Genomic DNA, 72,089 nt, shown 5'->3' on the forward strand with positions numbered 1-72,089 from the left:
AATTATTGCAAAAGGAGATTGTAGCCTTTCACTTGTGCCTATTTTCCAACATGCTATATTGATGGAACATATGATGTACATATATCTCATAATGTATAGATTATCCTCGCAAACTGTCATGTCAACTTATCATGTCAATGCCATTCATATGTCATGTCATTCCCCTCTGCTACAATATTAATTTGTGTAATTATCACATCCTATAATATCATGCCTGCATTTATTTACCTATATTTGCTCTGGAGGTGTGACCACCATTAACTATTATGACATACGTATTGCAAAATTTTATTATTACAAAACTGCCTTTGTGACATAGCACCATCGTATCATGTATCTTACTATTATCGTATCATGTATCTTACTATTATTTGAATATTTGCTCTCTCCTCTTACTTATTTCTGTATACATCTCTTTTATTTCTATGCACACTATGCTCAGCACACTTTCCCTGCCTTGTAACACATGTATTGCAGTTGCCCTTGCTGTTTCCCTTCCCCAGTCTTATTTCTGTGTTCATATGCTTGATTTATGTGCACATTACACTTAATACACTTTCCCTGACTGTGCACAGCTTCCATTATTTCCCTAATGTAGTTCTTTGTGCTGTCCACACGAGCACGCTTAACAGATTTGCCCCTAGGCAAACTATTTTGTTTACTAGGTATGCATATGCTGCTCAACACATTTTCCTGCACACCAGCACTGTTGCTGGCCTTGAAAACTTGCTTGTATTCATGTAAGCATAATGAACAGCAGGTATATGTGATTAGTGCTGCTTGTCATTCTGCTAACACGTAAGCAGTGTAGGCTTCGCATGAAGCATCCATGATTGTTCATGAATCCCTGCCACTGTTTAAATTAGTTATAAATTTGCACTACTTACAACATCCACATCTAAGAGTATCCCTAGGTCTGTTATTTATGTCTTTTATATCTTTTGTCATCTTTGTTTGCCAATACAGAATGCTGAACAAAGTCATGTATCAATAAACCCTACATGGGCTGCTAAAACCGTGTGCTCATCATGGCATGACGCGCACATGATAGAGCACAGTTTTTTTATTCAGTAAGTGGCTCTACACACCATGTAGAACCACGCAAACATAGTAAACACCATGGCATTTTAATTGCAGAATAAGCAGCTGAATTGTATGCTAATCAACCAATCCAAGATGGAGGAGATTTTCAACAAGCTATAAGGCAGCCATGTACACTCAGTGCTAGTTTTCCCTGCGAATTCTAAAACCTGCTGGAATACAGCCACAGAAATTAAGCTACATGGAAAGAATGTTAGGGGCTGCTGTTGCTCTTATGCATGTGTAAGTGCAGCAGGTCCGTGTCTATGCTGCTGCTGCTGATGATGATGATAAACCATGGCCAAGAAGAAGAAGGGTTTTCAGACCCTGTTTAACTTTTCATACTCTACGTGAGGTGGAAATTATAAAGCACTACAGGGTGGCAAGAGACACACTACAGGAACTCTGCAACCTTTGTTGTCCTCAACTGAGAGCAAGGGCAAACTGAGGGGAACCAATCCCAGTGGAGACTAAGATATGTGTAGTACTTAGAAATTTAGCTACAGGAACCTTTCAGAAACCAACAGTGGGCATGCTGGGGGTGTCACAGGCATCAGCATCCAGGGTCCTCCATCAATTCCTGAATGCTATGCTGCAACATGCCAGTGAGTACATATATATTTCCCAGTACAGCTGAGGATTGAACCAGAACTATGCAGGAGTTCTACCGTGAAGTCCAGGGTGTCAAAGACTGTACACATGTAGAAATCAAAGCACCACTTGGGGAACAGGGAAAGGTCCACATAAATAGAAATGGCTACTACTGTATTAACTGCAAGGTTGTGTGTAATGCTTAGGGAATCATCCTGAATGTGTGTGCTGGCAAATCAGGCAATTACCACAATCCACATATCTGGCACAACTCTCAACTGTATGAGATGTTTACTAGGGGGCTATCCCACAGTATCATTTACTGGGGGGTGCAGGTTATGCACTGGAACCGTGGCTGATGACACCCATCAGAAATGCACAAACAACAACTGAAGAATGTCATAATGAGGCACAAGCTCAAACAAGAGATATCATACAGCGAGTGTTTGGGCTGCTGAAGTCACAGTTCCAGTGCTTAGTTACATCTTGGGAAGCCCTGCAGTGCAATCCCTGTACATGTATCAAAATATTCACTTTCTGTGCCATGCTACACAACATTGTCTTGAGAGAACAGCTTCAGCAGGGTCTGCAAAGGAAAGAGCCACACATCCCACCACCACTGGCAAGGTCACCACAGCCACATGCAGCTGAGGAGTCAGAGGGGGAACCGGCAGTTGTAGGTGTAGATAGACATAGATGTGCACAATATGGAATTGCAGTGGCTAACAGGCAATTGATAGCACACACAGTCACCACCTTAGGAGCTAAAACCTTCATCCTATGCACACACATACAGTAACATTAATGCCAAACAACACTCACAACCTTTATTTACCCATGTAATGGCTGTGTCCTGCTAGCATAAGACAGTGTGAGCCCTGAACTAAAACTCTTTCAATTGCTGGGCTTCCAAGGTAAGTGTTGAACCTGGAATAGAAAAATAAATGTCTAAGAATACAAATGAATGCCATAACCATACATAACATTACTTGGTAATGTAAGTAAGTATAAGGTGGGTGATTTTTACAGCAATTACATCAAGATGTGACAGCACTGACTTATGTGAATACACGTGTCCCTCTATCAAGTAATAGGCCTTATGTCTAAAAAGTACAGATTTTCAATGAATGCCCACATTTTGGCCTTATATGTTTGTAATGAGAAATCATTAAAGAGAGAAGTTGGAAGATAATGGCACAACATTTCAGTTTCAGACTTTATAGTCCTCAGAGCAAACATAAAATAGTAATGAAAAACATGTTATTCCATCAACTAAGTTTGTAAGACAACAGTGTTCAAATTTCCCGATTGTTGGGCCTTTGTCACACTTTTACTTATAGGTTGCTCCAGTTTTGTAGGTCTAACAGTTTGACAGGGATGTACACATTACAAAAATCTGTAAGAAAGCAGTACAATTCACAAAACAACATCACAAAAACAGATGTACTAAGCACTGAGTCATCTATGCACCCTGAGCATCAGACCAAAGAATTGTGTATCCCTGAATCCAAAACAGATAGCAAACAGGGATATGGCACAATTATCATCATTTACAGATAGTGTTGTGCTTGCATGTGAAGGGGGGCAGGAGGCCTTGGCTGACACAAAGGGTAGTGAGTGCATGTGAGTAAGTAAGAGAAACAGGCAAATATTTGGATAAAATATCAAATGGCCACTGAGACAGAATGACCTTAAAGCCTCACAACTGACCCATTTAATTGTTATGTGTGTATGTCTGTATGGGCACACCAGGTTAAATTGGTGTGTGTGTGTCTGCCAGAACACAGCCAAGCACTGTGCTAGCTCTACCTTCTGGTATGTTGGACAGGTGTGAGCCGAGCATGGTAGAGATGACAGTCATTGTCGTCATCCCCGACCCCAAGAACTGGCTCTGCCAGGAGTTTCACTGGCAAGTCCACACCCACAGTCTGCATTGCTGCTCCCTGAAAATAACTGATGTCTGCTGGACAAGCTCTTTTCATGAGGATGCCCAGAACCAAGACCCCATGGCCTGCCACATCTGAGTGTGGACACCTTAACCACTGATGAAGCAGTGGAAGTACTGCCACTATGGGAGCATGATTGGGCATGGTCATATCGGCTATCATCAGATGATGTGGCTGACCTATGCCCACATGGATGCAACACCCCCTCCTGGCAGACATTCCATCACAGACACTGCCTGTTTCAATCATTCATCCAATCCATTGTATCAGAAATATGGTGGAAGCAGTCACGCATCTCAGCCTGTGCCACTTCTACAACCCTAAGCATTTCCTTTAAGGCCCTATTTGAATGTGCTTGCACCTCCATGATGGCTCTAAACATATGTCAAGTGGCACGAAAAGAAACACCGGGATCAGGTTGAGGATGGACATCAGGCCTCCTCCAAACAACCCTAACAACTCTTTTGTGTGGCACCTCACCCACACTTTGGCTATGGCCAGAGTCAACAGGCAATGAAGCCACAGTAACCAAACCTCCCTGTTCAAGTAAGAGGAGATGGCTGAATGTCAACCTCAATGTCAGATTCAACCACTGCACCCCCCCCCAACTGTGCCTGTGTTTGGCCACCATCATAATCAGAGTCTGCCGATACTCTGACATCGGGTGGTAAGAGTCCTAGACTTCCAGTGTGAGGGTCACCTGCAATAATAAGCAACAAAAATATGAAAGAAATTAATAGCTACACTACTATAGTCAAACGTATGCTAACAAAATGACAGTGGTGCCACTGTCACAGACAGTACTGCAATACACACAATAGTCCTGACACCCACCTAACACATATGGATAAATGAATATTTCTGTGACATGCTCATCAGTACTTGAATAAAAATGTTTTGTTTACCATGTGCAGATGACTCCACACTTGCTGGGGAGGATGGCCTGGAAGAAGTTAAGCAAAATGTAAGGACACCATTATCACAATAACACAGTGGGGAAAAATGTTGGCCTTTATATGTTTATTAGCAATAAACTTAACTGAAACTTAGATGACACGTCCACCCTCAAGCCCACATTTAATGAAATAGAATGTGTAACTGTATCAATCTTATAACTACCCCCCAAAAAAGTCTTAAACCAACTTAAGTATTGCTTTCAATATTTTACTACACAAGAAATATTTAAAAATTGACACAGGTAAGCCAACCTGCAAGCTCCTCCTGGAACATACTCGTCCTCCCTGAAACAGCAGCACCAACGTCAATGACATGCTATTGTGCACTTTCAGATGAGCTCTCTGGATCCCTGACAGTGGACTGGAACTCTTCATTTGGTGTCAGTGGTGGATCTGTAGCAGGTCCCCCAGTATTTAGCTGTCCATGGGTCACTGTAGCTGCTCTCTTCCAAGCCAATGAAATCATGGCAGTGACCCTGTGATGCACCTGATCATATGACCTACTGTGTCCCCCAACAGCATTCACATCATTCACAATCTGGTCCAAATTTGCATTCTTCCAGACATATCGCCAGATCCTCTCTCAAGCAGAAAGGCACAATGTTGCCAAAATGCTTGGACAATGATACTGTTTTTGTGGTCACTGAATGGGGGGGGGGGTTGCAGGAATTAGGCCGCTTGGGAACCATAGTCTTAGGTGACGTAAAACATAAAAGAAGGATTCTTCTCATAAATATCACATAAATGAAAGTCCTGCTTAGATATAACACAAATTATTAGTTTTTCAATATTGCCCATTGCAGAAACAAAAAAACTTTCAAGTTATTCAAATATAAAAAAGGGCTATGTGGTTGTAACAGTTCACACTCGAATACTCAAACAAAGGTTTGATCCAAAATAAGGAGTAACAATAGCAAAGGAAACTCTGTCAAAAAATTTTGGTTGTGGCAATACAGAAATAAAACTTGACTCGCCCACCACCAAAATAACACATACATGAATTTTTATACCAAACAAAGGAATAAAACATCAGCGACTTGCAATAAGTGCTATCAAACTGTCCCCAAAACATATGTACACATTTACCACATAACAGTCAATTTTTATGCAATTGCCAGTCATCTGTACTGTGGCCCGCACTCCCCTAGAGATGTCTATGGGCCATCCTAAAAGGCTAACCCCTCTGTGTCATTAACAGTATAGGACATTTACATTTCATTGAAATAACAATAGAAGAGTGTAAAGAGAAACAGTTGTGATAAAATTTAAATAAGGCTGTGCATCTCAGAAAGTAAAATGCCCTGACAAAAATGCCAATGCTATCAGTAAACTTAGAAGTGAAAACGTCCATACAGATAATGTGTTTGCTAATGTACACACACACACACACACACACATATATATATATATATATATATATATATATATATATATATATATATTAGTGTGTGTGTTTGGGAGTATGTGTGTGTGTGTGTGTATATATATATATATATATATATATATATATATATATATATATACACACATTTTTTCTAGAGACATGTGAGCATATCCAGTATATAAATGAGAAACACATTCATACCTTATCAAGATCAGTAGTCTTCTGTACATATAAATCTAAAGTAAAAGCAATGTTCTTCTGTGTTATCTATATAAACAAGACTCCTCTTCTTCAGGTTCCCTAGCTACATGGTTAACTTATTATAGTGTAAATTTACACCTGTGAACAAGGTGAAGATGCAAATAAGTTCTGAACTCATTAGACTTGTTGAATCCCAAAATCATTAGACTTGTTGAATCCCAAAATCTTGGCTCTGTGTATCAGATGTAAACATAGTGCAGGCACTCCCTCAGTGTTTTTTGCTAATGACTTATGGCCTGCATCCATGTGCTGTAAAGTGATGTTGTGGTACCCTCTGGGATTACTGGCCAAGGTGGGAATATTATCACCCACCAGGAGATGCCAGGGTTAGTGACCAGGGTCGTGCACAGCACCATTGTTGCATGCCTACACCAGATGGAGAAGCTTCTCTCCCTTATGGGTCATAGGAAAATATGTCAAGCATTCCAACAGCCAGTGCAGTAAGGGGACAGTGATGAGAATCCTATGGGTTAGGACTAGATACTGTCCCCATGAGTGATGGGCATGGGCATCTGTTGTCCCCTCCCTAGCCCTAATCTTCATGTCCACCAACCTGTCATGTCTCTCATTATCCTTGTGTCTTGTTTGTCCCATTTGCATCTGTTTTTTCACCTACCCTACTTACCTGACCCAGAAAAACCTAGGTCCCTTACCCAACATTCCTTTCTTACTGAAATAAAAATAAATGGGCACCTGTCCCAACAAAAAAATTCATCCCATACATAGCTCTCCACTTTGCACACATGTCTTCTTGATACACTTGATGTGGCCCAATTGGCTATAAAAATGATTATGTTGTTGTCACCCCTCTTTGTTGAGGTGACAGTCCAAATTCAGTCAATGTTCTGTACATATTTTCATGTTATATGGATAGCTATGGTTCTTTCCAACCTCTCTCTCTCCTATAAGTTTCTGTATTGCTTTATTGCTTTCCCTTTCTTCTTCCCCCTTTCCCCCTGCTTGCTCCCATTTCACCATTTTCCCATCTACCCCATTTTAACACCTTTAATCTGATCAAAAATAGAATCACAAAGAACATACATAAGTAAAAAAAAAAAAACAAAACAAAAAAAAAAGTAATGGAGCCCTTTTACTTTTTAGCCTCTGTGTTTGTGCGGAGTTTAGCATCACGTACCAATGCTGAGTGATGGTGACTGGTCTTTCAATGGTGCAGTTACCTCTGCTCAATGCTGCTTAAACATGTTGCGCTAAGATAACATACAGTTGACTGTAGTTGCATTATAAATACTTATTTAAAACTATTACATACACCTGGATTCGAACCCTATATTATCTGGGCTCCAAAACAAACGTGTCAATGCATTTACACCTGCTGCCACACAGTCAGCTAAGCAGCAGGTATGTTTCATACACTTAGTACTCAGAACTCTCATAATTTTATCACAAGCTCACATTTGTTCACCACTTAACTATGTGCAAACATGGAAAGAGTAGAAATATGTCACATGCATAAACACTTTGCCATCAATCTGGCAAATCAGCTACTCAGTGCTGTGCTATGGAAAGTGCACAATAGCATGTGCTACTTATGTTTACTGTCCATTTAGTCTTCATGAAAGTACATGTAAAAAGACAAAGAAAGGAAAGGCGCTTTTTAAGGAAAGAACATATATTTATACTGTAGCCATCTGTTATCTTCACCCATGCACTTGAAACTTTCTTCTCTCAGTACTTGTTCACAAATATAACTACACTACAGAAATAAATAAAAAGTGCTTTATTATATACCATGTGTATCTTTATACTCACAATGCACTTTCAGATTTTCCAATACTTGTAGTAATCTGGATAGCTATTTGCATATAGCTGTCTATTTTAAGTTTCCTCACACATTACAAAGAATGTTTCTGGAGTGTTTCTTCCTGGGCCTCCACTGAAATTGGCTTGTTCCAAGTCGGACTTTCCCAGTAAACAAATGTTAAAATAAATAAAATTTAGAATGATATGTGAGTTCACAGTTGTAGCATACAATGATTATGTCATCCTGTGTAACATGCACTCTGACAGTACTCAAAATAAACCTGTGCTGTGGCAGTAATATTAACTACTGTGTTTGCAATCTACTTTAACTACACATACAGGTTTTCTAATCTGACAGCAAGCTACTGGTGTGTCTATACATAAAATTGTCACTTATGAGACAATTTTACACAGTGATGTGACTCCACATCCACACACTACAGTGCTCACAATGTTCTCCTCAGCATACAATGATGTTATCATACTCCATAAACTGCAACAGGACAATGTTGCAGTCATACATATGTGGTGTTGCTATTGTGATATTGCATGAGATTCATATTCTATGCCTACACAGGTGTAATGTTCATATCAAGCCCAGTGTGCTCCTGGGTGTTTGGTTACTGGTACATTATGTTCATTGTGTGATCTTTGGAATAGCTCTGCATTGGAGTGCACGGTGTCCTCATGTCAAATATGCATACACACACATCATGAAGCACAGTCCTTCCATGTGTCTATGTAAGCCATCCTCAGACCACTGCATGTGTGATTGTTCATTCTGTTATGGTTGGTACACATGTCCCATACGGACAGTGGCAAAATGTAATGCAATCCAACAAATATAATATCTGCCATAATATACATATAAGCTTTTTTACTTTAATTTTATAATAATGGTTACGATTTCATGTGATGTTGGACATCAGCTGAATAGTGTCCTACGACACTTGACATGTCAATGTTGCTGTCATTGACATTTGCTATATTGAGGTGTGGATACAATCTGTGATGTGAGCTAATGTATTGATGGCCATTGCTGCCAATACATTACATGCTACTTCTGTAACAGCTGTAGTAATATGCCCCCTGAGAACTGTTGATATAGGTTAATATGTTCATAGCAGGTTACTAGGCTAGCGGTCCTACAGCCCTTGCAAGCTTAGCCATGCTCATCCCAAGTAGCCCTGATTGTCCTTATTAGGTGGACATAATTGTCAGAGTAAGTCTACGGTCAACACTGACTATCCCTGTCCAGGAGGAACATGGTTGCCACCCCAGGGGTAAATGTGCTGTCGCCCATCCATTTCTCCAGATTGCACTTTAATAGGGCCTGTGAGGAGCTCTGCTTCATGTGATTTGAAAGTTTAATTCGGAGGAGTGGCAGTCTCTGGGAGATATATCTGTCTCTCAAGCATGTTTTGTTAATGTCACAGGCTAAGTTAAGATCCCTAGAGAGACTGACTCTTGTGCCATTAGATTTGCAGATGTGCAACATTTACATCAGGGCAGTGTCAGAGACTGCCCTGTAGGCCATGCACAAGTCACCTATCAGAAACCAGTATGATACAGAGAACAGTGACAGGGCTTGAGTCTATCCACGTACATCATAGCATGGTTTGGGAGCCCTGTGTTTTCTTATTGAGAAGCCCTGTGGTCTCTAAAGCTGCTGCACGTGTCTGGTGAGGTACATGTAATAGGGAGCATTATACGCTATAAATATTCTGTTTCAAGGTACTCAGCAGTGCATTTTTTTGTTTCTGGTTGCAGCATGTTTGCTGTTGTGGTTGGGCACTGTCTTTCTTGTTGAAAATATCCATGATGATTCTTTTTTATGGCCTTGCAGATGAGACTGGCTAGACTTATGGCTCTATAATTGCCAGTGTCAGCTGATGCCCCCCCCCCCTTTTGTGCAAGGGATTACTGTTTTCCACTCTATTGGAACAATGGCAGTTCTCAGGCTAAGGTTAAAGAGAATGTTAAGTGAGTTCACTAGGTCCTGTATTAGATTGCTTAGTAAGCAACCTGGGATGTTATTCTGTACCATTGAGGCCATGTTTTTAGCCTTGGAGAGCACAGATATAACCTGATCTCTAGAGATACTTGGCAAAGGACTCTTATCAGGTACGCTTTGGCATATGGCCTGTGGGTCCAGGGGGTGTAGTTTGTGCCAAATCTGTCAACTAGCAGGTAGGCAATTTCCGCCAGTGCAGCTTCATGTTTAGTCTCCTAGCTTTAAGCAGCAGAACCTTGAGTTTGCATCCAGTGGAGTTTTTTTTTTATGTCTGAGCTTTTGTTCCTTTGATATTGCCTGAAAAAGGCACTATGGGGGAGCCAAGCACCTATGCTAGTATCTGGCATCCTAGAGGATACAGGCACAGACCATCTCTGGCAAAGTAGCATGGCCTGTCAAGCATCTCATTCTAGGCTGAGAGATACTGCATCATTTCTTGTTTACATTGTGGCATCTTCCTGGGTAACAGTACATTCTACATATACATTCACTGTGTAGTCCATACTGTTTCATCCTGATATGTGACTAGTGTTTATGCTACAGCTGTCTTCATTGACATGCCCTCATCTGGTGTACATTACCATGTTTCATCTGTCCTTTCTCTCTGTGTTCATAGGATCATAGGAGATTACTAGGCTATGAACCCAGAGGTAATTTTAAGCCAAGCCGTTTCAATCCAATGTAATACCATAGAGGTACTATTCAATACCCAAGATTTCATTTAGTGATGACTACTCATATCCAGGAGGGTTGTAGATGCTCTCACTGGTAAGAATTTATGGTGCCCCATCCACTCATCCAGGTTCCTCTTGAACAGTGTCATAGAAGTGCTCTGTTTCACATGAATTTGTAGCCTGTTCCAAAGATGTGGCAGTCACTGGGAGATAAATATGTCCCTCCAGCATGTCCTATTTAGTTGCAGGCCATATTTAAATCCCTGGAATGGGTAGCTATAGACCCATTTGATTTACAGATATGCAGTAAGTTCATAAGGTTTGGGTCTTGGGTTGCTCTGTAGGCCAGGAGTAAGTCTCCCCTAAGAAGTCTATATGATACATTGTATAGTGATAGGGATTTTAGTTGGTCCATGTAAGGCACATGCTGAAGGTCTTTGATCTTCTGTGTTAGAAACCGCTGAGGTCTCAGATACCTCTGAGGTCTCTCTAATTGCTGCAGATTCAGCGATTGCACTTAGTTTTCAGTCGTCTGCAAGTTTTGTCAGCCACAACCCTTTAGTTTTGACCTGTACTTCTGTGAAGTATATACCAAACAGCACTGACCCTGTGGCACCCTACTGGTAACAGGTCTGCTGGTTGATGTGGAGTCACCCACTTTGATATTGTGTGTCCGGTTTGTGAGCCAGTTGGCAACCTGTCTTACAATGAAGAGGTTTACATTCAGTTTGCTAAGTTTATCAGTAATGCCTGAATGAGGGATTGTGTTGAAAGCCTTTGCCAAGTCAAGGTATGCTGTGTGCACAAATGTACCCTCATCAATGGCCTTGGTCACACTTTCAAAAAATCCACCAGATTTAATAAGCAGATCTGCCCTTCATAAAGACAAATTGGCTAGGGTCCAGGGTTTGAAGGTCACCTATGTCTTTATTTATGAAGTCCAGAATGATACTTTCCATGGCCTTGCAGACGAGGCTGGTCAGGCTTTGCTGTTTGTGTTTTAGCCTGTTTAGAAGACAGCCTGGGATGTCATCTGCTCCCATGCAAGCTGTTTTCTTTGGCTTGGACAGGGCTTTGAGGACCTGCTCATCAAATATGTAAGGTGGGGTGGAGTTTGGGGGAGGGTTTGCTGCAAGTTAGGAGGGGATAAGGAGTGAAATTTTCACCAAACCTATCCATAGCAGATTCGCTCTCTCTGTAGCATCAGTGTGTGTGATACTGTTGGCCACCAGTTCTGCACATGCTTGGGTCCTACCCTTTACATTATGTACATAGCTGTAAAAGGCCTTATGGTTATCCTTGGCAGTACTTGTTAGGTTTCTCTCAATGGAGCTCTTGGATGATTTGACAAGTTGTCTTCTTTGCCTGTTAAGGCTGAGGTGGGTACTTTTCCATTTTTGGGTCCTTGTCTTTGTTTTCTTGGACAGCAACTTTTTGTATTTATTGTAGAGTTTGTTGATGCTGGAAGTTCACCACGGCAGCTTGATTTTACTTGGGGTTCTGGCTTTGACTCTGGTACAGCCGAGTTTATACACTTATGCAAGTGATTGTACAGGGCATTAGTGTAAGCTTCTTTGTAGTTACCACTTTCAACTTGGGGTAGGGCTTGGAATCCATTTATACCTTCACCTAGGATGGTATAGTTTGCCTTTGTGAAGTTTTTTTTTTCTGATTAACATCAGAAGTGTCAGTCGAAGATTACTAATTTGTACCAGTTTTAACTAATGAGGGTCCAACTGTTGCAGCAGTGCACCTGTTTGACATGCTAGTGAGGACCAGATCTAGAATGTTTGTTCCTCTTGTTGGGCTATGGAAAATGTGCTCCAGGGCATTTGAATTCACAAAGTCAAGGAACTTTTGTGCTACCGAGTTTGGGCTAGAATAGGTTTCCCAGTTGATGGTGAGATAAGTGAAATCCCCCACAACCAGTGTGTTTGGTAAAATTTGGATTGTCTTCAGTTTGGATACATAGGCTTCATGGGTGTCGTGACCCATGGAGGGGGATCTACAACTGGCTAGGACTTGAATAGGAGTCTTACCCACCATAACCTGGAGTAACTACATGGAGTTGTCCAGTCTAACTAGACGTGAGGTGAATTTATCTCTAATATAGATTGAAACACTGCCTTCTTTGGTTTTCACATGTTCCTTTTGGGGTCTAAAGGTGTGGAAAACATTGTAGCCTTGAATGGCCAGGGTATTCTCTGAGGCCTTAAACCAGATTTCTGTGACTGCAGACATCTACATTATCTAGTGATAGAAGTGATTCCTACAATTCATCTGTGTGTCACTATTCAATACACACACTTCTCCTGACTCTTTCTTTATAGTGCAGTCTGTGTACCCTTACTGATCATTTACACAACCTTTTGTGTAGTATGCCTGACACAGGTTTCCACAGTACTCTGCACTGTATACACTGCCATGTAATGCACTGGAAATATACACAATGCTTTATTAATGACACTGGTAATCACTGTGTCATTTCGGGCAAACATGCAAACCTAGTTTGCCCATAGGTACACAGGTTTACATGTCTGTTGCTGTACATGTTGCTTTACACAGTTTCCTGGCCAGTAGCACTGTTGCCGGCCACAAAACTGTATTTGTTTACATTTAAGCAAGGTGAACGACATGCATATCCAATTAATACTGCTGCTCACCATGCAAACACATAAACTTCGTGTAGGCTTCACACTAAGCCTACAATGACTTTATTGAATCACAGATATGTGTATAAATATGTAACTGGATTTTAAACTGGTATGTTCTGATGAAGTTCAATTACTGAGAAAAAAGAAAGTGCTCAACATTAAACTGATTTTTACAGTTGTTCTGGTCACATTGTGTCTGTATACAATGCAGTTTTTATGGAGGGAATACTGTTTCTCCTACCTCTGTTTGCCACCTTTGGTTTTGCTTTATATCTACAGAGCCACTGAAATATATAGACTCTATAGATGGACGACATTGACATCTGTTTAGCCAATCAAAACAAATTTGGTCGACTAAACAGATGGTGGAAAGGTGTGCAAGATCGCATTATATTTACGGTATGGGAATATGACCTATCCCAGATATTTTGTAATCTCAGATTTAGTATATATAACTAGCTGGGGGTGGGAGGGTGGAAAGGGTTTTGCCTCCCTGCAAAAATGTTGTTTTATTTGACCTTTTTTTATGGTTATGTTTTGCATGCGCTAAGATTGTTGTTCAGTGCATATGAAGCAGCATGAAGGCATTTGCAAAGTCAACGTTTTGTGATTTATATCCTTATCTTGATTTTCAGACTGTTAATGTTTGGGTGTTTCGATAAATTTCAGTACAGATACACACACACATATATATATATATATATATATATATATTTTTTTTTTTTCTTTTAGTCAGTCTTTAATGCCAGGCATTACAGTTTCACACTACATATCCTTCAGTAAAGCCACGATAGTGCAAAAGTTGTTAGACAAGCAACTTTCTAAGTCTGTAGGAAGCATAATTAAAATCAGTCCCTGATTTTGTCTTGTCTTGCTCTAAGAGGTTGAGATGTATGTCCTGTCCCAACCCATCATAAGTCATGAATTGTTGCATTCATGGAATAATGCCTGGGATCCACAATATAAGTTTAAAAACTTACAGCTGCTATAACTTAATTAGTTCTCATAACAAGTTATGGCTGACGTTTACTATGGCAATGGTACAGGTTTTGTGTCATTTACTTTCACCGCCTTTTTATAGTTGCCTTGTTTTCTTAATTCTTATTTATTTCTTTTTTTAAGATAGCATACCCCTTTTGTAGTTGCCTTTTTTTTTTTGTTAATTCTTACTTATTTATTTTAAGATAGCATCTCTGGTATCTAGTGATGTTGCCAAGGATCATTGTTCTCTGTGGGAAGTGGGAGGTACAGTGCTGGAATTCCTTTTACTGCCTTTAAGGCATACTACTTAATAGTATTACTGATATCTATTGGGTCTCTGCACCATGTTTTATTTATTTATTTATATTATATAGCGTAGCCTTTGTGTTTAGTGGTGTTCTCATCCTCATTATGTGTAAGTGCCGTTACATTACAAGAAGTTATTTCTGGTGTCTAGTGCTCCCTCATTCCTATTATATGTAAGTGCCACTATAGCATAATAAGTTATCCCTGGTGTCAAATGATCCCCCCCAACCCACTCCTGTAGGGATATCCATGGTGGCTTGTGGTCCCCCCAACCAATGTCTGTAGGACTGCCCTTGGTGGCTCATGTTCTCCCTGACCCAACACTGCAGGCTTTGCTTATTAGCCTAGTGGTATGTGGAACTATGAGAGCCACCCCAATCCACACCTCCACACACACACACACACACACACACACACACACGTACATATTATTTCCATACACACACACACACACACACACACACATTCCATCCCCGATACACACTCACACATACTAACTCCCCAATTACTACTTTCTAGGCAGACAAATTCACACAAACTTCTAAATGCAGCTCCTTACGTACATGCATACACATACCTCACCACTAGACTCTCCAGCACTTACCTCTATGATGATGGGTGAACACAGCCTTTTGGCCATGTTCATTATTGTGACCATGCTGCTTTATGCTCTGCCTAGCTTCCTAACTATGGAAGGTTCTGGGGGACATGCATTTAGAATGACTGTGGAGACAGCACACTGTGCTGCTGCACATCCTCCTTCTGCAGCACCAGGGTAGGGCTGTCTCTGAGTCAGAAATGGTTACAGAAAGGTCTACACCTCATGGTAACCTTTCTCAATTGGGCTCATTATTTTATTTTATTAGAATCAAAATATAATGCTGGTGCAGATTCTTCTCAAACACAAGTAATTTGTTTTGTTTAGTCTCCACCCCCCAAAATACAGTCTCTCTTGCAGGTTCTTGCACAGTTTAGGCTTCTTCAGGTTATTGTTTTTGTTGTTTCAACACCAGAATGGGCAGAATCACTGTTTCAGACAACCTCCCCTGCATCTGATTAACATGACTTAGCCCTTTTTGTATACACCACTCTGACAGAATAATTGGCTTGCTAACAGTAATTCCAGTGGGGGTCCTCTCTAAATTAAAATGTGTATTTGCCTGCCTTAATAGAACATCACTATTTACAGTATTTTGCAAAATATGTTCAATAACATTCTGTTTTCAGCAGTATTGTTACAATATTTAATATCAGATGTATATCATTTTGATACATCTCTCAACTAGAACTGCTGCACTATGTTACATAGATATACATATATAGATATAGATAGGTATATATTATTAATTAATATAGCTATAGATTGAAAATGTGGCTCCCATTTCCTGGTGTTCCCAGCGGTTCATGCTCAACTCCTAGAGGGTTAGTGGGTGAGAATAACAGCAATAAACTAAGAAAGTCTCTGGGGTTTTAGGGACCAGGGATGGTGTCTAGTCACTGTAGGAGTTGTTCAGATTTCCAAGGTAGCATCTTTCTATTTTTTCCTTGTGGTGCTCTTATTCACAGGGGTATCTTAATCCAGATTTCTTGCAGTCTGCTGAATGTTACAGAAGTTATTAAACATAACCTACAGAAATCTCAGGAGCTGTTTGTGTTCAAAAATGTTTTATTGATTGCTGAGGTAGATGAGAGCTGCTCCAAATCTAATGGTTGACTAGGGATCCTTTGTGAACTTATATAACTTAGAAATAGGGGAGTTCCCTCTCCTCGATCGTCCCTGGGTGTGGCCTCCTCTGGGAGGGGGATGGTGGAGTTGAGACCTTGTTGAGTGGCTGGCCATGGGAGGTGCTCCCTTACAAAGCTTAACTCTTTTTTGACTATTACTCCTTCAATTTACACATCTAACCTATTACAATGCAAAGCAGTCACTTACCTACACATAAGATCTATTGCAGTATAAAGCAGTCAATTACCATCACTATAAAAACCATATATTTAACAAAAATAAATCTTGGTTTAGCCTTTTTGTTTTCTTGTAGTACTTTGACCTGTACTTTAAATAGTGTCTCGATTTATATTCTTATCTTGGACAAACATTATTTTAGGATGGAGATTTTGTGGCATTTTCACCTATGCTTCTTAAGATCTGTCTCATTGTTTTCAGTTCAATGCTAGTGGTGGATTATAGGTGTCTTTTTTTATTTTTATTTTTTTATATTCATTTTTATTGAATAATACAATGTTAAGTTGTCTATCTCGCCTTCATTCTTGCTGGATGGGTTCGGAGCCGACCTCGGCTCCGACTCGGCCACTCTAAAAGCTCGAGAGTTGGTTCCACCGGCTCGAGGCTCCCCTTATATCCCACAATGCTAGGCGAGAGTTACCCCAGATCTCATTTGCCGCTACAGCGATCGAGGTGTTGGTTTTTTCTACCGGCTTGTTGGTAAGTGTATTTCTGTAAAATTAGAATACTTAAACCCCTATATTTTTAAGTTTAACTACTTTTCCCTTAGTTTAGTGGATTTCTACCCCTGTTTTTCGAAAAATCCCGTTTTTTTCCCACAAGAACTTTAAAGTTCACACTCGGGCCTTCTGGCCTTTCCCCATTCCCTAGTGGTGTGTGTGTGTTGCTCTTAATTAAAACTTTTAGTTAATTGTTTTATTTTTGAGTTTTAAAATAAGATTAGTGTAATCAGTGTGTCTGACTGAGTGTGTGTGGTTACACTTTCTTGTCTAGGATGTCTAAAGACACAAAGGTCTCAGGCTTCAAGAAGTGTGATGCGTGCTGTCAGAAAATGTCTCTGACAGACGGTCACACTTCTTGTGTCTACTGCCTGGGGCCTTTGCACCTGCAGGACTCCTGTGCTGTATGCCACGGCTTCAGCCCCAGGGTCCTGCAGGAAAGAAAGAACAAGTTGATCCTAAGGGGTCTACTTAAGCCTGAGGATTCCCTTTCTGTCTCTGGGAAGCCCTCCAAGGCTTCTAGGTCCTCGGCTCCAGCTACTGAGCCGAGACCTAAAGCTACAAAACCTATGTCTGCATCGGCTCCGGCTGGAGCCGATGAGTCTACAGCTTCTGTGGTTCCCTCGGCTCCGGCTGGAGCCGAGGTAGTAGAAATTCCCTTGTCGGCTCCGACCAGACCTTCAGAGCCAACATCTAGGAAGAGATCTAGGTCACCATCCCTTGGCTCCGTTCATTCGGCTCCAGCATCTCCTCTGCTGTCTGAACGGAGCCATAAATCTCACTCCTCTAGGTCATCGAGGCTGTCGGATCATGACCTTCAGAGGGTAGTGATTCGACTTCTTAAGCTCGAGGCACTGGCCCAAATGCTTCAGAGCCCGACTCATCAGTCGATGCCTGCCCCTGTCCATCAGTATGTTCCTCCTCCGACTCCGTTGAGCTCGGAGCCGGGGCGTTTTGGAACCGAGACTGTGGTAGCGTCGGAGCCGATACAGATGTCTTCGGCTCCGTCGTCGGCTCCGATTTCTTCTTTCGAAGAATCTCGGCCGAACTTCCTCGTCGGCTCGAGGGGTGAGTGGCATCGGACCCTTGTCCGACCCCGCTCTTCCTCTCGGAGCTTCGGCGCTGGTGAGTTCGGCTCCGACATCGGCCTCGGAGCCATCACTGTCGGTGCCGAGGGGGGTTCTCAGCTTCTCGGAGCGGGGACCTCTGGCTTTGCCTGACAGGGGTGCGTTCGAGGTCATGCGGAGTGTGTTAGAGCCTGGCTCTACTCCACAGTCGGCTCCGTCCGCCCCTCCCTCTACGGTGCCTCAGGTCAAGTCGACTCACTCTCTCATCCCAGACCGCAGAGAGCCAGCTCCGCAGGAACCCCCTGTGGGGATTTCATCCTCTTCCGAGGCCTCTCCTGATTTGGCAGAAGAGCCCCCTCGGAAGAGGAAGTGTAAGAGGAAACACATTGACTCACCTGAGTCCATCACATCTGACACAGATTTAGATGATTCCGAGGGTTCCCCCCGTTCCCCTTCTGAAGATGTCTCTTTTGCAGACATTCTCGAAATCCTCAAACAGAGGGGAAATTGGCCAGCCCTAAACCCTTCGGAGGATGAATCTGTGTACCTTGAGGCGTTTGGCTCTCGTCCTTCCACCTCCTGGGTGTCTCCCCCCTTTGACCCCCTCATGCCGGTGGTAGCTAAAAGGCATGGACGGCTCCTGATTCAGTGGACCCCACTCCCAGGAGACCCTCAAAATTCATAACGGCACCAGCAGACAAACAGTTCTTGACAAAAGGAGTCTCTGTGGATGCTATGGTGGTAGCTACTGCCACTAAGAAGGAACTAGCTGATCCTTCAGTACCTGTCCATCCACCTAACAAGGAATCTAGGTCCATGGACAGGTACGGGAAGCGGATGTTCTCGCCAGCGACATTTGCTATGCGTTCGCTGAACTACCTGTGCCATTTTACTCGTCTTCAAAGGGACTTGATTAAAGAAGCGAGTGACATGTTGAAGGACCCTACAGCTGTGGGTTTTCAAGATAAGATGAACACTCAGCTGGCTACCCTTAACTCCATAGCCAACTCCTCCATGCGCCTCCTTTCTTATGCGGCTGATGGAGCGAGTAGGGCCGCAGGGACGGGTGTGGCCTTACGTAGGCATGCCTGGATGCGGCTATGCAATTTTGCGGACCCCTTCAAGACGTCTTTCACTAATTCCCCGTTTGATGGATCATCTCTTTGGTCCTCAAGTGAAAGAAACCTTGACTAGGTGCGAGACTGATGGCAAGACTCTTTCTGCCGTCGGAGTCCGTTTTTCTACTCCTTCTAGGCCTTACCCCAAAGGCCAGAAAAGTGGGAAAATGTGGTTCCGTAAACAATCTCAAGGGACTTCGCCTGACGCACAAAGTCGTTTCCCCGCCAGAGGCAGAGGCGGGAATAACAATGGTAGATGTCCCTCGAGGCAGGGGCTCCAGAACCAGGGCAATCGAGAAGCCTTCTCTGATAAGCCCTTTCAGCATCCCTGAGGTGTTGCCCGACTGCCCACCTTCGGAGGCAGGGGGAAGATTGTCACTGTACCCAGAAGCCTGGCTATCCCTGACTCAAGACAAATGGGTACAGTCCGTCATTTCCGAAGGCTATTCTATCCCCTTTCTTCACATTCCAAACCAATCAAAAAAATCCCTTCCAGATGTTCCACCCGCTCAAAGGGATCTAGCGGTTTTGGAAATTTCAAAGCTGCTTGCAAAAAGAGCAATTCAACCAGTTCCAGCAGACCAGCAAGGATCTGGAATCTACTCAAGGTTCTTTTTAGTTCCAAAGAAAACAGGGGACTGGAGACCATGTTGGATCTCAGTATCTTGAACAGATCAGTCAAGAAAACAAGATTTTGGATGGTCACGCTTCAGTCCATCCTTCCCCTATTGGGAAAAGGAAACTGGATGTGCTCTATAGACCTTCAGGATGCGTACTATCACAAAAATGAACAGACGCTCCAGAAGATTCCTCCGCTTCAGGCTGGGAACCAGTCATTTTCAATTCAGGGCCCTGCCCTTTGGTCTCACCACTGCCCCCCGGTTGTTTACCAAATGCATGGCAGTGGTAGCTTCTCACCTGAGACGACAAGGATTCCAGGTGTTTCCATATTTGGACGACTGGCTCCTCACAGCTCCCACCAAGCATCTCCTTCTGATGGCCAGGGATTACACTTTTCACATTTGTCAAAAGTTAGGCATTTCAATAAATTGCGAAAAGTCTGTTTTGTCGCCTTGTCGTACTATTACCTTCATAGGCGCAAATCTAGACACAGTAGACATGTCTGAGGCTAACAGATCAGAGAATAACAGACATACACAGACTGGTCTCACTCCTTTTCAACAACAACAGAATCAAAGCCAGGTTAGTTCTGAAAGTGTTGGGAATTATGGCGGCTGCCATACCTCTGCTTCCATTAGCCAGATTCCACATGCGAATCCTTCAATGGATGCTCTTTACACAATGGTCATACCAGCAACTTCCAATGTCCCACACCATTATGATCACGCAGGCGTGCAGAAATCATCTCATGTGGTGGATGTCTTCCCCTCAGCTCTTGTTGGGAAGACCCTTTGTTCCTCCCCCTCCGGTTGCTACTCTGACAACGGACGACTCCCTGATCGGGTGGTGGGGGCATTATCAGGGCAGGACGGTCCAGGGCACATGGCAACCAGACGAATGCCTCTTGCACATAAATGTTCTGGAGATGGTAGCAGTGCTTTTAGCGTTGCAAGCCCTTCAAGACTCTCTTCCCTTGGGAACGATTGCAATCCAGACAGACAATATGTCTGTAGTGTGGTACATCAACAAACAAGGCGGAACCAGGTCCTACCCCCTGTGTCGAGAAGCACTCAGATTGTGGCAATGGGCGATTTCTTCTCAGCGGTTTCTGATAGCAACGCACATCCCCGGGAAGTCCAGTCAAATCGCTGACAAATTGAGCAGAGCTATCCTCATGCCTCACGAGTGGTCTCTGAAAGACTCTGTTGTGAGAGATTTTTCTCAAGTGGGGTCAGCCTTGCTGCGATCTTTTGCTACTCCCCAAAACAGCAAGTGCAGAGATTATTTCACTCTATTCCCTTTACCAGGCCAACCCAGCAGAGACGCTCTAGTCCAAGTTTGGCCCCGGGACTTCTGTATGCATTTCCTCCTTCCCACTAATCTCTCAAGTGATACAGAAAGCTATCGCTCAGAAGGCCTCGTTGATCCTCATTGCTCCTTACTGGCCTCGACAGGTGTGGTTCCCCTTTCTACATCAATTTCTATTGGAGCGACCTTGGCATCTGGACCTAGTTCCAGATCTTTTGATCCATCAGTCGGGTCAGTTTCATCGCTCCCTCCCTCCCTGAACCTCACTGCTTGGTTCCTCCAGTTCCAACCTTAGCCAGGCTTCCTCAATTATCTCACTCTGTTCGAGATATTTTGATAGCTTCCCATAAATCTTCCACTCGGAAGATTTATTTGAGTAAGTGGAAACGCTTCACATATTGGGCTCAAGGAAGGGACATAGATCCCTTCACTGCTTCCATCCAAATGGTCCTTGATTTTCTAGCTGAACTCTTCCATGCAGGTTCATCTCCTTCTACTCTTAAAGTTCAATTGGCAGCTATTTCTAACTTTCATGTGGGTATTTCTGAGTCTGCCTTAATGTCCCACAAGCTTTGCAAAGCCTTTTTGAAGGAAGTTTTTCTTCTCATACCTCCTATAAGAAATCCTCCTTCTCCTTGGGACCTAAATTTAGTTCTTACTTCTTTGATTCTCCCCTTTCGAACCTGCAGCCTCCTGTTCTTTAAAATTGCTATCATGGAAGACTCTCTTTCTGGTAGCTATTACTTCAGCTAGAAGAGTTTCAGAACTTCATGCACTCAGCTGTCGACCTCCTTATCTATTGTTCCATAAGGACAGGGTATCCTTACGAACCAACCCGTCCTTTTTGCCTAAGGTAGTCTCGACGTCTAACCTAAATCAAAGCATTGACCTCCCTGTCTTTTTCCAGAATATTCCAATAGGTCTGAACAAAAATTACACTGGCTAGATGTTCATCGTCAGTTGAGGTACTATTTGGATAGAACAAAACAATTCAGAAAATCTGACCAGCTGTTTGTCTCCTATGCAGAAGGCAGAAAGGGACTTTCAGTTTCAAAGGTATCATTATCTAGATGGCTAACATCTCTGATTTCCCTTGTTTATGAAATTAGACACCAAAAGCTGCCTAATAAACCTAAGGCCCATTCCACCAGAGCTTTGGCTACTTCTTTAGCCTTCCAAGACAGACTGCCTATTGACACCATTTGTGCAGCGGCTACTTGGGCTACTCCTCACACTTTCATTTCTCATTATAAGTTGGATTTAGCTTCTAGGCATAGAGCTAACTTTGGTTCCACTGTTCTCAGGAGTCTGTTCCGTTAGGCCACCTGGGATAAGGTGCTAGGGACGCGGTCCCATCCAGCAAGAATGAAGGCGAGATAGACAACTTAACATATAGAAGTTATGTTCTTACCATAACGTTCCATGTTAGTTGTCTTCTTCTCGCCTTCTTCTTGCTTCCCACCCTCCTTCCCCCTGGCCTGGACAGACCTAGAGGAGTTGTGATTGTGACCTCTCTTTCTACCACCTCTTTACTTAGGCATATGCTGCTTTGCATATTTCCTGAATCAGGATGTAGGTCACCCTTCTTCTCCCTGTTGTTAGAGGTGGACTCTGTTTATAGTTATTCTGTTACTATTATAAGCTGGGGTTAGCTTACAAACGAGATCTGAGGTAACTCTCGCCTAGCATTGTGGGATATAAGGGGAGCCTCGAGCCAGTGGAACCAACTCTCGAGCTTTTAGAGTGGCGAGTCAGCCGAGGTCGGCTCCGAACCCATCCAGCAAGAAGAAGGCGAGAAGAAGACAACTAACATGGAACGTTATGGTAAGAACATAACTTCTATTTATGTATTGCCATGGTGTTTTTTGCCAGGTATGCTAAAGACCATGTGACTTGTGTGTCTAGCTTTTAGCTCCATTGGTCAGTAGGTTCAAAGTAAAATGGTAAATGTTAGTTGGAGAAATGGAAGACAATATTGCCGTTTATGTGGGTACTAGCTTAAAGCTTTTGGCTAAAGCTTTGTTAGTAAGACTTTCAAGGCTAAAGGTTTTTATTTGCTTTTTAGTGGATAAAGTTCAGAAAGAACATATAGGACATTGGCATACACTGCTGCATGTCATCCATGTATGCCTTAGACCACATGGTGAGTTTGACATCTCAAGGAAATTCAGCAAGGAGACTGGGCTGTAGCTTTCTAGTCAAGGATTATTAATAAGAACATTAAACATTAATTTAAAAATTCCTACAACCCAGCAGTTATTTTAGTTATGTGAAACTCGTGAGTTTTTTTTTTTTTAAGTTTTAAAGTTCGTATATGCAGGGATCAGGTAGGGAAATGAAGGAATTAGCTTAAATACTGTTGTGATGCCTGGAGCTATTCTTATTCAAAGTATGACCTGGCATGCTTTAAGAGATATCAGGTTAGGTGTGCACCAAGTTTTGTTTAGGGAACTTATATGCATATGGGTTTAACCTTTATAAAATCTGTATTTTCAATTCACTGCTTAATAAGTAGACTTTTTAATGGGTACATTAACTAATCCAATGGCATATTTTGCAAGGTGCATTATGGACCATGTGGCTCGTGTCTTACTGTAAGCACTAGTGGGGACAACAGTAGTACATGCTGGCTTGGTATAAAATACTTGGATGTAGGTAAAGCCCCAATCCTGGAGTAACTATGAAAGTTGGTTGGCCTGGGCTTAATACATAGGCTCATACCACCCATCATTATTTATAGGGACCTAGATCCATCTCCTCCTGAGAGGTAATGTGGCTAAGAGATCCTGTTGTATGATTATCTGCATTGTAATTGATACCATTGACATCTCCTTCTATTCTTAGCAGACTGTCAAGCAGTCACTAATTTAGTGTTTAACACTTTCAGGGATTGCATGGGTGGTGGGAGATATGTATTATAAAGGATGAGCCAGTGACTACTGATTAAAATGAATATTCATGGGTAGACTGTACTTGTAGCTAGTTGCACATATTCCACTCTGTCAATGGTATAAAATTTTAAAGTGTGATGTCCTGGTTTATCCTTACAGTGTTTGGCCAGCAGATTTATTTGAGATCCACTTCGAATGTCAGTGTAGTGGTGGGCATTTCTAGTCTTGAGTTTGTATATGGTTTTGCCAATGTAAAATGCTTGTCAGCATCTATATTAGGCTCTGTACACTACCGTCAACCCACAATAATAGTATAAAGAACGTTCTGCTCTACACTCCATTAAAATAAGACCACGTAGCCCCAAAGATTATAAAAGAAGTATCTAGTTTATTAAAAACATTAAGCACTTTCATCTTAGACACATTCAGACTTCATCAGAATAAAATATAAGTACAAACCACCTGCTTTTATAGTTGTACATAATTGTACCAATCAAGCAATTTAATAAATCACACTTACTAAATTTAAAGAGACAAGATAGATTTAAAAGACATGGCAGAATAAAAATAATATAGTCATGTTTATGATGTCAGTGTAATACTAAATATTAAAAACATGGCAATAAATGGAAAACAAAAAAATTACTTAAGCTAAAATAAAATATTCATTTACCTATTGTTGTTCTCTCCACCCAAAAATAAGGGAGAAAGGATTCTTCATACCTTGAATGTCAGCAGACCACTGAGGTACTATCTTCACAGAACAAAACCTTCCAGAACTTCTGATCAGTTGTTCATGTCTTGTGAAGATAAGAAAGGACTAATGTGTCAAAGCAGGCTATTTTAAGGGGTTGTTTCTATTACCTTTAGTTATTTTATTTACTTCTCTTTGTTGAATGAGAAAAATCCCACTGGGTAAAACCCAGGCCCAGAGGTCCAGAGAGAAAAGCTCCACACACTTGGTGCACATTTATAATTGCAGGTTAAAATATCTGTACATGAGCTTATCTACATGATTTTTAAATGTTTCTTACATGAATGTAAACATTTTAACGCAAAAAAAAAAACGAGAAATTAACAAGCAGTAAGTAATTATTGAATAGAAAAATAGTAATAGTAAATGTATTTATAGCATGATGGCTGCAGGGAAAAGATCAGACATTGGTATTTTTGAGATTACTACTTGTTTGTCTACAAATTCTTATTAATGTAGCTTAAAAATTGATGAGACATATAAAAGGAGAAATTATGGAAATGAGCAGTAGGATAGATTGACAGAAGAAGAATTGTAGTTAGTGGTGGGATATGAGAGAAAGAGGAAGAGTTTAGGAAATGACTGCAGTTTGAGGAGGAGTGATAAGCTAGAAAAGAGTGGGAAGCAAAGTAGCTGTAAGAGTTGTTGAAAAGTAGTCTGAGTAAAGCTATCCGCTTGAGCAGGAAAAATAGACATTTTTGATATAGGTGCTGTTTAAGCAGAGTTTTGAAACTATTTAAGTTTTCGATCTGTTTTAACTGTGTGATCTCATTCCAAAGTTTTGACACATAATGGGAATAGAGAGAGTCTCCAGCAGTGTTGATTGTCTTAATGATACATAGTAATAGTTTATTGCTACAGCAGAGGTCTCTAGTGGATGAATCGTACAGTAGCGTATTTTGTAATTCTGGACATTTGCCTAGAGAGTACAGTATGTTGTGGGCAATGGTTTCTTATGAGTATGTTAACTGGTTTGGGAGTTCAGTCTAGTCTAAATGTTTTAATGGAAGGCATAGGTGTGTTTTATAAGGTTGGTAGGTTGCAAATTTAGTTACTTTGTAGTAGCAGTAGGCTAGTTTAGTTTTTATACGTGTGGTTGATATTTGTAAGACCAGGGTGAACATGTAAAAGAGAAGAAAGGAGCTGCTAAGGTGATCTTTTGAATAGACAGGTAGTACTCGAGCCTAGTTATTCCTACCACTGCAAAGCTATTCCAGGCAAGGTCAATGCACACTCCACCAGACCCTTAGCTTCATCTATTTCCTTTTGGAAAGGGATGAACCCTAGAAGAAACAACGTGGTCTTCTGTACCTTCTTTGCAAAGCAGTGCAAAACAGATTATTTTTCTAGGTCTATGTCAGGCCTCGCTAGGACATTCTCCAAGGCCTCCTGGAAGATGTCCTTCAAGGATGCATCTGCAGTCCTAACAAATGGGTTGTCCTGCCTCAGGCAGCCCTTCGGTCGGCCGGATTCCAAAGTCTGGGTCTGGCCTCGGCTGATGTCGCACTTCACCTGACATCATAGCTGCTGTGAATTGGGTATAAAGGCATCAGCCAACGCCATTTTCCTCAGTCTTTCTTGCCGCACGGTGCCCGAAACAGAAGCTGTTCGCAAGTGCCGGTCGGTCAGATCCAGAGATTACTACTACCGAAGACTTCTAAAAAGCTAAGTACCCCGTTGGGGACTCTTTCTTGCCTCAGCCGATGTCAGAAAAAGTAAATAACTGTTTAACTTGTGGGAAACAAATACCTCATAAGGATTTCCACTCTTACTGCCTTCCTTGCTTAGGCCCAGACCACGACGTAGCAGCTTGTCTAGCCTGTGCTTCCTTCAACCGACAGACACTTAGACGTCGGTCGGAGTTTGCAGAGGAGTTTTTCGGCTCCGCTTTTGCTTACAAAATGCCGTCGGATACTCCGACTTCACAATTAGCTAAAAAGCGTAAGGAAAAGGACCGACACTCGCGGTCCGCGGTTTCGGCCGAAACCACGGTTAAGCCAACCGTGAGTGTCTCGGTTTCGGCTGAAACCGAGTCCACGGTTCTTCCTTCGGCCGAAAGCATACCTCCTATAGCCGAGGCCTCACACAGCATGGCTGAATCTGCTACTGAAATTTCCCCTGCTGTTGCAGGTTCCCAGGATTTATCAGATACTATTCCTTTAGACATATCTACTCCTGCACGTGGAGCTGCTAGGCCCCCTGCATCTATGTCTATCAAGGCCTTTTCCAGGGCTAAAGCAGCTAAAACTTCTAAGGCCTTGCCTGCTAAAATCCCCTCACACAGGCCTACCTCTAGTTCCAAAATGCTCAGCCTGGCTGAAGATCTCATTTCCTTGATCAGGGGATCCCAACCTCACCCTGACAGGGCCTCTCAACCCCCTCCAGAGAAGAGGCCTAGAGCAGAGCCCCCTGAGCCAGTTTCAACTGATTATTCCTCGGATGATTCAGAAAACTCAAATCCTCCAGAAGGCCCTTATTCTCCATATGAGGACTCTGATGCAGAAGACTCCATCCCTTCTGCCTCTCCTCCTGAGGAATTTTCTTTGGGGAAACCCTGCATGCTATGAGAGAGCAATTTCAATGGCAGGGCCAGGATTTTTCAGATTCAAGGAAAAGGCTAAGGACCTTTTACATTTACCACAGCACAGGCCTTTAGCCATTCCTCCAGTACTAACAGTTGTGGATGATGCATTTAATGATGCTTGTACTGCCCCTGACTCTCTACCCCCGGCCCCTGCTAAGCCCGACAGATATTACAGGGTCCCGGACACACACTTTCACTTGTATAAGGCTCCTATTGCAGATCCTGAAACTATTTCACAGGGCCCCAAAGCTGTAGCAGCTGCCTCTGCCAAAAACCCCCTCCCCTCTGAAAGAGAATCTAGGGCATTAGAGAGATGGGGTAAAAAAGTTTATACTGCTGCTACTCTTTCGGCTAGGGCCTTAAACTGTCAATTCCACATGATTCAATATCAGGAATTTTTGTTAGACCAGCTAAATAAAAAACTGTCCTCTCCTGAACCTATAGACCGTAAGTCCCTTCAGGATTTGGTACATAACACTCAGCAGGTCAGTAATCATTCCTTAAAATGCGGCTATGATGCACTGGAGGCTTCCTTTAGATCAGCTATGACTGGTACAGTGATCAGAAGGCATGCATGGTTAAAAGAGCAATCCTTACCAGACCATGTAAAGTCAAAGCTCCTAGATGCTCCCATGGAGAAACAAAGTTTGTTTGGCTCCCCTGCACAGCAAGTGCTAAAGAAGGTGGAAGAAAAAGCAAAATCTGTCCAAACAGTCAAGGATTTCTTACAGGTCCAGCCTCCGAGGTTTAGTAGAAATTGGCCTTCGAAGAATTGGTCTTTTCCAGACACTTCCAGAGCACAGAGAGGCAGAAATAGGCGCCCAAGAGGCAGAGGCCAATCCAGAGGTGCCTACAGGGGACGTCAGTGGCAGCCTAACAACCAGAGAAGTACTGCCACAGATCCAGCTACTACCACTTCCACAGGACAGGCACAATGACTTGACTCTGATACCGCCTACCAGGGAACAACTGGAAACACCCTTAGGCGGAAAGCTAGCCTTATTTTCCGTAAACTGGCATTATATTACAGGAGACAAATGGATTTTACAGACAATAGACAAAGGCTACAGGTTTCACTTCCACACTCTACCAAAAAAGAGAGGAATGCCAAACCTACCACCAAACCAAAAAACAAACGCTCTAGAACAAATCAACCACTTACTAAGGATGAGAGCTATAGAAAAGGTACCGTCTATGGAACAAGGACAAGGATTTTACTCCAGACTTTTCCTGGTACCAAGGAAAGAAAACCAATGGAGACCTATTCTAGACCTGTCCGCTCTGAACACATATCTCATTGTTCCAAAATTCAAAATGCTGACCCTACAGCAACTTCTTCCCATGCTGGGCAAGGAGTCTTGGCTGGTGACTCTAGATCTCAAGGAGGCATACCTGCACGTCCCTATATGACCAGATTGCAGAAGATACCTCAGATTTCTTGCAGGATCAGAGCATTATCAATTCTCAGCATTGCCCTTTGGCTTCTCTACTGCGCCCAGAGTATTCACGAAATGCCTGGCATCAGTAATTGCTCATTGCAGGCTTCAGGGAATTCAGATTTATCCATACCTGGACGACTGCCTAATACAAGCGGACAACAAGACCAAATTAACAAAAGATTTGGAAAAGGTTATACAACTACTGCAAGCCCTGGGATACACAGTCAACATGAAAAGTCAAGGCTGGTACCATCCCAAAGGATAACATTCTTGGGTGCAGAACTGGACACTTCAAATCAGATGGCATTTCTCACAGCAGAAAAGTAAAAGCAACTACCACTCTATTTCATGGCATTAACAACACAGAACCAGCTTACAGCAAGGAAAGTCCTGCAAGCCCTGGGTTACATGGCATCCTGTATAATATTGATTCCACATGCCAGACTGCATATGAGGAAGTTGCAATGGTACCTAAGGAATTTATGGTCTCAACACAAGCACAGTCTAGAAGCCCAGATACCAATAATTCCATGCCTGAAGCAAGAATTCCTGTGGTGGGCTCAGGCCTGTCAGTTGAACAGAGGACTGCCTTTCCACAAGCCTCACCCAAGCCAGACTATCACCACGGACGCCTCAGACCTCGGTTGGGGGGCACACATGGTGGACAAGTGTATACAAGGCCTATGGACTCAAGACCAGCTGAACCTACACATAAATCAAAAAGAGATGCTGGCAGTGAAACAGGCAATTCAGACATTCAGACCGTTTCTTCAACAGGGTCATTTGCTGATAAGGACGGACAACATCACAGTCATGTGGTATATCAACAAGCAAGGAGGCACACACTCATATCTTCTATGCCGGATGACAATGGACCTGTGGAATGTGGCCCTGAACCTCAACATTCAGCTCCAGGCCATATTTGTGCCAGGGAAAGAAAATATACTAGCAGACACCTTAAGCAGAACTACCACGGATGCCCACGAATGGATGCTGCATCCAGACATCTTCAAATCAATTACAAAGAAATGGGGACTACCAGAAATAGACCTGTTCGCATCCCCTCACAACCACCAATTGAGGAAATTCTGCACAAGGACATACCACCCACTTGCTTGGAAGGTGGACTCCCTCTCCTTCAGTTGGGAAAACCTGACAGCATATGCATTCCCACCTCTTCCTTTGATGCACAAAGTGCTACTGAAGATCAAAGAAGATCACCCAAAGATCATCCTGATAGCTCCAGACTGGCCGAGGCAGCATTGGTACCCGCTACTGAGGAGTATGTCTCGGACACACGCATGGCATCTACCTCTGGTTCCTTTACTGCTAACACAGAACAACTTCAAGATCCTGCATCCAAACTTGAAAACACTGCAACTAGCTGCTTGGAATATTACATAAAACAAAATAACCCAGATCTATCTCAGAGGGTTAAAGACATTATCCTGGAGGCTTGCAGACCCTCCACAAGGAAGACTTATTCAGCCAAATGGAAAAGATACCTCATTTGGAGTGCAGCAAAAGGAGAAAATGTATCATTAGCAAACATAGCTAACATCCTGGAATGTTTAGCAGAACTTTTCCACAATGGCCTGTCTTACTCCTCCATTAAGATTCACGCATCAGCAATTTCAGCAGAATACAACATGGATCCTCCAGTCTTCTCTCATCCTCTACTCAGACAGTTCCTGAGAGGAATTAAAAATGTAAAGCCTCCAAGGAAGCCACCTTTGCCTACATGGGACCTTAACTTTGTGCTGGAAAAGTTAACACTTCCCTTTCGAACCAGCAGCAACAGCAGAATTACAGTTCTTATCTTGGAAAACTGCTTTCCTGCTGGCAATCACTTCAGCAAGAAGGGTTTCTGAATTACAGGCATTAATGGCAGTACAGCCCTTCCTTATCTTCCATCAGGATAGAGTGTCCTTGAGAACTAACCCTACTTTTATGCCAAAAGTGGTCTCCAGGGTATCATTGAACCAAGCAATCCACCTACCAACATTCTTCCCCAACCCACAGAACAGGGGGGAAAGACTACTACATACCTTGGATGTGCACAGGCAATTGCGCTACTATCTGGACAGAACCAAGAACAATAGAAAAACTGACCAGCTTCTGGTAGCATATGCAACAGGAATGGAAGGAAAAGCAATTTCAAAACATACAATCTCAAAATGGAAAGGAAATTGCATTAGATTTTGTTACTCTTTTCATGGAAAGACAACTCCAAAAGACATCAGACCTTACTCCACAAGGGTTACAGCCACTACTACAGCTTTCTTACGAGGAGTGGCTACCAAAGACATTTTAGAAGCTGCTACTTGGAGCTCCGTGCATACATTTGCCAAGCATTATAATCTTCCTTTATACTCCAGATCCCGAGCAGGTTTTGCAACTGCTGTTTTGCAAGGGATCTTAACTGCACCATAATCATCTTAGTGCCTCCTCCCCCAGTTTGGCTATGGTAATCTACCCATTTGTTAGGACTGCAGATGCATCCTTGAAGGACATAGTACAGTTTTGTACCTACCATAAATGTAGATGTCCGAGAGGTATGCATCTGCAGTCAGGATTACCCACCCTCCTTCCCCTCTGTGGTACTCCTAGGGTATTTGCCCATCTTGTAGCGAGCTGGGGGAATCTATTATGGTGTATTTGTTTGTATATATGTATATACATGTTTATTTTTGTTTGTTCTCTACTGTTTGGAATCATTTACATTTATCCAAATTTAGCCTTCCTAGAGGGCACCTGGCATCTGGGGCAAGAAACACTGAGGAAAATGGCGTTGGCTGATGCCTTTATACCCAATTCACAGCAGCTATGACGTCGGGTGAAGTGCGACATCAGCCGAGGCCAGACCCAGACTTTGGAATCCGGCCGACAGAAGGGCTGCCTGAGGCAGGACAACCCATTTGTTAGGACTGCAGATGCATACCTCTCAGACATCTACATTTATGGTAGGTACAAAACTGTACTTTTCCCTTCTACCTCCCAGATTTTCTAAGCTATGGTGATCTGCCCATACAGCTTAGGCTACTGCAGCAGTTACCGGTATGATGAAGATAATACAGTTGTGTAAGTAAACTTACCATAACAATATATTTTTAAATTATCACTACTACAGGAGCTGCTCCCTCCATCTTGTTTGTGGTGTGTTTTTTTTATGCCAGGGTGTGGAGGACATGTGGGTTTTTTGTTTTTTTTTACTGTTCCTAGCAATGTCCTCTTGGGTCTGTGTGTGTGTGTGTGTGTGTGTGTGTGTGTGTGTGTGTGTGTGTGTGTGTGTGTGTGTGTGTGTGTGTCTCTGTCTCTCTCTCTCTCAGTTGGCATGAAAGTTTTGAAGGTGTTTTAGTCGGCTTAGCTTGAACTGGCTAATGGTTTATGCATGCTGAAGTTGCCTTGAAGCTTTTGAAACTGGTCAGCTGTTATATTCTATACAGGATGTAACCCATGTAGCTTAAGCTATTGCAGCAGGGATCTTTTGAATTGTGTTATGGTAAGCTTGCTTACACATCTGTACTTTACATGCATTTGCAAAGTATAACTCTTGTTTATTTCTGAAGTTCCAGCTTCCTACTGCCAAGATCCTTCATTCACATAATGATTCCTTAGATTTTCTTTGACATATGTACCTTTTTGTGTCATCCAACCACTTTGGCAACATTCCAGTAGTAAATCTTTGTCTTTATGTTGTAGCTGTTCTCCCCATTCAGTCTCTGAATCTTTTTGTCTCGGATAGTAGTGCCTACGTTAGCTCTAAACTTATTTTTTTAGGTGAGTGGTCTGAGATAACAGTTTAACACATATAACAGAAGGACATTTCAGCAGTAGTATATTCACTGTCAGTCCTGAAACTTAGCTGATACCTGGAAGAATAGAAAATATAGCTCAGTCTCCAGTTCATCAAACACAAGATGTTTACCTGTTCAGTTCTTCTTGTACAGCCATCCAAGTACCATCACATCATGGGACTTTAACTGCTGTCTATGTCTTGTGTATTAGTTGCCATCTTGGAATGACACCAGTTCAAGCAAACATCCTAGGTTCCCTCTAAAGCATGCTTGGTGATAGATAGGTACTATATATAATTACCTTTTGGTACTTTTCTGTTAACAGGGCAGCAGACGAAATGCGTGGTCGATGTCAACTGACTGCTGTGTATGTTTCTCTGCTTTTAATGTTGTGTTCCTTTTGACAGTAGTATTCAATCTTGTCGCATGTCAGAACTGTTTCTTTTTGAGTTTTGTACTGGTCGTAATTTTGGATTAGTAGTCACACCATTAACTGAGAAAACTACTCATGTACCAACTCTTTTGCTCAACGGTTTCTGGAATTCATAAATTCCAATGCCTTGGATCAACTTATCCACACCCCCACCAGGGGCAGCAATATCCTAGACCTGGTCATTACCAACATGGGCGACTGGTATTCCACACCAGAGGTCAGTTCCTCGTTAGTCAGATCCGACCACAAGCTAATCACCCTAGACATCCACATCCCGCCCCCCACCCCTCATTAGGGAAACCACAGTAAAAATATTCTCCAAAGCCAACTTCACGCTTCCTAGGACAGAAATAGCAAACTTCACGACACCCATGCAGATGGACAGTAGAGGTACGGCTGCTGAATCCTACACAAATGCACTTTATAAGCACTTACACGAGTGCATGGATCATGCTATCCCTAACAGAACCAAGATGCTATCCTCCAAAAAAGGAAGCCAATCTGGTGGTCCCCCTGCCATAAACAAACTCTACAACAGAATAAAGAAACTTGCAAAAAAGAGTAAAATCCCATGACTAGAGGAACTCCCTGGTCAGCCTCAGTAAGAAGCTGAGATCCCTCATAAAATCCTCCAAAGCCCGTTAGGAAAACAAAATCGCTACTGATTCTAAAGACAACCACAAAGCATTCTATAGCTATGTCAAGACTCTCGGTGGCAACACACAGATCTGCCCTGTGTTACAGCACAATGGCACTAAATATATAAAACCAACTGATATTGCCAACATCCCTGGCAGATAGTTCATCTCTATACCGGAAGAATGCAAAGTTCCTGTAATCACGGCTGCACAGGTAAAAACCACACTCTCCAAAGCCAAGAACACAGCATCCATGGGACCTGACAACATCCCAGATTGCGTTCTACATGAACTGCAGAATGAACTGGCACCCCACCTAAGCACCATGTTCGGTCATAGCCTCACCTCAGGCTTTGTGCCCACTGAATGGCGCACAGCAACGGTTATCCCACTCCACAAAGGGAGAGCCACCACGGACGCCAGGAACTACCACCCCATTAGCCTAACGAGCCTGGTCAGCAAGGATATGGAACATATCATCATGGATCTTATACACAAAGACATTGGTAATCTCCAAACTCTGGACCCCACCCAGTTCTGTTTTTTTAAAAGGCAGATCATGTCTCCTAAACCTGATAGACTTCTTTGAAGCAGTCACCAAAGCCATAGACGAGGGTAAGGTGGTTCATACAGCCTATCTAGATCTCGCCAAGGCTTTTGACACCATCCTCCACCCTGGAATTATAGATAAACTCACTAAACTAGGTATAAATTCCTATGTCACAAGATGGGTTACCAACTGGCTCACTGACAAAACCAACACTGTGAAAGTAGCAGACTCCAAATCCTACTTCAGACCAGCGACAAGTGGAGTACCACAGGGTTCACTCCTGGGTCCTCTCCTGTTTGTTATCTACTTTTCTGAAGTACAGGCTAACACAGAAGGTCTTTGGCTAACGAAGTTTGCAGATGACTGCAAACTAGGAGCCATAATCAAAACTCCTAATGATGTGGACATCCTACAAAAGGGCCTCACAGAGACAGATGCCTGGTGTCAAAACCATGGCTTCTAACTCAGTGCCAAAAAGTGCATCGTCATCCCTTTTTATAAAAAATCTGTACCCATGAGCTACCACATAGGTGGTAGTCTACTTAACACCGAAAGTGTGATAAGAGACCTTGGGGCACAGGTGGACAAGTCTCTCCTTTGATAATCACATCACCACATAGTCAGGAAATCCTTCTACTTGGCACACCTCATCACACAAGGTTTCTCATCCAGGAAAAAAAGAGGTCATTGTTCCCCTTTACCCGTCACTCATTAGACCCATTATAGAGTACAATGCCCCTTTTGGTATGTACCTCACAAGACATCTACAACAACTGGAAAGGCTGCAGAAATACCTCACAAAGAGGATTACCGGCCTCAAACAGATGCCCTACGTAGACCATCTCAAAAAACTCCAGCTTTACTCCGTCGTATATCGCCTACTCAGAGGTGATCTCTGCCTAACATACAAAGCTATGTCAAACCCAGAGCTGTTGGACATGCTCCACTTAAAGAAATCCCAATACCTCCGAGCTACACGCTCTAGGGACCTAAACCTTGTCACTACAATAAACAGAACATGCTGGAGGGATCCTGTCCCAGAGACTTCCCATACTCTGGAAGAAACTGCCTATCTATATCAAACAAAGCTCCTCATTAGCACTCTTCAAGAAAAATCTTGATGACTGGATGGGAAATAGTAAATTCACCATGGGGATCACCTCTGTGGCTCTGCTCAACAGGAGCACAGGAAAATAATTTTCTTGGTTGGCAAAAGTCAGGGTACTTTTTTGGCTAGGCTTATATAGGCCCTAGGGCCAATAGCCTAGTACCTACCTATGAACCACTACTGATTTCATTTCACAAATTAGTGAAATTGGGGAGAAAGCCATTAAGGTGACAGCACGGAAAGTGTGCGTTTACTGTGAACTCACTGCTGATTTTTTTCTCCTGCGTTTAATTTTCTCTTCCTTCTGACACTCTTGCCGATTTTCTCACATGTCCGTACTGCATATGTAAATGTTCTGTCGTGCTTTGATTTTCCTGTCACACTACTAAGCATGTTTCATCGCAAGACACTCCAGCTTACGTCGTAGTTGTTTACTAGTTCCACTTTTCATTTTCTTGTGGAACTGTAACAGATATCATCCCACTTTTACCAAGCTGACCTGCTCCTTCATAAATAGGGTGTAAATCACACATATCATATTGTGAGGAAAAAAAAGAAAGAGCTCCTGTTTCGCATCTTCTGATTATTTGTAACCGTCAGTGTTTTGACATTTGTAAGCATGTGAGGCATATCTGTCAAGCTGCACCCCATGAAAATGGGGAGAAAAGCCTTTGAGAAACAGCAACATGTACTGAAAATGTGAACTGCAAAGGGGGACAAACAGCTTTAAAAATAGGGATACTGAGTAAAGAAGTGAACATGTAATTAGGCTGAAATGCAGACGAACTTTTAGCTGCACATTTTGCTACAATATTTAGACTTGCAGACGCCTGCTGCCCCATTAACGGAAAAGTACCTTACTTTTCTACTCAGTGTCTTCTGATATCTGCATATCTTCCATGTAGATCAGATATTTTGCCTTTAACATCCATAGGACACCGTTTCAAGAGCTCTCCCTCCTGGTAAACCCTAGTCTTGCAAGTTTACAATACTTAGTTTCATTTAGATGTGTTTCTTGCAGTCCTGCCACCCCTGCTCCTATTTGGCATATGTCAGCAGTTTTGCATTTAACCGAGTTAGCCAACCTATTAACACTTCGGAAAATCAGCAACACATTCCTTCTAATGTATACTGTTAATTTTTAGGCTCATATGAGACTCAAAGGACAGCTGCTGTGATAGGATCTCTCCTTCTGGTTGTCATCTGTTTTCCCCTCTTCACTCTGCAAATACTGTTTTTCCAATATATTCAAAGTGTCTAATTCAAAAGCATAATTTTGAAAGCCTATTCTTAAAGCTACTTGGAGCCACATCATTTTTTTAAGTTTAGTAATTTTTTTTAATACAGCTAGCATATCTAAGTTATAATACAGTTAGGATTCTTCACCTTATCACATAATAATCAAAATGTATTATGTACTTTAAAAAAAAAAAAAACAGTTTAAGTATGGTAATTATACACAAAGAGTTCCGTTGATTAATGAGCTTAAATATTAAAAATACCACAACAAATAAAAGCCACGACTGTTTTATTTACATATATACAAAACTAAAACAACTAAGCGCTTTCTCCAGACTTACACTAGGCTTCTTCCGATTTGTTTTAATTTACATGTACAGCAGTTTAAGTAATAAAATCACCAAACAAATAACCAATCAAGCAATGGGACCAATAAAAGCCATTAAAATTAAAGGCAAAGGCAAGTCTACTTCTACTTATTATATACTTTGTATTGCAGAAACAATGTGGGAATCAAACCTTACAGCTTCTTAAAATTTGATTCTTGAAAGTTGAAATAATATTTCTTTAAAACACATAAGTAAATATGTTCATTGTAAAAAAACATGAAATGCGTTAAATCAACATCAGAAATTTTTTACTATATTTATTTTATCACATCGTTTTATTAACTTATTGATAAAATTAACATATCTGGTCATACTTCAATTTTAAGAAACGTTTGATGGAAATATAACCATTTAAGCCAGGTTACACCATGGCATTTAAATGTAGCTGCCATCTGGTCTCCCTTGCTTCTAGTAAATTCTTAATATCACCACCTCTCTCCTTGGGCATGACCTTGGCTATCACAAAAAAGATAACTTTCTTAAAATTGGTACATTTAGTACTATGTAGATACAGGGCATTGTGAACATCCCCGTTTTTATGGCCCTCAGATGTTCACTTATTCTATAGTTTAACCTCCTGGTCGTTTTCCCCACATAAAACCCCAGACATGACAGACAGGTTGCCACATATACAACCATGGTCGAATTACAATTGCATCTACTAGGGCGGGCACTGCAGGGAAGTATCTAGATTGGTTATTGTTACTTAAGGGCCATTATTCATGTATTTACATGTCCTACATGCCCCACACTAGGACATCACTGACCTATATGTTCCTTTTTGTCCTTGAACTTTCTCTATTAAATTCTTAAAAATTTTACCCCTACTGAAAACAATGTGAGGTTTTGAGTTAGGATCTCCTGATCAAAACATAATTCCCAACATTGGTTAATTGTTTCCACCAGTTTAGGGGCCTGATCATTGTATCTGATAACCATCACACTAGTTGTATCTTTTTCCTTTTTCCTTAGGTTCATAGGTTCATAGTTAGGTACTAGGCCATTGACCCTAGGGCCTATATAAGCCTAGCCAAACGGTACCCTGGCTTTTGCCACCCAAGAAAATTATTTTCCTGTGCTCCTGTCAAGCAGAGCCACACAAGTGATCCCAGGGGTGAATTTCCTATCTCCCATCCAATCATCAAGATTTTTCTTGAAGCGTGCTAATGAGGAGCTTTGTTTGATAAAGATAGATAATTTGTTCCAGTGTATGGGAAGTCTCTGAGATGGGAATCTATCCTTCCAGCGTGTTCTGTTTACTGTGGTGACAAGGTTTAGGTCCCTAGAGCGTGTAGCTCGGAGGGATTGGCATTTCTTTAAGTGGAGCATGTCTTAACAGCTCTGGGTTTGACATAGCTTTGTATGTTAGGCAGAGATCGCCTCTGAGTAGGCAATATGCGACAGCGTAAAGCTGGAGTTTTTTGAGATGGTGTGCGTAGGGCATCTGTTTGAGGCCGGTAATCCTCTTTGTGAGGTATTTCTGTGGCCTTTCCAGTTGTTGTAGATTTCTTGTGAGGTACATACCAAAAGGGGCATTGTACTCTATAATGGGTCTAATGAGTGATGAGTAGAGGGGAAAAATGACCTCTTCTTTCCTGGATTAGAAACCTTTTGTGATGAGGTGTGCCACATAGAAGGATTTCCTGACTACTGTGGCGATGTGATCAAAGGAGAGACTACTGTCCACCTGTGTCCCATGGTCTCTTATCACACTTTCGGTGTTAAGTAGACTACCACCTATGTGGTAGCTCATGGGTACAGAGTTTTTACCAAAAGGGATGACGATGCACTTTTTGGCATTGAGCTTGAGGTCATGGCTTTGACACCAGGCATCTGGATCAGTGAGGCCCTTTTGTAGGATGTCCACATCGTTGGGAGATTTAATTATGGCTCCTAACCACCTTCCAAGTCAAGAATTGATGCAAAGGATGATGCTCTCTTATGCATCACTTCTTTTTTGATGTTTATTAATCATTTCAAAGGATATCCTGTATCCAGAAATAAACCTATTAGTTTGAACATCTCCTTAAATGTTTCCTCTCCACTAGTCAATCTGGAATATCCTTACCATCTGCCCCTTAACTCCTCTGATGTTGGGGATGGTTACTACTATAATGTAGGAGTGTGTTAGAAAAAGTTGGTTTTCTAAAGACAGAACTCTCCAAGAATTCCTCTACTTTTGTCAGATTTATATCTAGATAATATATTTAATCTTTTCTCCATGCACTGGTGAACCTTAAAAAATTGGTTGTCCCGTTTAAGTAGTTGACAAATTTATTAGCTTCCCCTTCAGCCTCCTTCCACAAAATTAGAATGTCATCCAGAAATCTGTTATATAAAAAGATTCTTTCTTGGAATTCAGAATTGAAAACATACTTCCTTTCCCAGTTTAACAATACCAAGTTTACGTACAATGGGGTACATTTGGCCCCCTTTGCTACTCCCGCAACTTGGTGTAATAACTTGCCTTCAAAACATAAAAAATTATTGGCGAGGATTATTTCCATAAATTCCACTAACAAATTGATCCTTTCAGAATCCATATTTCCTATAGTAATCAAGCTTTCTTTAAACATCTCCATACCTATGTCATGGGGATAACCGAGAAAAGGTTGACTAAATCGATAGTTAAAAAAGTATATTCACTGGCCATTCTGTACTGGCTCAACCTCTCTAAACCGTGCCAGGAATCTCTGATTATATGTTTAGCCTCCTTGACAAGGGGTTCTGCCCATTTGTCCACCCATGCTGCCAATGGTTCTGTTTTGGACCCCTTGGCTGCCACTATGGGCTTAAATGGTGGATTGATGATGTTTTTATTAGTTTTCAGAATACCAAAAATATGTAGTAGTATGGGATCATTCACTGTCAAATAATTGAATTCCTTCTCATTAATTCTTCCTTTCAACATAGAATCAGATAGAATTATATCTATCCAGGCATAAGCCCTATTTACGTCATGCCTGGACACTCTCTCATAAGTCAAGGAGTTATTCAAGATTTCTTCCATTTTTGTTAAATAATCTATTTGTCTCATTAAAACTGCTCCTCCCACTTTGTTTGGGATCATTACATGTAGATTCCTGTTATTTACCAGTGCTTGTAATACTTGATTTTCCTTGATTGTTAAGTTAATAGAGCTCTTTTTATTCCCCTTAATAATTTTCCTGATTTCTTTCTCACAAACTTTTTCATATATAGCTATTTTTGGATTGGACAGAGGAATAAAGGTACTATGATGCCTCAGTTGGCTACCAACATTGAATTCACCCCTATCTTGACAAAACATTTGGAGATTTAACTGTCTAATATATAAGTTAAGTTTTACCAGAATCTCAGCCACATCTGTGCCAAATTTGGGGACAAAGGACATTCCTTTTCTTAATAATTCAAAATGTTCATTCATTACCTCAATTTCACTGTAGTTAAAAATAGTGAACCCATTTCTGGTATGAACTTGACACTCAAAACTGTTAATGATACCAATTCCACCTTCAATAATTTCTGATGTATCTTTACTAGGGTTAGAATTGGTGCGGATTTACTCACCACTTAGTTCCAGTTCCTGAATTTCTTCCCCTTCCAAGAATTCCCTTGTTATTGGAAATACCCTTTATTCCTGCCATACATTTGATTCCCCTGACCACTGCCATTTCTCATCTGCTGATTCCTTAATCATTCTGATCTCCTTGACTGAAAGCCCTCATTTAAAAAAAGTTTCACTGTTATACTTAACATTAGTTTCATACCTCATATGACTGCTCCCTGGTTTTTCATTACTGGTCTTATTATTAGTTGTCACATTTCTGTTAACATTATTGTCACAGTTAACATTAGCGTTCTTCTCTTGCACTCTCACATCATTCGGGTAGGCTACATTGTTCTTGTAATCATCTATGTCCCTATCCAACTTTCATTGCTTAGTCATTATATTTTTCTTTACAAACATGTCTACATCATTCAAAACTTTAGTGTAGCTTGTCTTGTATCGTGCAAACAGTGCATCCTTAATTATACTTTGATTTAAGTCAGATATTTCTTTCTGTAAAACATTTAACTTACTGTCATTGTTTTGGATTATATTCTACCAAGGCAAGAGTATATGCACAATTTTCAGTCATCCTGTTAAAAATCTAGTTTGGAGACAGATGTTTACTTAATCATCCTGTAGCATTATGCCAAATCCAGTATTTCCAGCACCCCCACAACCAACAGACAAGTTAGAGGTACACTTTTATTTCAAGTACACTTTTGTAATTGCTCATCCATAAAAGTCCAGAACAGAATTATCTTAAATTAAGTAAATAAAGAAAGAATAGGATCTTAGAAAAAAAGCATGCAGATGTTCTTCGTGTTTCACTGTTGCAGTCATCACACTAGGGTTATCTGCCTGCAGGTAGCCCTCAGTCAGCCAGAAAACCAGAGACTTAGTATTTCTGTGTCGGATACTGTCGCTTCTTCCATGATGTCAGGTTGTCATAGGTTCATAGGTTCATAGGTTCATACTAGGCTATCTGCCCTAGGGCATTTATAAGCCTAGCCAGAGTGTGTGTGGCTTTCACCACCTCTTAGGATGAGAATACTATACCCATTAATTTGCTGTGCCTCTGTCCAGCAGTGATACAGAGATGATTCCCGGGGTAAACCTACGATCTCCCATCCACTCGTCAAGATTTCTCTTGAACAGAGTCAGTGAGGGGCTCTGCCTCACATGGACTGGGATTCTGTTCCATAGTGTAGGGAGTCTCTGGGTGATGAATCTGTCCCTCCAGCACGTCCTATTTATATCCGTGTTGAGGTTTAAGTCTCTTGCTCTCGTGGCTCTGGTGGATTTGGATTTTTTGAGGTGGAGCATGTCCATTAATTCCGGGTTGGACATGGCCTTGTATGTCAGGCACAGATCACCTCTGTTGTCAGGGGTATAAAAACAGGCAGCTGACGCCATTACATCAGTCTTTCTTGCAGAGGAGGAGCCCAAACAGAAGCAGTTCGCAAGTGCCAGTCGGCTGCTACCTGAATTTTTCGTTTTCGAGTTGAATAATCCTGAAGTCTTCTAAAGCTAAGTACCCCGTTGGGGATCCTTTTTTCTTGCTCTAAACCGATGGTCAGAAAAAGTTAACAATTGTCTTGCCTGAGGACAGCAAATACCTCACAGAGATTTTCATTCTTACTGTGTCACCTGTTTAGACCCAGACCACAACGTCCCTTGCTGTCGGTTTTGTGCCTTGTTTAACACACGAACCATTCGTCATTGGGCTATCTTTGTTGCTAAATTCTTTCGCTCTTGATCACCGTATTTCGAAATGGCTTTGGTAAGCCATCCGACTACTAATATTCCGAAAAAACGTAAAGATAAAGACAGACTGCATAGGTCCAAAACAGACCGACGAGGCTTCCGTTAAGCTAGTCGCCAGTCAGCTGGTACTCAGTGAGGCGCCTTTGCAGCCCCTGATGCTTGCTTCTATGGATTCACAGTCCTCTGCTGAGACCCATTCGGAATCTGGTATGCCACAAGATGCTGCTTTGAGTATGGAACCAACGGATGTCTCTACCTTAGATGAGTCCAGAGCCGCTGTGCAGGCACAGGCTTCTGAGGGAGTTTTTCGTCCTACCGATATTTGAATCAAACCAACAACTTAATTTTTAACTAAAACTACTGAGTTTCTTAGGTTCAGAGTACACACTACCCCTAGAAAACCGACGACCAAAGCGAATGCTCAGGCCCCTATGCCTCAAAAACAAATGCTTAGAATGGCTGAAGGCCTTATTATGCTGATTAGGGGAAGCCAGCCTCCCCCTGCTAAGAGACCAAGAACCCAGTCCCCTACAGGTTCTACAGTTCAGGAATCTGATGACTCTGTTCTTTCTGATTATGAAGGCATGCCCTTATCCACCTATGAGGATTCAGATGCAGAGGAATTGATTCCCTCTGCTTCCCCGCCACAGGATTTTTCTTTTAGTGAAACCTTGCATACCTTAAGGGAGCATTTCCATTGAGAACGCCAAGACTATCCTCAGTCCAAAAAAGAGACTTGGAGAACTTTTAGAGTTGCTTCAGCACAGGCCCTTAGCTATACCCCCTGTCCTGGATGTTGTGGATGATGTTTTCATGAAATCCAGTCTTACCCCAGACACTTTACCTCCGGCCCCTAGGAAATCAGACATGTACTACAGAGAACCTGATTCTCACAAGTTTCTTTTCAGGAGTCCTACTGCTGATCCAGAGATCATTTCCCAGGGACCTAAAGTTGTTAAGGCTCCTACAGCCAAAAATCCTACCCCTTCAGACAGGGATTCCAGAAATTTAGACAGATGGGGTAAGAAGGTATATACCTCTGAAACTCTTGCCATCAGGGCATTGAATTGCCAGTTTCACATGCTGAAATACCAGCATCATATTATGGAACTTATTAAACAAAAAGTGGTAACCTTTCCAGATGGTGCAGAAAATAAAGAATTGCAGGAGCTTTTGCACTCTGCAAGCCAAGTTAGTAAGCATACTTTGCAGTGTGGCTTTGATGCCCTAGAAGCATCTTGCAGGGCCACAGTTACTAGCTCTGTACTAAGAAGACACGCTTGGCTGAAGGAGCAGACCTTGCCAGGTCATGTCAAATCTAAACTACTAGACGCTCCTTTGAATAAGGACTGTTTGGCACCAAAGCAGAAGTTGTTCTTAAAAAGGTGAAAGAAAAGGCAAAATCTATGCAAACTGTTAAATAATTCCTACAAGTGCAACCACCTAGATTCAGTAGGCATTGCCCTTCAAAACACTGGTCTTTTCCAGCCCCCTCCAAGCCTTCCCAAACAAGACCCAGGGGAAACAGACCACCCACACTACAGTCTCACGGTATGCAGAGATCTAAGCAATGGCGTGCCCCCACCCCTAAAGCAGGGAGTGGTAAGCCACCTCCTTATGGAAAAAACTCACAATGACTTCTCAACTCTACTTCCCAGCCCTCCCCAATTGCTTGTGCCTCTAGGAGGAAAACTTGCCCTTCATGCAAAAAATTGGATGTCCATTACTAAGGACCGATGGGTCCTCAACATTGCATCCCAGGGGTACAAATTTTATTTCCATTCACTGCCAACCCCAAGCGGGTTTCCAGACCTTCCTCTAAACCAGTGGGCAGAGGCTCAAAACCAAGTACTTTCCCTGCTCAATATCAGAGCTATTCAGCCTGTTCCATTTGAACAGAGAGGCCAAGGATTCTATTCCAGACTTTTCCTGGTACCCAGAAAAGAGGGCTCTTGGCACCCAATCCTGGATCTTTCCACTCTCAACACCTTCCTGGTGGTACCAAAATTCAAGATGCTTACCCTGCAACAGCTTCTCCCAATGTTAGCGAAGGATGCCTGGTTCGTCACCCTCGACTTAAAAGAAGCCTATCTCCACATCCCCATAAGGGAGTCATGTAGGAAGTATCTACGTTTCAGAGCAGGGTCTATGCAATATCAGTTTTCTGCACTTCCCTTTGGCTTATCTACTGCGCCTCGGGTATTCACAAAATGCCTTGCTCCAGCCATTGCATACTGCAGACAGAGAAATATCCAAATTTACCCCTACTTGGACGACTGCCTGATTCAGGCGGGCAGTCAGGAATTGCTGCTTCAGCACCTGGCATTTGTAAAAAGCCTTCTCTCTTCATTGGGGTATGCCTTCAACGAAAAGAAGTCACAATTGTTACCAAGTCAAAAGATTGTATTCCTGGGAGCAAGCTTGGACACAACTTCCCAGATAGCATTCCTCACTTCAGAAAAACAGGCCTATCTGACAGATTACTTCAAACAAATGGCCACCAAAACCCAGCTATCTGCAAGAAAAATACTGCAAGCTTTAGGGCTCATGGTCTCATGTATTCTGCTAATTCCATATGCAAGACTGCATATGAGGAACATTCAGTGGTACTTAAAAAGTCTTTGCCAACATTTTCAGGACCTGGAAACAGTCATTGCTATCATATCTTGTCTAAGGACAGAATTCCTTTGGTGGGCAGAAGCATGCAACCACAACAAGGGACTGCCTTTTACTGTACCCCACGCTTCCCAGGCCCTGACCACAGATGCTTCAGACTGTGCATGGGGGGGGGGGGCCCACATGGCTGGCAAATGTATTCAGTGCCACTGGAGCCCAAGTCAAATTCTTCTGCACATCAACCAAAAAGAGTTGGTAGGTATACAGAATGCCCTGACTGCTTTCAGACACCTATTCTTTCCAGGACAACTGCTGATAAAAACAGACAACACCACAGTTATGTGGTACATAAACAAGCAGGGGGGAACCCATTCTTACCCACTCTGCAGGTTAGCCATGGCCCTGGGGAACACAGCCTTGGACAACCAAATCCATCTGCAAGCTCAGTTCCTGCCAGGCAAACAAAACTCACTTTCAGACGACTTAAGCAGAAATCTCCTAGACCCACACGAGTGGAAATTGGAGGCCTGCACCTTCAACCTTCTGATGCAGAAATGGGGGACCAGAGAGGTGGATCTCTTTGCTTCCCCTGACAACCACCAGTTAAGCAAATTCTGCACCAGGAACTCTCACAGCAGGGCCTGAAAGGTGGATGCACTACAATTTAAATGGGAAAACTTCTCAGTCTATGCCTTTCCCCCTCTGCCCCTTCTCTCAGGAGTTTTACTCAAGATAAGACAAGAAAGGCCAAGGAAAATTCTGATTGCCCTGGACTGACCATGCCAGCAATGGTACCCACTCCTGCACAACCTGACAACGGTGCCACCCTGGCAACTACACCAGACACCAACCCTGCTTTCCCAGCACGAGGGACAGATTTTGCATTCACAATTGCAAACCCTAAATCTTGCATCTTGGCTTATTCCTTAGATACTACACCAGCAACCCTAAGCAAACAGGTGCTGGATGTCATCCTTGAAGCCAGGAGGCCCAGTACTAGGAAATCCTATGCTGAAAAGTGGAAAAGGTATTGTTCTTGGATTCAGTCTAAAGGAAAGGACACAGCACTGCCCTCCTTACCTCTAATCCTGAAGTACCTAGCAGATCTACTCCACAGAGGCCTATCCTTCTCCTCCATTAAGATCCATGCCTCTGCCATCTCGGCTTATTACAATACTGAGCCACCCTTTTTCTCTCGCCCCCTCATCAAACAGTTCCTGAGAGGGGCAAACAACTTAAGGCCACCAAGGAGAGCACCCACCCCTGCGTGGGACCAACTTTGTACTGGAAAAGCTCACGCTTCCCCCTTTTGAACCTGCTGCTTCAGCAGGGTCAAAATTCCTCTCTTGGAAAACAGCCTTAGCTATCACTTCATCTAGACAAGTGTCTGAGTTACAAACACTGATAGCTGTGGAACCCTTCATTATTTTCCATGCTGACAGGGTTTCCCTCAGGACTAACCCTTCCTTTATGCCTAAAGTGGTGTCCAGTGTGGCTCTCAACCAATCCATCCATTTGCCTACCTTCTTCCCTAATCCTCAGAATAAAGGGGAGAGGATCCTGCACTCTTTGGACATGCACAGACAGCTCAGGTTCTACCTTAATAGGACTAAACCTTTCAGAAAATCTGACCAGCTGCTAGGCAGCTTTGCAACATGGGCAGAGGGCAAGGCCATTTCAAAACAAACAATTTCCAAATGGATAGCACACTGCATCCATTTCTGCTACAAGCACCATGAAACAACCAACCCCTCAGGGGGTCAAAACACATTCCACTAGGGCTACATCTACCTCTACAGCATTTTTAAGGAGAATCCCTACCAGGGACATACTGGAAGCTGCTACCTGGAGTTCTGTACACACCTTCACCGAGCATACCACCTGCCTATCTTTTCCAAATCCAGGGCAGGATTTGCTACAGCAGTCTTGCAAGGCCTACTAGCCATCTCTAACTCTTCTTGATTGCCTCCACCCTTCTTCAGCTTTGGGAGTCCATCCACGTGTGATGACTGCAACAGTGAAACACGAAGAACATAGTACAGTTGTGTACACTTACCATAAATTTAGATGTTCGAGTGTATTCACTGTTGCAGCCCTGGTTTCCTTCCCCCCAGCCCCTGGTTTCCTCTGTCTGTTGTCTCTCCTCTCTATGGCTATTCCTACTGGTATGGGTATTTACTTTTTACTGGTGGTGTTTTAAACACTATTTCCTAGCTCCCTATTTGGGGGCTCCTGACATTAGGGGCAAGAAAAACTGATGTAATGGCGTCAGCTGCCTGTTATTATACCCCTGACGACCTGACATCATGGAAGAAGCAACAGCATCCGATGCAGAAATGCTACGTCTCTGGTATTCTGGCCGACTGAGGGCTACCTGCAGGTAGATAACCCAAGTGTGATGACTGCAGCAGTGAATACACTTGAACATCTACATTTATCGTAAGTGTACACAACTGTACTTTGTTTTGAGAAGAGTGATTCATTAACTAAACTTGCCTGCAGTTAACCCCCTAGCAGTAACATCTCCCCTAAACTAATTCTCATTACCTACGACATAGCTTTGTAGTGCCTGTCACATACAGCCATGTGTATGTGAGCAGATTCAAGGATTTGCTTTTAAGGCCAAAATAAGGAGGACTCTAATCCTTCCATAATGGCCTTTTTCTGTCACGAAATCATTTTCAAACTCTTTTTTTTTTCTACCAGATTTGTTTCTTTTGGCTTTTCCCGGTTAGGGGTCGCCACAGCGGAACTCCGGTCTGCTAATGATTGGCAGTAGATTTTGACGTGCTGAGTTGCCGGCCCTGACGCACAATCTTCAATGAAGGTACACCCATTCACACATGTCTCCACACAGAAGATGCTCTAGCTGAGAATCGAACAGGACAAAGTCTTACTGTGAGGCGACAACGCTACCGCAGCACCACCACCACCGCAGTATGTGTTATTCCAGAATACTATGCTAAAATTAAACAAATCTGACTTTGATGTAAACTAATTTTACTGTTTTTTCATTTTAGAAGTTTATCATTAGTTCTGTTAACTAGAACTTCAAATATTAATACCCAGCCTTTATTAAGGAGCAGTTTGTAACATTTTAGTTACTTAACCACAAGATGGAGGGAAGGCTGGAAACTACTGCTGTAAATAGCTAATACAACACCTTACCTTACCAGAACTATTTTTGAAGTTTTCAGTAAATAACAAGGGCACCTCCCAACCCCAAAGGACAACACACATGTACACACAAAAGCATGCGTTTAACTAGATGCAGACAATAGTATGTGTAGAGCAAGCACCATATCACTGACTGATTGGGGAGTGGAGAGAAGTGTGTGTCCCTAGCAATGCTGTTCATCTCATTTCTATTAAAAAATAAAGATATTATCACTCTACATAAATACACCCCCCCAACACACACACACACACACACACACACACACACACACACACACACACACACACACACACTCACACACACTCATTACAACCAAATGTTAGTAGTAGTTCATCTTAGCTTTTTTTTTTTTTTTGCTGTAAGTAAAAAGGCATGTGTCTGGGTGGCTGAACTAGTGCAGTAAGCTATAACTAGATGGGGAAGACACAAACACATTATACACTGTACTTAGAATAAAACAAAAAGACGACAGATGCAACTCTTCAGGAACACTTTAATGTACAAAGATTTAGTGCTTTTGTCAGTGGCAACACCGACTTCATCAGAATGACATCATTTCAAAATCACACACCTTTTTAATACATTAAACTCAATCACGTCCATAGTTAAAAACTACCTTTCCCAATTTTAAAGAAATATTGCACCCCCTTCTTTATAAAACACAACGAACACATGATGTGCATTTATAGGTTAGAATTGCTTTGCATCTTATATAAAAATCTCAATAAACCCATTCATAATAATACTGCACAATGTTTTTTTAAAAAAAACAGTTCTGATTTCAGTTTCAGTACACTACTAATGGATATGGTTTGATTTGAGGCCTGGGGTGGGGTACCTGCATTGTACTTTATTTGCCATCTTAACTCTTTATATTCCAAGTACATGTCTGCAGGTCACCCTCTTGGTCCCATATCCACTTTGTCAACCGCTGTGAATTTAAAACTGTGTGGGGAATTTCTGAATGTGCCTCGCTAGTGCATTCTTGTCATCCCCTCTGGATATGTCATACTTCATACTGATGTTGGTATATTCTTTTCCTGAACATACCCTTTGTTTTTCCTATATAAAAATGCAAACATTACTGACAGACCGCTAAATAAACTATACCAGAGTTATAAGAGTGGAACTTGTGTTGTATTTTTTTCTAATTCCCTGGTTCTAATTCTGACTTCTATTCCTTCTAAAATGTACCTGCACTGTGGACAACACCCACACTTATGCATTCCACCATCTGTTGCCCCTCTGTCACTCTTTTCAAATAAAGACTTAAAACACATGTCCTTTTTATAAATAATGGTGGGTTCATTCCCTATTTTCTGAAATAGGTCACTCTCCACTCTGAAAATGTTCCAGTTGTGTCTAATAATTATACGCTGTCATCAAGCAAGTAATGCAAACCTTACACTGTAGTAATGTTAGTGACACTGATATGTGGTCATTATGCCCCCACAATGCAAAGAATGCTGCACACAGTAATGCCGCCGTGTTTTTTTTTTCCCTACAGTAGCACAGTATGATAACTAAACTGCCTCCTTTTATAGCCACAGTAGCATTGGGTATTGCACACATGGATAACTGACCAAATGCAAGAAATAATGCCCAGACTAAACTTCCAGTTTACTCATGCTTGCTTTCTTATAGGGTTTCCATATTGTTATTCCATACCCATGTTTGGGTCTAATGTAACTAACAAACAATGACTTCATTATTTTTGATTTCCTAGACTTTATAAATCTTTTTATACAACCTATAGTTCTGTTACTCTCATTAACCAGTTGGTTAATATGATTAGTAAAACTCATAGCGGAATCTACCCGTATACCCAGGTCCTTACTTGAATCTACAGTTTCAATCACTGCGTGCTGTATTAATTATTCACCTTTCAATTTATGCCTACCAAATCTCATATGCTTAGTTTTTGATGTATTTATCAGCATGTTATTCACCTGTGCTCAAATGGTCAATTTAGTCAAGTTGTTTTGCAGACATGCCTTATCCTGTAACACATGTAATCAGTTTACCCAATTTCAGATAGTCTGCGTATAGACGTAGAACACCTCAAATGAGAACGTTAAGTCTGAACAATACAATCTAAACAGGTAAGGGCTTAGGACAGAACCCTGTGGGACACCCTGACTGTAACCAAGGATTTTGCCTGTCCAGTTGCTGTATGATACTTGCCATGTCCTCTTTGTAAGCCATGCAGCTGTCCATCTTATCAAGTATACATCAGTACCTAGTTGTACTAATTTATTGATCAGTGTTATGTGTATGACCCTGTCAAATTCTGAAGTTAAATATATATAAATTACATCACAGCACATTTTTTCATTCATAGCTGTTATTATATTGTTATAGAACATCATGTTACAGGTGGTAATAGATCTGTTTTCAACATATGCATGCTGATATATGGTTTCAAGTCCCAACCTATCTAGTTCTGACAATAACTTATCCAATATTACCTTCTCCATTATTTTCCACAACATGAAAGTAGACTTAAGAGTCTATATGACTCTGGGTTTGTCCTACTCCTCTTTCCTTTAAAAATGGGTTTAAAAAGCACATGTCTCCAGTCTTGAGGAATCTCCTCATATTTGTATGACCTAGTAAATAATAAATGTAATGGTACTGTAAGTTCTTGCTGAAGTGTTCTCAGGTCATTGTTACTAATTCTGTCTCCTTCCTGCACTTTATTTAGATTCAGTTTGCGCAGTTCTTTTTCAGTATAATTTGATTTGATTCCAGTATTGGGAGCAAATAACTAGAGAGGGAAAGATGGTAGAATGGGAAGATGCCAATAATTTATTTGGACTGCAGGTTAGAGATTGATATCAGAGTATATACAAAGAAATAGGGAGGTCCTAAATTAAAGACCAGCACTGGTAGAGTTTTTAGTAGAATCTAGAACAGAAGCTGCCATTAAAAAAGGAATAATTAGTAGATCCTGTAAAATATTGCAAGCTAACTATAAGAATCAATCATAGGAGGTTCGAAAGGATTGATAAGAGAGATTGGGTAAGCAATTCATAAAGAAACAATGGGAGTATATATGTATGTCTCCCAAATATGCAACAAAATCTAGAAGATTTAGGATTTTTCCTTGGAAATGTTTACATAGATATTTTTATACCGCAAGTAGACTTCAGAGAAATTTTCCTTGGGTAAATAGTAAATTTTGGAGGTGTAACTAGGAAGAAAAAGGTAATTAGAAACATATTTTCTGGGAGCACAGTGAGTTGGCAGATTTTAAGGATACTCTGCGGGGTGTACTGTTGAATATGCTAGATGGGCAGACTGGTGTGACTAGGGAGATGATTTTTCTGAGCTATGATACAGAATCGGAATTGCCTAGACCTTGTAAGGCCTTGCTGTCTTTAATTATGGTGTCTGCCAAAAAAGAAATTACTAAAAAATGGAAATCAGAATCTAAACCAACTATGTTAGAAGCAGTGAATATACTAACAGAGATAAAATAACTGGAATTGAGATCTTTAGAAAAAGGTAGGAACAAACTACATAGGAAAGAATGGGAATTGTTGGAACAGTACATACAGGGGAGGAATGAGGTTTAAAGGAAGGCAGGACTTAAATGAGCTATGAAGTGTTTGACCGAAAATGATTGGGAAAATTATAAGTGATGTATAATGTTTGCAACTGGGAGTGTGTCAGTGTGGCTTGTTTTAATTTATGTAAATGTATGATTGCTTATGTCATAAGTGATGGTTTAATAAAGATGTTTCTTTAAAGGGGGGGGCAGGAACTGAATAATTTATGTAATCTTGGTTAGGTTATATGATATATAGCAATATATGTGAAGCATAATGTGTGTTCATTTTAACTTGTTAATACAGTCTGATTACTTTTATGTAAATGCACGTGTGCCTTTGTCACAAGTGATAATTCAATAAAGGTGTTTAAAAAAGAAATGACAAATTGGTTCTGTATATATTAACAACTGCACATTTTGAAATGGATTCATTTTCCACTTGAATGCTTCAAGAAACTATTTTTTACATTTTAAAAATACTGCATGCAAGTAGCATATTTATATATTATTCAGGGTATCCGGGTTCACAATTGAGCCTTGTCTTGTGAATAGCTGAATATTTGTTTTAGTCAGAAATTACAGACTGATCATATTTATGTGTATAAACTTTTGTGATTTAGGCGAGTTAACAAATTAGTTTTATTCACTGATATACTAGTAAGCTCCCCCTAAATAGAAGTAGTGATAGACGACAAAAGATTATACAAGTCTAAGAGAAAGGTACATCACTGGTTGTTGTTGTTGTTGTTGTGTCTTTCGGCTTTTCCCAGTTAGGGGTTGCCACAGCGGAACTGTGGTCCGCTAATGATTGGCAGTAGATTTTTACGTGCCGAGTTGCCAGCCCTGATGCACAACCTTCAACGAAGGTACGCACCATTCACGCATGTCTCCACACAGAAGACGCTCTAGCTGAGAATCGAACAGGACATTGTCTTACTGTGAGACGACAACGCTACCACAGCACCACCAACGCAGTCAAAGGTACATCACTGGTAATGCCAGAAAAGCATGAGTGGCACTGTGCCCTCCAACTTAGAGCTGGTAAGAAGATTGGACAGCTGACTATATGACTGCAAACTTCTATTTTGCCCTCTGACTCGCAAAGTATAGCAATACTTGAGATGCATGTAAAGCCAATTTTTGTTACAGCGATGTTGATATTGCACCATGGAGAACAGCTTCTCACTGCTTCCACAGACCTAGTATGGAACAGTATTCTCATACGTCTGCTGATGCATTTGGCACTTTTCCATATTGCACCATGGAGTAAAGATGAGATTGGTTAGCTCTACCCACTTGTTTCCTGTTTGCCTGCAATATTGTATTGGGGGGTGATGAAACCAGAGCCATTACAACAAGAAGAGTCAGACACCACAAAGTTTTAAAAAAATGTTATTTCATAGCTGATGGCTACCAAAATAATGGAACTGAGATCAGATGCGCTGCAGACACTTCTGAAAAGTATACAACTGTTGTAGCAGACTGACTCATTGTAGCTGTAAGAAAAGAGCTGAGTTAAGTAAGAAAACGTTTATTTTCTCTTTTGTTGTGTAAAATATTTAATAGTAGGTATATGTACTGCTAAGCTATACTTATGAAGGTTTGTTATGTGAATATTTACTGTTCATTCTTTCATTAATTTATGGTAATCGAAACTTATTTACTATTTATTCTTATCACAGGATGTAGTCCTGCATCCTAATGCATTAGATTTCCCAGGTCATGAGGGCAGTCTGATGTCTAATGACCAAAATTATGCCAGACTCTGAGTTAACAAAGCCAGTATTGTGGTGTCACAGCAACTGAAATTACACTACATCAAAAAGAAATTGTCCAGGTGAAGACATTTAAATATTAAAAGAGCAATAAAATAGCTTACGATGTTACTGGTGACCACTGAGGTCTGGCTGTGGGTAGGTAGTGGTATGCATTTTGTTTGCTATAATTTGGATTTTCCCTTTGTTGTCAGAAAAGGGATCTAGTACAGCTTCCCAAATTTAATGTCCCTAGAATAAACTGAAGGGATAAAGCTTTGAACAGTGCTTTTGTGAAAACTGCGGGGGTGAGATAATGTTTAATAGAATTTTTTTGTTTTTGCAGGGTAGAAAGCTGCACCCCGTGTGGTGGACTTCACCCCATTATTGTAAACTGTAACTCCCTGGTTGCAGAACTGCAGGGAAAAGAGGAAAGATTCTTAAAATGATACAAACCCAGTTTGCACAGCTGCATTGTCACTGAATAGGTGACCTGTGGTCAACCTTTCTGCAAATTGTAACTTCAGGGTGTTGCATCTGGGAGAACTACCTTCCACCAGCTGCATTTCATTAATTGGTTAAGTCTTCTATGAGAACATTTTAGAGGAGGTGGAGGAAGTGCATATTTTGATTTAGGAATCAGAATGTTAATTTCACCAGCTTATCTTGCTTCAATAGTGAAAAAGCTAGAAGTCTTGTAACAAAATCTAAGATGATTGACATTTTTTTCCCATGTTATTAGCATGATGTTTGAAGGATAAAGTAGGATCAAACCATTTGGAGCTGCTGATACTCTTACAGAGCACAACTGCTACTGTGTTCACTATTGCATAAATTGGGGTTTTGGCCAGGGTAGTCAGTGAACCCAAGTATTGTTTAAGTGTAAAACTCCTGCTAAACAGAAGCTGTGCAGTAGCAGTACCAGTAACCTGACAAACAAACAACGACTAACTGGGAAAATGGTGGGTTTATAACTGCTGAAAGCTACATCTGGACTTTTCTGTTAAAAAGAGGAATGTTTGCACTCTCTTTGGAAGAAGTATCATTGTCTTAATCTTTTCATTGTGTGTTCTGTTTGCAAATGTCAGATTCTGAAGGCATGTGTAAGTGATTGAAAAGTGTTTCTGGGAATATTTTATTTTCTGCAGTGCAGCATGCAGAGTCTTAGAAACCTGTTTAAAACAATGTGTGTGTGCAACACTGCAGCAAGTGTTTTGAGATAAAGCAGGAAACTAATTTTCTCAGTCTTTGAACTGGCAGATACTATACCAATAGAACTGGGCTTTAATTTTGTTTGCTGTTAAGCTCCAATAAATTTTCCTTATGCTCTAAGTTGAAATGAAGCAACCTAAATTCATAAATCCCTATGAAAAGTTGAACTGAAATACACCCTTTTTTCTACCTGACAAGGAGTTGCTGTTTTACAGAAACAAAAGTTTGTTTGTTTGTGTCTTTCGGCTTTTCCCGATTAGGGGTAGCCACAGCGGAAATCCGGTCTGCTAATGATTGGCAGTAGAGTTTTACGTGCTGGCTTGCCGGGCCTAATGCACAACCTTCAACGAAGGAACGCCCGTTCACGCATGTCGCTAAACAGAAGACGCTTGATTTGAAGTGCAGGGACACATGGCTCATTAACAGTCTCGATGGTTATTATCACAAGCTTTTTTCTGATTGTGTTTACAACAGTCAAGATAATTGTTGCAGCTCTGTGTTTAAAATACTGTTAAGTTCCATAAAATATAGTATCTGTTTTCAAATTATTTAGAGTTAGTTATGAAGCCAGTAGCAGAGCTTATTTATGTCATATTAAAGTACCTGTTTCACTAAAGATGTGACTCTGCCAGAGCTAGGTTTTAAAATATCATCAGCATTACAGTGTAAAAATTATTGTTGGGGTCTTGGCATTATGTCCTTAGTAAAAGAAAACAAAGTTGGACCAAATGTTGGCTCTTGTGGAATAGTGGGTATGAGGGAACCTGTATCAAAGAGGTATTTACCAGAATATTTTCATTTGATAGTAGTAATGTCTGGCTGAATTTCAAAACACTTGAGTCCAAATGGTTGAAATCTCATTTAGTGGAGTACTCATTTTGTTGACATATTGAGTCAGCTGTGGTATACTTATACTAATTTAGTAACAGGCAAGCAGGGACACAGACTTGTGTATGGCTATCTGAATGACAAGTCTCTGTAGTCAGCCCTCACTTTTGTGCAGGTAGGCCTTCCCTGTCTCTGAGAGGAAATGAGAGTGAGATGTATGGAAAGAGGGCTTGTGGTCAGCAGACATGAAGGGAAATGGTACATAAGAAAATACAAAAAGAAAAAGAAAAATTCATCATTTGCCATATTACTTACTGTTCTAACAGATTTCCTTATTTTTGTTCATATGAGAATTGTTTCTTCATTCACTCAAGGTTTTGACCCTGTTGTCCCTTGAACCATGAAGTTAGCCATAGACATTTGTTACCCTTTAGTCTTTTAAATATATCAAGGAATAGTTTGCCCTTATTCAAGATAAGAAAGTTATTAAGAAGTTACAGTGCATCTGCAGGAACAGTATTTATGAGGACAGAGTTGGAGTTTGAGTCTAGCTACTGAAGTGAAATTGTCTCTCTTCTTTCCAGGAAAGATTTACTGGTTGCTAGAGAAGGATGGATTCTCAGCCTCCTAAAGGACTAGTATATAAGCATTGAACAGTGATTGTTAATGTACTGTATACAACCTTAAGCATTGTGGCATGAATCTACTTAGTGTGTTATGACTGAGATGTATGGAAGAAGATCCTGTAGCTGGATTGAAGTTAATGGTTCCTGTACTAATCATTGAAAGTTTTGTGTGACATCATTCTAGTTAACAATGGCTTGCATTGCCCTGACTATTTTAAAGTTGCAGTTGGCTTGAGCCCTACTTTTTAGTTGGGCAGGGGTTGTGTATTTCTTGAAGTACATTGTCAAATAAATTCAATGATGGCAACATAAAATAACTGCTAAGTGTTTCTTATTAAGGCTGTGTAAAACATTTTGACCAAGAGAAAGGTAATTATCTTTTTGAATGTTGTTTTACATTACAAGGCATGTAATCAATATTTATATTGTGTGGTTATTTCTTTTATTATAATAATTGCCCTTCATATCCATGAAACGGTCATAATTATAGTGTTTATAGGTTGAAGGAAGTCATCTTTAATCCACTGTATGACAGCCATTATATCTGTTTTTTCTTGTATTAGCTATGTTCTGAAAGTAATCCATTTATAATAAATGCTTCATAAATTTGAGTAGTGCCATTTTAAGTCGCCCATTGCTACTATGTGACAGGTTGAACAGGATTGTGGATAGTTTGTGAGCACAGAGGATTATGATAGGCTGTCCAATCGTAAGCATATTATTATGTCTTGCAGACATAGATGCCAAGAAATTCACTCTTGAGGTGAATCTTGACATCCTTGTTAAGCACACATAATAAATAGTTAGGATCAGTGATACCTAATCGTAATTGTTTGTAGTTCATGGAGCTTTATCTACTCCATGTACTACCAGTTGTAGAAAAAAAAAGGAACCTTCTTAGAAAGCCAGTGAAGCAGTAAGCAAATGCTGTCACACAGACAACATATACATAGTCAACTTGTTTAAGAATTTTGGGTGTGGGGGTTGACATAGGATGGAATTCATTGACAGTTTTTAAGTATTGCTCTGATTTACTTAAAAAATTACTTACAGAACCATTCTTCAGAAAGAGTGAAAGTATGAGGCACAGCAGTTGATATCAAAGGAATGTCCTTTGCTTGAGTCCTGATCATAACCGAGTTTAGGGTGTGTTTGGAGCAGTTGTTACACACCACTGACAGTGCTGTTATGGTCAGGTCTTGAGCTGTAGAAGGGCTTTACAGGTTTATCTTTTTTCCCCAGTACTGGAGCGTAGTCATCGCTTTATGAACTACAAAGATGTGTGTTTTGATTAGGGACAATAATAGGAGTTTGCTAAGTTAGAAGATGATATACAGACACTGCAGGCCGATATAGCCAGAAACCTGTTGTTCGATCATTATAGAGATTTATATGAGAAAGTTTTTCACAACATTGAATAATATTGCATTTTAATTAAAAATAAAAAGGGAAACAAACTGAAATGAGATGAACTGGAATATTAAGAAAAAAGAAAATACCCGTTCTGGGGGTGGTGCTAGGAAGTCCATTGTACATCGGTATGTTGTTCCAGAGGAGGTTTTGGACAGTGAATAAATTGATAACATTTTGGACAAATATGCTTTTTAGCAGAGGAGCAACCAGTGAGGAGATCATCAAGGTTAATGGGAAAGAGAAACCAAAAACACAAACATACAGCTCTACACCAGACTGAATTTTCTACAAAGGACAAAGTTCATTGGCATCCCCCAAACATGCTGAAAGGCAAATGGAAGAAGAAATATTTTTATAACTTGATTCAGAAATGAAAGTGGTACTGTAGATGTTTTCAATTTTAAAGGGTTTAAGATCTATAATTACAGTGACAGGTCATACCTATACACGGTGAACTTTTTTCAAAAGACTTTACATATATACTGACAAGATCGGAACTGGTCGACCTTTTGGTTGAACTCAAACTATATGAGAAATATTAATTTTAATATATTGGTTGGCAATAACAATCCACCAATGGAAGGATTTTCTAGTTTGTCTAGAAATTGTACTTTTAACACCCCTTTAAATTCTTAAGTTGAACTGTTTGAAAAAAAAGATGTGAAAAATGATATAAGAGCATGGTATAAGTTAAATTCTAAAACGGCAACTTACAATTTATCAAAGGAAAAGGATACATTACTTAGGATCCTGAGTAAGATCAAAAATATAAGAATTATGAAACTATTAAGGGGAATTGTAATTATGAATAATTTTCATTATTTACAAAAATGTTGAAATATCTACATAACAGTAACTATTTTTGGTTAAATTGATATTCAGTTAGATTACTAGATACCTAGTAAAACTGTGGATTTTTGAAAGTAAAAAATGATTTCCCCTCTATATTTGATATTCCAAAAGTGCATAAGAGGATTCATAATCTACCATTGAGACTGATAGTGGCAGCTGGGGTCTTTGTGACTGAACCCATAGATAAATATCTGAATTCAAAATATAAAAAAATTGTATGGGGAAGATCATGTTTTAATTGATTCTTGGCATTTTTTAAGAGCTATAGGAAAAGGAAATTTTGCTGGTGATTCAATGTTTGCTAGAACTGATGTGAAAGATCTGTTTACATCTATTCCTCATGAGGTGGGTAATGAAGCTCTGATTTACAAAAAAAAAAAAAAACAGTTTAGCCAAGATGATATTACTGTAATGATGGAAGGTATGGAAATTGTATTAACTAACAGTTATGTATATTTTGATGGTGAATTTTACAAACGGATAAGGGGCGTAGCAATGGGGCAGCTATGGCACTGGTATTTGCCAGCATTGTTTCATGGTGGTGGGTGATCCACATAATTTTTGTTTCACCATATGTTAGGCACTTGATTATCTCATGGACAATATTTTTATTGTTTGGGGTGGCGATGATGTTAAGCTCATGGAATTTTTCAATTTCATCAGCAACTTGACTTTTTAGAATTTACTATGAAGAAGAATGGTGAGCAGTTGATTTTTTTGGACGTTACTATAAAAAAAAATAGGAAAGAGAACAGATGTGAAAGTACTATTTTTAGGAAACCAACTTATTCCTACAGTTTCCTTCACTTTGATAGTGAACACCCTTGGTGGCAGAAAGAAATGTGGTAAAGGGGCAAGTGGTTAGACTGTCTAGGCTGGTGTCTGAGGATGAGATCTTTTTAAAAGAAGTTGACAAATTGAAAATAATGTTCCTGGAAAGGAACTGTCCAATTAAATTGCTGAATGAAATATCAGGTAAAGTCACAGACAAGTGGAGGGATAGTTTTTTCAAATTATTAAATATCCTGAAAACGTACAGGTCCACACTAAGGAAAAATAGCACTATAATGGAGCCATGGTGGTGACTTTCAGTTATGAAGTACAATATGTTTGAGACATTTTAAATAAAATGGATTGTTTGGGACCTTAGGACAGACATCTAAATTATGAAGTAAAACCACTATAGTTTTTAAGAAAGGTAAAAATATAAATTTTTTATTTGAAAAAGCAAATAAAAGCAACGGATGTAGTAGTGATGGCAGTAATAGGATGCGGAAATGTGGGAAATGTTCACAATGTCCATTTATTTTGTAAGAGGAAAAATATAATTAATTACCCCAGAGTAATCATTGCAAAAGTGAAATATACATGTATACAAATAATGTGGTATACGTTGCCATTTGTGCCTCTTATACAGAATACTATATAGGGAAAACAAACTTGCATGTATACACATTTTGTGGTGTACATTGCCATTTGCACCTATTATACAGAATACCATATAGGGAAAACAAACTTGCATTGAAAAAGCATATTTACCAGCATAATTATGCCATCAGAAAGAATGGCATGAGTACTGCTGTAAGTAAACACTCTGCTAATTGACCAAAATGTATTATTATTTTTTTTTTATTTTAGAAAAAGTGATAAAAAAAGAAAAGATGTGGTAACTGGGAAGCATTTTTATAGTATAGAGATCTTTACTGGCAACTGCTATTGGATGATTCCTGCTTCACAGGTTTAAATGAAAAAATAGTCTTAGCAGTGCCTTAATTTTACTAGCTGACAGGATATAGATAGTTTTCCTTATAATATTGATCACACTACTTAACAGTTTTAGATTTAACAGTTTTAGAAAAAAAAATGATGTTTTTTAGTGTTTGTTACATTGTGATATATAACTTGTTGGTTTGAAGTAATTTATAGACATGATATAGAATAGTGTTTCTAATTGCTTGTTTAGGTAAGAGTATTTAAAGACAGGAAATTTATGTATCCCAAGATTCTGATGAAGTTCCTGAGCACATTTGGAATGAAAGCGCTTAATCTTTTATTAGTTTGACATTTTACCCTTAATAAAAGGCTTTTATTTACAAACTATTTTTGTTTTTTCTACTGGTTCTGGTGACACAGGTTAATGCTATGTCTTTTGGGTTATTGTTGAAGTGTGGAGTTTTGTATTAACAAAGAGATATTTTGTGACATTATGTTTGAGGCTGTTTTTTCAATGGAAAATTTCCTTGAAGACTATTAAAAAAAGAAAGACTGTAACCCATAGAATCTTTATGTGATAAAAGCATTTAACAGGGAAACAAAAAAGAAAATTCTTGTATAATTAGTTAGATTTAGTTAATGAGTTAGAGAGACTTTGAAAAGACATTTGAAAATTCTATGTAAAGAAGTACTGGACATTGTAAAAGTTTGACAGAATGGGGTTTATGGACTGGTGGCTAGGATTGTAATATTATGTTAAAAATAGAAAGAGAAAATATACATATACCAAGCATAATAAATGTGGAGAGGAATAGACTGGAGATAACCCAAACATTGTTTTTGTGGAAAGGGATATTTGATAAGTAACTGTGACAAAAGAAAATGCTATATTTGTGGCTAAATGCGAGATAATGTAAAAGATATGAACTGAACTGTTAAAAATGTAACAAAATCAGGCATTTATGTGTGGATTCCAAAAATGAAAATAAGAGTAAGGAAAAATAAAGAGAAGAAAATGAACAAAGAGAAGAAATTTTAGAAGTAGTAGAAGTAAAAGAACAGTTTAGATGAGAAAAAAATGCAGTAAGAAGGGCATAAAAGAAAGTTCTGAAATAAATAAATGAAGACATAAATTTTGAGGTAGTAAAAGAAAAAAAATGAATTCTATTGGTAAAAGGGTAAAAGATAAAAAAGGAAATTTAAAGGAAGAAGGATAAATGAAAAAAGAAAGGAAATTGATGAAAAAGAATATATACAGGTAATGATTGGGAATTGGTATAATTGTTAAGGTGCATGACTTAGACACAAGAGTACAGCATTTGATTCGAAACTTTGGGAGGGAAATTGCCTAGGCTTGAAATGGCCTATTAAGAAAGCTGGCCTAGTAATTAGCTATGCACTTATAAAACCATGAATGTAAGGAAAAGATAAAATGAAAAAATTTTAGTGTGCTTTCTGTAAAAGTGAATAGAAGAGAAAGTTAGGAAATTATGTATGTCACCATATAGTAATAATAAAGTAAAAATACATGTAAATGGCTGGTCAAGCCAAAAGGTTTGTATAAAGAGTAGTGTAAGACAGGGATATCCAACTAGTTGTGTACTCTTTGCATTACTTGTGAATGTGATAGTTTGTGAAGTAAGATACAAAATGAAGGAGGTGGGGTATATAGCACCTGAAGGTTTAAGTATTTCAGCTCTGTTAACATATGCAGATGACATAATAATTGCACAAAATTTGGATAAAAGGAGTAATGATTTGCACAAATGAGTGTCTAGAGGCAGTAGGGATGGCTTTAAATAAAAAAAAGTAAATGTTTAAGGTGCTGTAGTAAAGCTGGGGGGTAAATATTGTCCAATGAATGAAATTTATGTTTCAGGTATAAAATTTGGGAATAAAGATCTAAGTAGAATTCAATGAAAAAAAAAAACAATAGAAGAAATAAAACAAACCTGTCTTAGCATTCAGAAAACGCTTATTTGATAAATTCAGTACTGATAGGAAAAATGGCATACTTAGCAAGTATATTTATGTTGCAAACAGTATTTGAAAAAGAAATATTGCAGATATTTTTTCACTTTTGCGGGGTTCTAGAGTAAACCCAGTAAAAAGGCGGAGTTGTGTATGTAAATGAGGGAGGTTTAAGGTTAACCACCCCAGTGATATATGTTGCTTCATTAAATTTGTACAAAGTGTTTAAAGTTGATAAGTGAAAAAGATGACAAATAGTAGTAAAACTGTATACATCTGATACATTTTGAGGCATGGTAAAAAAAAAGAATTAATGACGAAAAGAGTATATAAATAGAGAAATAAAATGTTACCAAGAAAAGATATTTTGTAGAAAATAAAAATTGGTGATATAGAAAAAGATAGAACATTATGGTATAAGAATGCAGTGATAAAACATTACCATGTAAAACCATGTTTTACATCTAACAGATGAAAAAAGTAAAGCGATAAAAATAAGAAGCAAATGGTGTAATCAGAAAGTAGAATGTCAAGATTTTTTTGTGAAGCCTTGTAATAGATAAATTGCCAGTGAAAGGAAATATGCCATATGAAAAGAAAAGTGATAGAATATGTTTACATTGTCAAGAAGAAGAAACTTTGGAACATATGTTTTTGAAATGTAAAAGAGTAAAACAATTATGGGGAAACTTTTATCTTTGAAAAAAATCTTTATATAATAAATAGATAAAGTAAATATGAGTATGATTAAATATGGACATTAAGAATAGAAGTAAAAATTATTAAAAGAATATATAAAGATAAAGTTATTTTATGTTATATGGGTTATATGGAATGAAAGAATAAATTAAATTAAGTTTAATGGTAAGTGGATTTTAACCACAGCATTAAGTAAAATCAGATAGTGGTTATGGAAAAAGGAGTGAGGTCTAATAGGTTTGAAAATTTAGTATGATTGTAAAGGAAATTATGGATATGTGTAAAACAATCTGTATATTTATATATTTGTACATATGTAAATGGTTTGTAAATAAGAATTATTTTTGTATAAAAATAAAGGATGCCTACTCTTTTTCAGTAGGTGCTTTTGGATCTTTTACATCGAGTAACCACCAAGTCAAGCAGATGGGAATTCTGCTTAATGTCTCAGCCAAAAGAAAACACACACAGGAGTGCAACAGTCCCCTTATGCTGCACTCCAGTGTTAACAATCCATCTATCTGGTGTGTGAGTAGAACTTCTATCCTTCTGCACTAAAGGCAAGTGTGCTACCTGTTGTGCCACTGATTTAATTGGGACTAGACTTTGATGTCACAATAGTGTCCATTCAGTATCTAATATTAAAGAAGAACTGTATGGCGATCTTGAATTACAAGTTTGCAGCAGAATGTTAGATATTTTTCATTGGTTCCCACTGCAGTAGTCCGTGTTTAAGATGTTCAGTAAAAGTATGTCTCAAAATCAGAAAGAAATGGTACTGTAGTCGCATTCAGAGTAATTTGATCTGTGATCTTAACAGTGTTCCCAGATGTCGCAAAAGAAATGAGAGATCTGTCACAGGTATATGTTTAATTCTGCAAAAACAGGATAATGAATGGTTATTGTACTTATTAAGAAGGCTTCAACTGTGTTCAGAGGAACTCAGTTTAAACAAATAAGGCAAATCTGGCCAGATATTAAATTTAGAAAAACAAGAGAAATGTTCTACTTTCTTTGGAGAGTTTCTGGAACATTTTTGCTTTTTTTCTGTGTGACTAGTTTGTTTGTTTGTGTCTTTCGGCTTTTCCCGGCTAGGGGTCGCCACAGCGGAACTCTGGTCCGCTAATGATTGGTAGTTGATTTTTACGTACCGAGTTACCAGCCCTGATCCACCGCCTTCAACGAAGGTACGCCCATTCACGCATGTCTCCACGCAGAAGACGCTCTAGCTGAGAATCGAACTGGACAGCGTATAGGGCATGAATTAGGATCGTCAGGGTCCATTTTTAGGTTCATAGGTGCGTACTAGGCTAATGGCCCTGGAGCCTTTAGAGCTTAAATATGTTGGGGATAATTGTGTTAAATGGCAAGCACTCAAATTAGAGAAAAGATACGCTGATGCTTGTAAAGTAGAATAGGTAATTACATATAGACATATATTATATATATCCCTCATAATTTCTTGCTATAATGTATTCAATAGCTGTTTACCATGTAAGCGAACTGGTCCAAATACCCTTTTTAGCAACGACCCAGGCCATCCTGGCAAATACAGTGTACAGACAAATGTAAACATATTTGATTTTATGAACAATCAATGTGACATATTGTAGTTACAAATGGCCAAAGAGTCAACAGCTTCAGAGGAAGCTTTGTAAATATGTTGCAGTGCACTTAGCATAGCAGAAGCTTGCAGTAGTTACAAGTTTAAAAGAAAATCAGAAATATCAAATGTAGTAAACTCTGATTGAATAAAATATATAGATTTATGTTGGGGATTTTTAAGGATGTTCATTGTTTTACTTTTTCTCTCTTTTTAATGTGCATTTATAGTATAAATAAATATATTAAAAACGTTGGTGATGTGTCATATTGAAGTTAGATTTGTAATTTTGCAGCCACAAAGTCTTAACACAAACTTTTTTTTTTTTTTTACCAGTAATCAATTATCTTTCTGTTTTAGGGCCTTTGTTCTGCCTAATTCATAATGTAAGAGGTTGTGTTTTATATTAAGAAGAGAATCTGTTAGAGCTGTGGAAAAAAACACTAAATGTGCTGCAGTAGTATAGAAACATAAAAGTATAATTTTATTTTGATCTGTTGAAACATCCTTTAATTGCTGTACTGTTTTAAACTGAAGCCTGATATTTTCAATGCTTAATTTGATACTTAAGTGTTTATAAGTAATTGAGAAACACCAAATAAGATGTAAGCAAACAGAAAGGTAAGAATGTTTGAAGGCATGCATGCATGCTCAGAAATATTTTTTGTTGTTTAAAGTGTTGTGGTTAAATTACATATTTTTCTACAGAAGATGAATATATTGCTATATGTTTATATAAAAATTGTTTGTTTGCTTCTGGGCATTCTTTTCTGATCACATATTTGAGTAACCAGTATAGTACTACTGAAACAGCCTTCTTGTGTCCTTGGTAGGAAAAAAGGAACTGAATAAAAACAAAAGCAATGCAAATGTTATCTGATGGCACACTAGTAATTCATAGATGAAGTAGAGGATGAGATTAATCAAAATACATTTTAAATTAAATCCATTACATGATTATTGTGCCATAATGTACCCATATGACAGACACAAGCCTGAAAGGTTGATGGCTGTTAAACTGACAGGCTGTGTCATACTTCATTTGTATGGATAAATAGCACTGCCTTGAATTATAGCTGTATGAAGTCTGCTGTTCCTGCCATTGGTTTTTGTCTGTCTGTAACATGCAGCACTTTCTCCTCATTTTGTAGATAGCACCTATTTTGCAATTCTTTGTTGATGGTGCTGACAATGTGCTGCATCACATAATTTTCTTGAGATGGTTTGAAGCTAACAATTATTCTATAGTGAATAGTCACTGTAGTAACAAAAGCTGGTAATTAGGAGTTCTTCAGTACACAACCCTCTGTTGTGGGCTACATGCATGGGGGAGGGGGAGTGCTGTGTACGGTTCCTGCTCTTCTTCAAGTGATAGTTGAAGGCAGTAGCTGGAAAGCACCCAGGCCCAGTCCTTCATTAACTGCCATAGTGGCTTACTAATGCTGTATAAAAAGCAGCCACTTTGTTGATGAATACTTTTCATCCTTCTCCTTTCGTTATTGTAGTTTATGTAATTCTTTGCATGATTCTAAGGATGGCATTACTTAGTAGAGCTACAGATTTCGACATTAGATAAAGACTGCTTAACCTCACCAACTCTACTCATTTTCTTACCAGCTGAATAACCTGTTGAACCCACTTAAACAGAAGTACCCCCACCACCACCACCAAAAAGAAATCCTTGTGTCTGTCATGTCTAGTGTTGAATTATTGATTTCTGTCTGTTTTTTACTTTTCTTCCTCAGGCCTTTCTCGACATCTGCTAGCCTTTCATGAAGTAACGCTTTCTAATTTCTCCCCTGAGAACACCCACTGGCAGTGTTTTATTATATCTACCTGCCTTAACTTTATTCTGAGAATTCCAGCTTGCATAGAGCTGCTTTGTGGATATTTCAGAATGTTTGGTTTTCATTACAGGCTGTGAGTTAAATTACTTAAAGAAAAAAAAACTTTGCTTGGACTCTTTAGATTCCCTTGAGGTACTTTTGTTGTGTCTAGTGAGTGTCCTTTATTCAGGAGTGTACAAGTTTAACTCCTTTTATTTTAATTTCTGTAACTTCTAGTGAAGAATTTAGTACAGATCTAGCTGGCATACTTTGAATGGATTTTGTTCTGTGTATCATTATAAAGGTGAACTCCCAGAGATGCACAGTATATGGCAGATGGAATGCTGCTGTCAAGTGATAGTAACTTTTTGATCTGAAGTAGTTTACTTGATTTGATCTTCAACCTGTGGGTATCGGATCTCAGCCGGCAACTTCACAAGCATCTGCTCCGATCTCCAAGCTCCTCCCCCTACCCATAGTACACCACCACTACCTTCCAACCCTCAGATCGAGTTTGCTGCACCCTTCCTTACCTCATACATTTCTTACTTTAGGCTATGTAATAGGAGTGTAACCTGGTTCACATTCTTTCTTATTATTTTGTTTCAGCTCCTTCACCCCAAGTTACAGACTCTTTTCTTGAATATTTTGCTTTCTAGGTACATTACTTATTGTAATCAGTTTAGCTTACCATACAGTGCAAAACCAGATAACATTTTTCTTCCTGGTCTTTTGTAGTTTCACTATTAAAGACAATGAAAAGGACTGACCCCAGTGCAAGACTATTGTGGTACCATATTAGAAACATCCTTTCACCTTGGTGGACTTCTTGTTGTGTCTTTCGGCTTTTCCTGGTTAGGGGTCGCCACAGTGGAACTCCGGTCCGCTAATGATTGGCAGTAGGTTTTTACGTGCCGAGTTGCCGGCCCTGACGCACAACCTTTAACGAAGGTACGCCCATTCACACATGTCTCCACACAGAAGACGCTCTAGCTGAGAATCGAACAGGACAACGTCTTACTGTAAGGCGACAACGCTACCACAGCACCACCACCTCTGTGTACTATTTCTTTGTGTCCTGTTTTGTAGCTACCATTTTACCTATGTTTTTTTTTTTTGTGTGTGTAGAATCTGCTGCAAATACATCCTAATCTGTAAGCCAACATTGCTTCAAATGACTTGCTAACAGGGGCATATTCTCCCTTTGTGAAACTGCTTGCTCTGTAATTGTCACAGTCCTTGGTGTTGGAATAAAAAAGGTACTTTTTAAGAACTGTAGAGCAGTGTGTGTGTGTGTGTATCTTTAAGAAATTATCCAAATGCTTGCACAAGTGTAGAAATACTGAGCATGTGTGAACATGACTGCCATTTATTTTTATTTTATTTTATTTTACATTTGTTTACCAGGAAAGTCCGATTGGACACAGGTCCATTTTCAGCGGAGGCCCGGGGAGAAAAGCTCCAAGTACAAAATAATACAACAGACACACATTTTGTAATATAACAGATGTGCATTAACATACAGGAAGAATTTACAGTATAACATACTTAGCAGTAATAATTTTTTTTTTTTTTTTTAAACTATAGGATAGTACAGCAGGGTGGTGAGCCACCATTTTGTTCTTAGTGGGATCCCAGAAACAGTGAACTGATAAGGCTTAACCTGGTGGGTGGCATGGGCAGAGCCAGTTTTTTGAGTAGTGGGTTTTGAGATGTTTTTTTTTAATTGGGAAGCAGAGGTTATAGAGGTTATGTGATTTGGAAGTCTATTCCAGGTTATGGCACTAGAGCAGGCAAAGAGAGATTTTCCAGCCTCGTTTTTGTGTTTAATGACATTTATGTGATTCTGATTAGTGGATCTTAAGGTTCTGTAGGTGGTGTAGGGGTGAAGAAGCTGCTGAAGGGCAGCTTTTTTTTTCAGGAAGGTAGTATAGCTTGTGGGCAGTAAGTAGTAAGCTGACTGAGAAGGAGGAGTTGAGGAAACTCAAGCCAGTTCAGCTGCTTGAGGGCCAAGCAGTGATGAGACCTATGGTTGGCTTTGGTAGCAAACTTGGCTATCTTGTTGTAGCAAGATTCCATCTTGGTTAGTTCGGTGTGACGAAGGTTGGTTAACATAGGGGAGGCATCCAAGAGGGTAGATAGGAGATGGGTTGGAGGCATCCACGAGGGTAGATAGGAGATGGGTTCTTGGAATAGTGGCTTTGGTGTTTTTAGACATAAACTGTTGGTTCCTGTAAAGGAGGCTGATCTTTTTGTTGACCTTCTTGATTGTTTGGGCAATATGTGTGTCATATTTTAGATTATTGTCGATTTCTACGCCTAATAACTTTGTTTGAGTTGTTGGGGTAATTAGTGTATTATCTCTGAATTTTATGTCAAAACTACTGTTTACTGGAGGAGATCTTCCAGGACTGAAGAGAATAAGTTTGGTTTTCTTTGGGTTGAGTATAAATTTGATGTTGGTGAACCATTCCTCTGCAAGGGTAAAGTTATTTTGGGTGATGGTTTTTAGTTCCTTCAGGGTGGGTGCGGCACATATAATGATGGTGTCATCAGCATATTGAACTATAGAGGCAGAAGGTGAGGATGAGGCTATCTGGTTAGTGAATAGTGAAAATAGCAAGGGACCAAGGATGAACCCTTGAGGGACACCTATGGCTACTGAAAGTAGGGGGGACAATTAGTCTTTCCTTAGAACTGCCTGTTGTTGGCTAAATAAATAGTTAGAGAACCAGGATATAGTAGAGGAACTGATGTTCAGGATAGCTAGGGTTTTTAGGAGCATACAGTGGTTAACCATATTGAAGACTTTGGGTAAGTCTAGGAATATGGAGGCTATGAATAGACCTTTGTTTGTATGTAGATTCACAATGTTGGAAAATGAGAGCAGTGCTGTGGTACTACTGCGGGAAGACCTAAAGCCATGCTGGGATGTAGATAGTAGGTTGTTTTCTTGGAGGTAATATATAAGCTGGGCATGAACCACTCTCTCTAATATTTTTGATAAGGGTGATAGAATTGCTATAGGACTGTAGTTGGTAAACTCAAGAGATTGACCTCCTTTGTGCAAAGGTATAATATGAGATATTTTCCAGGAGTAGGGTACTTTGCATTCGATTATTGACCTGTTTATGAGGATAGACATGGGATAAGCTATAGCCTCTGCTGTAATCTGTAGGAAGTTGCCCGGGAGATTATCAGCTGCTAATGTTGTTGGTTTAAGTTTTTTGAGGAGTTTAGCAATTGTAGTGGTAGGGACTGGGTTCAGGGAAAAGCTGAGGTTGTTGTTTATTGTATTGGAGAGGGTGGGGGTTACTGTTGCTGTAGGATTGGCAGTTGTGTTTTGGGTATCTGCTATGGCTTGGATTGTTTCAGTGAAATATTTATTAAATTGGGTGGGGATGTCGCTGTGGTTGTTTGGTAATATAGGGGAAGGAGTGGTAGGTTTGCCAGGGTGTAGTAGGTTGTTTATTGAGGCCCAGGATTTTTAAGGGTTGTTGGCATGTTTTTCCTGCAAGGTTTTATAATAATTAGTTTTATCAAGCTTTATTAGTTTTTTGGCGTTGTTGTGCAGTTCGTGGTATTTCTGTTGCAGGGCAGTGGTTTTGTGTTTGTGAAATTGTGACAAGGCTTTTTCTCTTTCTTTTATTAAGGACCTAGCATCTTTAGATAGCCATGGGACATGGTTGGTTTTGATTCTAGTGATTCTGGGTGGTGCATAGGAATCTAGGATTTTTAGGAAGGTTGAGTTAAAGTACTCTACGACTTCATCTAGTGATAGTTGTTTTAGGGAGGGTCCATTTATAGCATTTTAGTGAATTGATTAGGTCATGAGCTCTGAAGGTTTTTTTGTTACGTAAAGTTCTGAGTATAGTTTGTTTTGTTTGGTGGGACCGGTTTCTAATTAAGTATGTTGCTTGATGGTCACTCAGACCGTCAGGGAGAGACAACCTGATTGGTGGGCGAGAGTGGGGTCAAATAATAGAATCCAGTCCAAGATGGATTGGCATTTGGAGTTTTTATCAGTTCTTGTGGGGGTAGAAGTAATTTGGGTGAACCTATGGAGGTTAATGTAGGTAGAGGGATTTTGGCTGGTACAGTCAGACCAGTTTATGTTAAAGTCTCCTGAAAGTATGGTTTCTTGTGGAAAGGAAGATGACATCCAGTTAAGTAGATTTCCAGTGTTATTGCCTGGGGGATATATCCTCCTGCAATAATTTGTTTATTGGGGTTGAGTTTTAGTTTGGCTAGAATTAATTCTATGTCTTTGACTTCTGGGGACTTGCATTCAAATTGCTCAATAGAAAGGTGGCTTTGGAATAGTATGGCTATGCCCCCTCCTTTTTTCCCTGGTCTATCTTCATGTATAATATTGTAACCAGGGGCAGTTACTACGTTGTTGTGATGTTCAGGTTTAAGCCATGTTTCTGTTAATACTACGATATCAGGTTTATAAAGGGCTAGTAGGGCATGGAGGTCTGGGGTTTTGTTAAGAATACTCCTTATATTAATGTTTAGAAGGAGGAGAAATATGAGGTAGGTCTTAGATATAAAGTAAGCTGTTGAGATATAAGCATGTATGTCTGTAAGGTCAGTCTGTTAATCTGTTTATATTTTATGATGCTATTATCCATCCTGATGTGTTTCTGTGTATTAAAGTATCTAAAAGAAATGCCCTGCCTGCTTGTCATCTATATTAGAGGGGGACAAGCGACATGGTGTCAAAAGCGGCATGTCTAAAGGGGACATGATGTTAGAAGATGAATGGCCAAAACGATTTGTTGCCAGAAAGAGTTCCAGTTTCTTCCACTTTAAGTCCGAGAGGCACCTGGTTGGCACTGGAGGAATATACAGGAGTGGATTATCCCTACTACATGCATAATTAGCAAAACAGGTCAAAAACGAATTTCAGATATTAAACTTGCTCAAAACTATTTTTTATTCACAAAATATGAAACAAAGCATACAGAATGCTCTAAACAATATTTGAATAAATCGATACGTCTGATATTGATAAAAATATTCAAATTACTACAAAAAATGTTTGAAATAGAGTCTGAACTGCATAAAACGAATACAATAAGAGGAAACAACCTCATTTTCACTAAAAATGCACATATTTTTTGTATTGATTAAAGATATCTGCGTTATCAGAAGTGTATAAAGTGTTCGCATGTTTGTGCAGTATTACAGTAAAGTTGCTTTGCAAAATACAGCCATTGCAGAGCATATTTTACGAAGTACAGTATTTCGAAGAGTTTGTTGTGCATTTCAATATTATGACAATCTCACAGAACACTTTGTTCACACATAATTACAAGGGCCATATTTTCAATGTGTTTGTGCATACTTTGTGGGCATGGCTGATAGATTTCGAAAACCCAATGCACTTGCGTTTGACAGTAATATTGCAGAGAACTGGAAAATGTTTGAGCAAGAGTACTAGGTTTTTATATAGGCTGCATTTTCTGATAAAGATGACCATACAAAGGTATTTATCCAGCTTAATTTAGCTGGACCAGAAGCCACTGAAAGGGAGCGTTTGTTTGTGTACCTGCTGTCTCTGCAGGAAAGGAGAAAACTGTCATGTTGTTGTACAGGCTGAGTCAAGAGAGGACCCTGAGTGCTTAAAACATAAAGTTAGAGAAATGTGTAACCCCCAGACAAATGTTACAATGGAAAGGCTCTTATTTTATACAAGGGATAAAAAGCTTGGTAAAACTTCTGCATCATATTTAACTGACTTGAGGAACAAGGCTAAAATGTGCAGATTTGGTGATTTAAGGGACAAGTTGATAAAAGACAGACTTGTGTGTGGTATTAAAGATGATGCTGTGAGAAAGATTTTGCTTCGTGGCAGTGATTTAACTTTGAATAAGGCCATTGAGATTTGTCAGATGTACGAGCTCACAGAAATGCACACAAATATGCTTACAAGTGAA

The sequence above is a fragment of the Protopterus annectens genome, chromosome 3.part0, assembly GCF_019279795.1.
Source record: "Protopterus annectens isolate FY-2018-M chromosome 3.part0, PAN1.0, whole genome shotgun sequence".
Taxonomy (NCBI): domain Eukaryota; kingdom Metazoa; phylum Chordata; order Ceratodontiformes; family Protopteridae; genus Protopterus; species Protopterus annectens.